General features: G+C 46.8%; 2 protein-coding genes and 1 pseudogene across 6 annotated transcripts; all 3 read left to right on the top strand.

Annotated features, from left to right (window-relative positions):
• Positions 1-1556: 1556 nt before the first annotated feature.
• On the top strand, positions 1557-41814 carry GALNT6 (polypeptide N-acetylgalactosaminyltransferase 6). 4 transcript variants are annotated; one of them, XR_014794463.1, is made up of 12 exons: positions 1646-1931; positions 13442-14031; positions 15944-16116; positions 22772-22921; positions 24015-24249; positions 27844-27961; positions 29487-29687; positions 30205-30336; positions 30922-31023; positions 32397-32549; positions 33419-33954; positions 41761-41814. XR_014794463.1 is itself a non-coding variant. In XM_084877407.1 (12 exons), the coding sequence occupies exons 3-12, from the start codon at positions 13541-13543 to the stop codon at positions 33530-33532; spliced, it is 1869 nt and encodes a 622-aa protein (XP_084733533.1). In that variant the 5' UTR covers positions 2809-2865; positions 3622-3650; positions 13442-13540; the 3' UTR covers positions 33533-35963. The 4 variants fall into 4 exon arrangements, 3 of the variants coding, with proteins under 3 accessions (XP_084733534.1, XP_084733532.1, XP_084733533.1); XM_084877407.1 differs by lacking the exons at positions 1646-1931; positions 41761-41814 and adding exons at positions 2809-2865; positions 3622-3650 and having other exon boundaries at positions 33419-35963; XM_084877408.1 differs by lacking the exons at positions 1646-1931; positions 41761-41814 and adding an exon at positions 1557-1636 and having other exon boundaries at positions 33419-35963.
• Positions 38641-39861, top strand: LOC311618797 (small ribosomal subunit protein eS24-like; annotated as a pseudogene). Its single transcript has one exon. The product of its transcript is annotated as a small ribosomal subunit protein eS24-like (transcript).
• On the top strand, positions 41769-58406 carry CELA1 (chymotrypsin like elastase 1). Its single transcript, XM_084877520.1, has 8 exons — positions 41769-41902; positions 42578-42660; positions 43801-43901; positions 45164-45289; positions 46475-46611; positions 48135-48280; positions 56332-56481; positions 58249-58406. Exons 1-8 carry the CDS (start codon positions 41863-41865, stop codon positions 58264-58266), a joined length of 801 nt encoding a protein of 266 aa, XP_084733646.1. The 5' UTR covers positions 41769-41862; the 3' UTR covers positions 58267-58406.
• The last annotated feature ends 5029 nt before the right edge of the window (positions 58407-63435 follow it).

The following is a 63435-nucleotide window of genomic DNA, read 5'->3' on the forward strand; positions in this document are numbered from 1 at the left end:
TGTTTGTTTAAGAGAGAGAGCAATGTGGGGCAGCATTTCACAATCTCTGACCGAGAATGTCCTTCTTCTGAGAAAGTCAGGTGTCACATAAGGCCAATGACGAGAATGGTGGCAACTGGAGCAATGGCAGTGAAAATGAGCCCTGAGTGTCTGTAAATGCTATAGAAAGTCTTTATTTAGAAATTTAAACCCCAGAAAGCCTCTAGTGTGAAAGAAAGGGAGTCAGGGGTTAGAGGATTGGTCAACTACTTGGAGTAAGGGGAGACAGGTGACCATGCCCAGGGGACATCTCCTTTTCTACTCCTTGGGAACGTCCCTCTCACCACTCCCCTGATGGAGTGTAGCTGGGCAAGATCTGCATGCTGCGCTGACCTTGTCTCTCCGGACTCCATCCCTGGAAAACCTCTGGCCCCCGACCATGGGGTCCCAGATCAGAAAACAAGATTATTTTTTCATCCGACTGTTAATCCCTAAGTGGCTTCCCTGCCTGTCCCAGATCACGCCAGAACTGTCTTCTTGCTCAGATCTTCTCATCCAGACGCCTGCTCACAGGTCTTTTGGACTGAGAAATACAAATCACTTAGCCCAGCTGGTGTGGCTCAGTGGTTGCGCATTGACCAGTTACAGGTCAGGGCACATGCCTGGGTTGCGGGCTCAGTTCCTAGTGGTGGGGCATGTGGGTAGCAGCCCATCGATGATTCTCTCTCATCATTGATGTTTCTGTCTCTCTCTCCCTCTCCCTTCTCTAAAATCAATAAAAATATATTTTTAAAAAGAAATACAAATCATTTAAATGTCAAAACAAAAGAAAGACAATGTTGGTAGTCTAAGATTCTGCCATAGAAAACGTCCACATTGTTGGCTATGTGGAGTCAACTATGCTACTTCTCTGTTACTGAGATAAGGACCCAAAGATACCATCACAGAGCCTTAGCGCGGGGCCGGACCAGGGAGCAGTGCTGGAGGGATGGATGATTCAGAGCTTGGGCTTAGGAATTGAATTGACCTGGATTCTAGAACCAGCCCTGCCAGTATAATATGCTCAGTGGTTCTCAGAACTGAGTGTGTACACCAGAATCACGTGGGGGACTTTCAAAAACACAAATCTCCGGGCCCCATCCCCAGAGATCCGGATTACTTAGGTCTGGGGTGGGACCTAAGAATCGACGTGTCTAACAAACTCTCTGGTGCTGCTGATGCTGCTGGTCCAGGAACCACGCCTGGAGCATCGCTGTGCCTGAGTGATCAGCCACCTACCGAGTGTATTCTGGACCATAACTGCAGGTATTTGTGGTTTACCTAATCCTGGCATAGGGAGCCCTCTGCATGGCTCCAGGCACACGTTCATAACTGCTCTGGCTGTCGGATGGAAGAGGGGAGTCCTTTGCCCCAGACACCCGGACCAGCAGATGCAAACCTGGGACAGAGCCCCCGGCTCCTCGCTGCCGGCGGCGTTTGAACCCTGCAGCGCCATCTCTCTCGCCGCCTCGGGCTCCGGACGCTCCGCCGCCGCCACCAGGAGGCGGTCCCCGCCCCCGCCGCCCGCGCCCCGCCGGCTGCACCGCCGCGGCCGGGCGTCTCCGGCCGGGACCTCGGATCCGGCGGCGCGGGGAGCCGGGGCTGTCAGACGGAAGAGGTAATTTGCAGACTGCACCCGGGGTGGGCTGAGCTCCGGAGACCCCGGGCTCCCGGCAGCGGCCGGCAGGCGGAGGGGAGGATGCGAGGGCCGGGGCCCCGGGAGCCGCGCCGGGAGCGGAGCGGCCGCAGCGGCGATCGGGGCCGCGGGGGCCGCCGGCACCTGGCCTGGAGGGGGCGGGCAGAACGCGCCCCGGAGTTCGCAGGCCCGGCCCCGGCCCCGCCCTCCAGGACGTCCCGTCGGAAAAGCCTGAGCTGCTCGGCGGCGCGGCTGCGGCTCTGCCTGGGCGCCACAGGTAAGCGGCAGGGGCGGCCCACGACCCTCACCAGCCCCCCCATCCCACCCCCGGGGTTCTCCCCCACCCCTGCGACCCTCCCCCTGACTGGGGGCCTAGAGCTGTCCCCCTTCTGGGAACTTCCCTCCAGTCCCTGCCGAGCCTCTTCTCCTCCTCTTCCTCCCCACCATGCCCCACAGTGAAAGGAAGAGGGTGGGCCAGACTGGCCCCAAGCTGTCCTAGTGGCCTCTAGCTTCCCCCTCGGCAGGATCCCCCTCCACCTGTGTGCCTTCCTTCGAGGATGGATGGGAGGGAAGCTCAGACCTCTGTGGCTGGTGAGGGTGGGCGGGGTGGGGGAGGGACAAGCCATAGCACCCCCTCCGGGGCTCTGCACCTCTTCCCTGCACCCCTCCATGCTGCCGCCCACGCCAGGGTGCCCGGTCTCTCAGGCTGGGCTACCCCGTGTGCCCCCCACCGGAGGTCTTCCAGAGAGGCCCCTTCCCTCCCCCCAGGGCCCTGTTGCCCTGAGCAGAAGAGGGGAGCCGAGAGAAGCCTCCTGGCGGGGCCATCTGGGATGCCCTCCCTCTGGAGGCTCCGGCCGGTGCAGATGGAGCTGTGTGGTGTTGTGGGAGGGAGTCTCATGTGCGTTCATGACTGTGACTGTCACCCACTTCCCGATTTCCCCGTCATTTGTTCCGAGCCCAGACTGGCCAAAAGGAGAAACTGCTCCTTACGCCCTGAGTCTAGACCCTGACTTCAGCAGAGGGTAGGACCGAGCTCTCCTGGGGGGGTTGAGGGGGTCGGGGAGAGCCTGGGTCCGTGTTCATTTAACCAGAGATGAGTGTACACGACCCAGGCCCTGTTCTCACAGGGAGACCGGCCGTATCCCTGCCCGTCACGGGAAGGGTAGAAAGGACGAGATGGCAAATGGATGTGATGAATAACACGCTCTAAGGTGAGGGGTTTAAAAGATACTTGGCTTCACGTTATCCAGCAGAAGTCAGTGTCATTGCCGGCACTTCCCTAGCTGCTGTTCCTCAGGAAAGCCGTTCGCTTCGGGTGCCCAGAGGTCACGCTTTAAGGGGCACAGGGCAGGGCTGTCCAGTGGAAGAGGTGGTCTGGAGCTGGTGGGAGGAACCAGGAAGGATCCAGGGCTGCCCAAGATGGCCTCGTCCTGGGAAATCATTGCCCACAGTTGGCGGGACAGCTGGCTCCCACCCGAGGCAGCAAAGAAGAGCTCGGGCAAGCAAGGGGAGGTCCTGACCCATGTCAGACGCCCTGTGAGATCAGAAGCATCTTAGCCGGAGTGCAGGCGGGAGAAACCTGGGCAGGAAATGTGACCTTGGGCTTAGTCCGGTAGCCATGGCCTAGACCAGAAGCCAAGAGGGGCAGCTAACCTAGCTCCCAAGGCCTCCCAGGGGGAGAAGGCAGTGGGGTAAGGAGCTGGCTCAGGCCTGTCGCTGATTTCGCTGTCTAACCTTGGCCAACGCACATAAACACTCCCCGGGTGGGGAGCGAATGGGAAGGTGTAGGGAAAGCTCCAAGCACCAGCCAAATGCAAGGCATTGTGGGGTCATGGTTACGGCAGTGAGTGGGCTTCCAGGAGACGTGGGCCTGAGTGCAAATCCTGCCTCTGCTACTTCCTGGTTGTGTGACTTCAGTCAAGTTGCTTTATCTCCCTGTGCTTCCGTTTCCTTCTGTGTAAAAACAGAGAAGATAACTGTTGCCTGACTTGATGTGGTAAGTAGTAATTTAAAAAAGTGGTGGTGCTGTCCTGAACTCTGGCTCCCAGACATAGTCCGACATCTGTCTAGAAGTGGAGCTGAGGACCAGGGTAGGTGTCTGCACACCGGCGGGCCCGGCGAATGGCTGTGCCGAAGACGTGGGTGAACTTAGCTCTTCATGCCACCCTCTGCTCCTCTCCGGGAAAGCCCAAAGTGTCCGTTCTCGTTCGATGGGAACGAGAGTGAGGGCTTGAATAAAGGAGAGGTCAAGTACAGGGCAGTGCCTGTCTCTGTGGAGCTCAATGCCGTCATTGTGCCATGTAAGAGGCTTGCGCAGTGAACAAGGACGGGTTCAGTCTGGGGAGGAAAAGCACTGTTAGAAGACTCTTTTGTGGCACCTAAGAGCCCTGCGGGGTCAGGCTATTCTCCTGTGCTGTGTGCAACCTGGTCCCGAGCCCTGCATAGAGGACTGAAGAAGGAAGAAACCCAAACCTCACCCTCAGCTCCACACCTGACATGTAACAGAGAACAAAAGACAGGCCGATGAGAAGACCTCGGGGCAGAGGGATGCTACAGGGCCTGGAAGGCTAAGTGGATTGCACTCCAGAGGCAGAAGATTGGGACCAGGATGTAAGGACTGGGAAGGAGAACAAAAATAGCATCTAAGAGGCCTAGTGTCTAGGCCTGTTGGTTCTTCCCCATAAGATCTAGTGGGGAAGTCCCACATGGAGAAACATGGGTAGTGAAACTTGGAAACAAATACACCTGGATCCCAGGGGCAGTAAGATGCACCTGAGCCTAAGAAGCCCTCTTGGAGGAGGGCAGTTTCCAGTGAGAATTTGGAAAAGAAAAGCGGTTTGCTTAGCAAAAACATGAGGGGGAATCTCTGAGGAGGAAAAGATAACCAGTGAGGGTGCTAGCAAACAGGAAGTAGATTGCCCAGGCCGTGTAGAAACACGCAGTCAGATGGTGCTAAAGAAATGTATAAGCATGGCTGTTCCGATTGCGTAAGGGAGAGAGGCCTGAGGCGAAGGCGGAGGGCAGGCAGCTTCTGCTTATCCTACAGATGTTGGGTGATAAGGGCCGTTCTCAGGGGAGTTTTGAGTGAAGAGGAAGAGGAGGATCCAGGAGGCAGGGAATGAATCAGCATAATTTGGCAGTGGGCGGGGTCAACCTGAAATTGAGGAGGGATTCGAACTACACACCTGGCAGTGGGGCCCGGGCAGAGGCTGTTCCTAGGATGTTGATGCTACTGGCTGCCGTGGGGGGAGTGGGAAGGCTGGCTAGGTTAAGGGGTAGGACACAGACCCTGAGTTCTGGGGGTGGCGTGGTGAGTATCTGGTGGACCTGCGTAGAAGGCCTACAGCCAGGAGCAGACTGTGGGGTGAGGAGAGAAGGAAAAACATCAGTTCTCTCCTCTCCTATCACCCCCAGCCCAATCTGAAGACCAGTCTAAGTCTTCAGAAATGCCTCTCTTAAATTCCCTCTCTCCACTGCCCCAACTGACAGATGTTAAAACTCAATTTAAGCGTGCTCTCTCCCTCTCTCTCTCTCTCTCTCTCTCTCTCTCTTTCTCTTCCCTTCTCCCAAGCCCGGCCTGTCACCAGGGTTTAGAAAATCCCACCTCACGCCCACCTGAAGGCTCTCTTTCATCCCTGGATTCCCAGGAGACCACAGTCTCCACGCTCCGTTTGCGCACAGCTGCCCCACCTGGCAGGGCCTGGAAGTAATGCCAGTGAAAGGTTGTGAGCTCGCTCTTGAACTTCCTCTTTGATTACACATTCTTATCTTCAAGGGCTTTTACAAATTTGTCGTAAAATCAGCAAATATTTATTGAGTGTCAGGCACTGTTCTAGGTATGTAGGGTGAGCAAAGTTGGGCGGGTCATTTCAATTGAAAAATCCGTGTTTGGATAGCAAGCTGAAAATGCCATGCAAACATCAAACGAACCTCGATACGGTGGGGGAAGAACTTAATAGACACAACTTCCAGTGTGTCTTTCTGGGAAAATAAGCCACCGCAGCTGAAGTGTCTTCAAGGTGTAATTACGGAGAAAAGTGAAAACCTCCCAGCATTCTGTAATCAGAAGGGTCAGAGGTGGGGGGAGGGGCTTGAAGGGGATCGTTTGCTACTTGGTGCGCAGCCTGAGAACAGAGGAAGTGAGATGAGTGCTGTGTGTGATTGCAAGGAAGAGAGGGATGACAACGTAACCAAAGCAGCTTCTCGGCCCCCTCCCCTGACCAGGAGCTTGAAATGGTCCCGTCCCCTCTCCTAGCAGGATGCCCAGCTCCACACACCTGGGCCCTGGGTGAGAGTGGCGACAGAAGCCTGTAATCGGGCCTTAGTCTGACTAACTTGTACAAACATCCCGGTGTGGTGGCTCTTACTTCCTGGCTGCCACGTCTCCCGGAGGTGAGCAGCTCAGCTGATAAACAGAAAGAAACTTTGTTACAAAGAGGCCACCTGGCCAGCAAGGGCGTGTTCTGGATGTTTACCCTGGCTTTCATAAAAGCTGAACGTTTGCTTGGGACTTCAGTTTTGGCATCCTTAAAGCCTCTGTAGCCTCGGGTGGGAGGTGGGGGTGGGTGGAGGTGGTGGCGCTGACAGTGACGTTGGGATGCTCCTGAAAACAGCCCTGCCCCAGGCTCAGAGGAGCCACACCCAGTCCCCAAACTTCACAGCAGACCTCCAAGGGCAGGTGAGATGTGGGAACAGAGCCGGCCCGGGAGTCAGGAGATGGCCATCTGCTTCTGGGAGCCACATGCTGTGTGACAATAGAGAAGTCCTGTGAAATGAGGGTGCTAGACTCACAGTCAGTCAATGCTTGTTGGAGTAAATGCATTCAAAGCATCACTTGGCAAAGCCAGCGCTTACCCTTGTGGCTTTAACCTATCTGTCCTTTAACAAGAAGTTATTTCCTACTATTTCCTACATACTAAACTTGTGTGGGATTTTTGCAAGTGATAAAGAGGTGAAAACAACCCGGAAGCTCTGGTCCAGGGGAGAGAGCTGAAAAGACCTCTTGGGGGAGCCTAGGATGTAACTGGATGGTGTCAGTGGCTTCCAGATTTCTGTGACTGGACCAAAGTAAGAAAATCATTTTACAACAAAACATCACACCCACTTAACATGTGACAGGGTATCTCAAAAGTCTTAGGGCAATTTTCCACTGCAATCACATCAGAGGTACAAACTCTACCAACTAACCAAAACAAAAAACAAAAAACACGACTTGAAAATGTAATTGTTTCCATTTTTTTTACCTTTATGAAGTTTTAATAACAAATTTTCAATTCAAGTTTGTATCAGAAAGTGTCTAGCAACAATGGATTGAGACAAACATTAAAATAAAAACTTATTCAAAATTCATAATACTCAAAAAGATAAAGTAAAATAAAAACTTTCAAATGATGTTCTTTGAAAGTCTGTTTCTGAAGTTATTAACGCTTAAAACTGCACTAAGACCTTTGAGACACTCTATACATATCTATATACTAGAGGCCCAGTGCACAAATTCATGCACCAGTGGGGGGTCCCTCAGCCTGGGCTGTGGGGATTGGGCCAAAACTGGCTCTGTTGCATGTTTCCATGCCTGTGGTTTCCACCCTTGCATTGAGGGTCTGCCCCCACAATGGTCCATTGCATGTCATACCTACTGGTCAGATTCTCAAATTGTCTGCCAGTTGCTTAGGCTTAGATAGGTAGGTAGATAGATAGATAGATAGATAGATAGATAGATAGATATAAAAGCCTAAGCAAACATTTGACCTTTCAACTGGTAGCTGTGAGGCACAATGACCACCAGGGGGCAGATGCTCAATGCACAGGCATGAAACATGGAACAGACTGATGAATCTCAGAGGGAAGAGGGAGGGAAAGGGCATGCTAGAGACCATCGGCCTGGCCTGCGGGATCGGGCCAGAACTGGCAGTCTGACATACCCTGAGGGGTCCCAAATTTCGAGGGGGCACAGGCCAGGCTGAGGGACCCCACTGGTGCATGAATCCATGCACCAGGCCTCTAGTGCATAACTGCAATGAAATTTTAATAAAACAATGCCTATATTACATGAGACATACTTGGGCACTTTTTTGTTCTATTCTATTCTGACCTTTTTAAAAGATTTTTTTCATGTTGATTTCCAAGTTTATTTCACAATCCTATAGTGGGTTGTAGTCAGCAATGTGATAGACACTGAGCTGGGTGAAGGCTCAGTTCCCTTAGACCAGTGAGAGAAGATGAATTTGTGTTCTGCCATCATCTCAGTACTAAAACCAAGATGGTCCCACGTGTTGAGATCCCAAGAGCGGCTGGAGGAAAAGGGGTTGGGAATGAAGGCCCAGCAGCAGCAGAAGAGGAATGAGTGGATGGGGCTGTAGGCACACTTGCCAGGGCACCTGGTCTGGTGGCCATACTGTGGGAACCCAAAGGCGAGGGAGCTGCACAGACACTGGGGGAGGACCCTGTGAAGCTCGGCACTTGACAAAGTACAGTACTGCATGCAGGAGGGAGCTATTCCTTTCCAAAGCTGGCAAAACGGTGACCTCCTGCCAAAGCCGGTTTGGCTCAGTGGTAGAGCGTCGGTCTTCGGACTGAGAGGTCCCAGGTTCGATTCTGGTCAAAGGCATGTACCTTGGTTGCGGGCACATCCCCGGTAGGAGGTGTGCAAGAGACAGCTGGTCGATGTTTCTCCCTCATCCATGTTTCTAGCTCTCTATTTCTCTCCCTTTCTCTCTGTTAAAAATCAATAAAATATATTTAAAAATAAAACAAAACAAAAACAACAACAACAACAAAAACGGTGACCTCCTGACCTTGCTAACCACACTCCGGGACCCATCTACTCGGTGAGCAGGAACCCATAATCCCAATGTTCTGCCTTCCATCAGATTATGTGTCTCTACTGCCTGCATGCTGAGCAAACAAACTAGAGGTCGAGTCCCTTACGGCTAGGGCTAATCACAGGTGTCTCCTTTCACTTCAGGATGTGGTTAGTACCGTACCTTGAGGAATTGCAGGCTCCAGAGAGAAAGCCGTAAACTGCCAGGTTGGATTGAGAGAACAGATGCCTGGGAAGGACTCAATTTAACCCTAGGTCTCTTTCTTCAGGGGGAATCCTACCTAATAAAGAGGGAATATGCTAACTGACCATCACTCTGTCACAAAGATGGCTACACCCACAGCTGGGGCCAAGTTCCCTTAAGGAGCCTTGACAAGCATTCAGCAGGGACCTGAGGTCATGCCCCCCACCCACCAGGGCTTGACAGGGGACCTCAGGCTGCTCCCCCTGCCCCTGCCCCAGCACCAGGCCGGGGACCTCAGGCCACATCCCTCACCTGGCTGGGATTGACGGGGGACCTTATCAAGTGCTGGGTGGGGGGAACAGAGCTTGACAGGGAGCCTGAGGCTGTGCCCCTCTCCTGGTGCCAGGCCGGGGGACCTCAGGCCACGCCCCTCACCTGGCTGGGATTGACGGGGACCTTATCAAGTGCTGGGTGGGGGGAGCAGAGCTTGACGGGGAGCCTGAGGCTGCGCCCCCCTGCCTGGCGGGGCTTGACAGGGGATCTCAGACTGTCAAGCAGGGCCTGATGGGGTGGGACCTCAAGATGCACCCCCAGTGCTGGGTTGGGGGAACTCATGCTGCACTGCCTGCCCAGAGGGGCTTGACAGAGGACCTGAGGCTGCGGGCTCCCCCCACCCTCACCTGGCAGGGTGTGATGGGAGACCTCAGGCCATGCCTCCCACCCAGTGGAGCTTGACAGGGGATCTCAGGCTGTGTCCCCCACCGGGTGAGGTTTGATGGGGACTTCAAGGCACGTCTCCTGCCCCATCTGGGAGACCTCAGGCAACACCCTCCATCCTGGTGCGGGGCCAGGGGATCTGAGGCCATGCCCCCTGCCCAGCACGGCTTGACAAGGGTGGGACTGGCCGGGTCTGGATCTAGCCCAATGGGGGGAGGGGTCTGGATCTCATGCAATTTTGAGGCGCATGTGGGTGAGTGGGGACTTGACTCTGGGCCCCCTTTTTTATTGATTTTTTACAGAGAGGAAGGGAGAGGGATAGAGAGTTAGAAACATTGATGGGAGAGAAACATTGATCAGCTATCTCCTGCACACCCGCTACTGAGGATGTGCCTGCAATCAAGGTACATGCCCTTGACCGGAATCGAACCTGGGACCCTTTAGTCCGCAGGCCAACGCTCTACCCGCTGAGCCAAACCAGTTTTGGCATGGGTCCCCCTTTTAATGTGCATGAATTTCTTGCTCCGGGCCACTAGTAAAAGTAATAAAAGCCAACCCCACTTCAAGGGACCACAACACAATGCCAGGAAGAGGGAGCTGAGTGACCTGGGTGATTCTGAGTCAGTCAGGGAGGTCTTCCTGGAGGAGGGGAGTCTTAAGCACTGGGCAACAGCTGTTAACTAACCTATTACCACACCTTTGTTTCTAACTGTGCCCCCTCTTTTCTTGCAACTGTGGGTAGGTAGACAGAAAATATCAGGGAAGTGCGACCTATAGTCCAACACTGTCATGGCAAACACTTCTGCGTTCTGTGGGACTCTGTCTGTGCTTAGCAGGGGCAGCTCCGTGATTTATGAGGTGTCTAGCTCAAGCAGAACTCCTTGTGCTGGCCCAGCATGCATAGCTCAGCCCCCGCTGAGAGCAGGAAGCTGCCTGTAAACCGAAGCCTCGTTTCCTCCTTGAAGCCTTCTTCACGCCCTTTTCAACTTGGCACTTACTGCCTGTGCTACTGTTTTCATTTTATTAGTTTTTTAATAGGCAATATAGTCAGGTTCAGAGTACAAACAGGTATTCAGTGAAAAATCTTCTCTTTGCTCCTAGCCCCTCCCTAGACAGGTGTTACCTGGACCCAATGGTACCAGTTTTTAGTCTCCAACCAGATTCTAAATCTCGTGGGGAGAGCACTTGTCTTATACCTCTGTCCCCAGATGGAGTGAACTGGCCCATTGGTCACTCGGGAGTTTTCTAGCACCACATTCTTCCCCCTCCACCAGCACCCATACTATCTTGGATCAGATCCCCAAACCCTTTTAATTGGCCATCCAGCTGCCAATCAGATCCGTCTCCTAGATACCCTCCACCAGCTGTCATATTGTTCTTCCTATAGTACTGGGCTTCCCACTACCTCTGTATTGCTCCTCAGGTCTCAGGTCAACAGCAAACTCCTTGGCATGATGACTTGGTGGCCTCTGCCTCTCCAGGCCCATCCTCTACTACTTGGACCAGACTACATACTCCCACTATCCCAATTTATTTGCTGGTCTCTGGTTGGCTATGCTGTCTCCTGCCTCTAGGCCTCTGTGTGCTCACCTTACCTGGCCAACTCCTAGTGGTGGGTTAGTGCTCCACCCAGGCTCCTCCTGCTCAGAACCGCTTCAGAAATGTCACTTCTCCCACCACTTGCTCAGTTTCCTGTATCCTCTCTTCCTCAGCACCCAAGGGTTCTCTCTGTGCCAAGCCAGCTCAGCCAGGTTTGGTGAGCCTGAGATGGGGCAGTGAAGGATTGAGAAAAGACAGACAAGAGAAAAGAGTTGGGTCTGGGTGGGACGCTGTCCTTTCTGATGGAGAGCTAGCTACAGCGCACACAGCCTGAAAGCTATGTCTTTATTTTATAGACAGATTCCAGGAGGCAAAGTAAGGGTGTGGTTACAGCGCTCTCATGAGTTTCGAATCTGCTCAATTACATGCACCTGATCAAGCTTTATTTACTTGCTGCACCTCCTGCAGCCTATATCACTTAGCCACGTGGGGCTACAGGTTCGGACCATACGGTCAAGCTTACAACTATAGCCTTTGGCTGTAATTGTGCTGGGAGGGCTTTGCCCTTCAAGCTGGGACTTGCACGTGGCTTTGCCAGGAGAGGACTGTGCCCTCTCATTAGTCAGAGGCTTGAACCTGTCCAAACACGGTGGCCGCTCGCCACACATCTCTATGCCATCTTCTCACTGGGTGATCTCTATTTAAAATCTGACTCCCCCAGTTCACTGTACGCTCCTTGAAGGATGCTCATCTCTGTGTCTCCCACATATAGCAGATACTCCATCAATACTGGCAGAATGAATCAAGCTCATCTCACATTTCGTAGGCATCTAACACAAAAGAGACAAAGAGACTTCATTTTATTTTATTTTTGCTGCTGCTGCTGCTGCTGAGTCTGATGTTATAAAAGAAAACCACCTGTCTCCCCCAGCTCAGAGGGATCCATGCTCCCCCTGAGATCACATTCCCCGGGTCCAAGTGACTCCAGGTGCCAGGCTTCTCCACAGGCAGGAACTTGCGTGTTTAAGTAACAGTATTAAATAGCATGACATGCCGTGGGGTAATGAGTGTGGCATTGACCAAGGACCAGGTGCTTGAGGAAAATTGCTGGAAAGCTGAGCAGGGATTTATTCATTATAACAGTGGAAATAACCGATAACCATTTATCGATTATTTGTCTGTACTCTGCCAAGGATTTTACATACATTATCTCTGACTTAATCCTCACAGCCCAGTGAGTTGGTTATTAGTTATTCCCCTTTATAGATGAGATTGAGGCATAGAGAGATTAAGTAATTTGTCCAAGCGTCACACAGCCACTAACGATAAAAACGAACACTTTTTCAGAATTTACTGTGTGCAGGGACTACTAAGTGTTTTCCATGATTGTTTATTGAACTTATTAATCCTTCTAACAACTCTAGGAGGTAGGTGCTATTATTACTAGAAGGGGCAGAACTGGGCTTTGCGCACAGGTCTGAGCCATGAACATCTGGTGCTTAACAAGAGACCCTGGTGTTTTCAGAGCTTTCCACAGAAGGCGTTTCAAGCATTCATCCTCTGAGCTGTGGGATCATGTATGTGCCTGGGGGTGCAAGCTGATGAACACCAAAGCTCAGTCCTGCCTGGAATCTTAGATATTTTTTATTAAGCATGAGTAGATAAAGATGAATATTTATAAAATATGTTTAGGGTATAAGGAATAACAGTACCAGTAGTGGCCACCATCCACTTTAAGAAAAAGTAATTTACTTTGAAGTCCCCATGTGCCTCTATTCTTAAATCTTTCCTCCTTCAGAAACTTTTGTTTCATCGTTCCTTTGGCTTTCTATAGCACATATTCATATTGTATTCATGAACAATATTGTGTACTCATTTTTGTTTTCATAAACAATGCATTGTTTAGTTTTACATGCTTTACAATTTCCTACAAATGGAATCATATCGTACTTACTCTTCTGCAACTTCTTTTTCAATCAATATTACATCTGCAATGTTGCATGTAGAAATAGTTCATTCTTTGTTACTGCTGTAGAGTACTCTGTAATATGGATATATTTCATACTCTACTCATTCTACTGCTGATGGAAATTTGGGTGGTTGCTATTTTTGCCATTTTTTTTAGTGCTACTAGAAACATTCTGTTACATGCCTCCTGGTTCATGTGCGCTGGAGTTTGAATGGAATATAAAACTAGGAGTGGAACTGCAGCATCATAGGGTGTGTACGTTTTAAAGTTTACTTTATAATGCCAAATCGTCTCCCAAAGTGGTTATTTCTGTGAAATCTCTGCATTTAGAATTTTAGTGTTCTGATTATTCTAGATCCACTAATGTCAGAATCTTAGGGCAAGAAAGAAACACTGATTCTGGTTCTCCTCACTTTATGGGTGGAGGAACTTTAGAAGCAAGAAAGCTAAGTGATTGGATAAGGTGGTGTCACTGTTCAGCAACAGAGCCTGCTCTGGAGCCCCAACCCCCTGACTCCCTCTCCACCCCTGCCCTGTCTTATTTCTTTCCCTTCTCAGGCTGAGGCCCCAACGTGAGGCCACCAGGACATATCAAGCTATTTTCAGGATCGGCCCGGCACTGGAGCCGGCTCAGCCGGGGTCCCCTGTGGTTCCAGAATGAGGCTCCTCCGCAGACGTCACATGCCCTTGCGCCTGGCCATAGTGGGCAGCGCCTTTGTGTTCTTCCTCTTCATCCTGCAGAGGGATGTCAGCAGCAGGGAACATGCCACGGAGAAACCGTGGCTGAAGTCCTTGGTGAGCCAGAAGGATCATGTCCTGGACCTCATGATGGGGGCCATGAACAACCTTAAGGATTCGATGCCCAAGTTCCAGATCAGGGCTCCAGAGCCCCAGGAGACACTGCTCTCCACAAACAAGTTCTGCCTCCCTGGGTTCTACACGCCAGCTGAACTGAAGCCCTTCTGGGAACGGCCGCCACAGGACCCCAACGGCCCTGGGGCAGATGGGAAGGCTTTTCAGAAGGACGAGTGGACGCCCCTGGAGACCCAGGAAAAGGACAAGGGCTATAAGAAGCACTGCTTCAATGCCTTTGCCAGTGACCGGATCTCCCTGCAGAGGGCCCTGGGGCCAGACACTCGACCCCCTGAGTAAGTAGCCCAGAGTCATCGGGTGAGGCCAGATGGGTGGCTGGTATGGCCATGGCCTTGAGCCAAGTGCCAGGTAAAGAGCTGATGGGGATTTTAGAATATGGACAGGAATTTCCTCTACACCCTCACCCCTTTTCCTGACCAGTTGCCCTTATCCCAGGGGTTGAGGTTCAAGAGTATTCTGGTCAGGCCAGAGGCCTAGGAGTCCTATGAGAGCAGAACACAATTATGAAGGTGACAGTGTACAGACAAAAGAACTCAAGGTCAGGGACCAGGACCTGGCTTAGGGGTGACTGAGAGGGACTGATTCCAGGCCACTGATATGGTGGCCCTGCCCTCTGCCCCCCTGGGTTTTGCACCCGAGCTGAGCTGAAGCCCTCTGGGACCGGCCTGCCCCGGAAACTATGGGACGCTGCTGCTGAGCTGCTGGGAGAGGGACATTTCCCGCCAGCGGCTCCAGTGGTCAGGACGATCCCCGCACCTCCTGATTCCTTCTTCCAGTCAAGGCGCTCGGGACCATGAATTCATTCCAACCTGTATGTGAAGCTGTTTATAATTTTAACTCTGGGCAGTGAACCAGCACTTAGATCTTTGAGCCATAAGCCACCTCACTCTTATGTGATTGAGGCTGTGTTCACGCTGTCCTCAAGTCAAAGATTGTGTGTCTTTCTCATTTAGATTTGTCTTTCCTGACTCAAGAGTTATATCCTTTTTGGCCTTTTGTCCCGTGGCAGCCCCCATCCCCACATTCATGATTCTCTAGGGCTATGAACCAGGGTTCCTCAGAATTGAGCAAGCATTATAGTCCTAGAGGTTGGAGCCACTTGGAATTGTCATGAGCTTCTCAGCAGGGAAGGAAGGGTGTTGGGCCATAAGGGAAGCCAGAAGGGAAAGTTTGGGAAGCCCCCTCAGGAGACTCCATAAGAAATCTTTCTGACCAGCAGAGGGGATAAGAAAGGGTGTGAGCCTGCAGGTGTCTCTCAGTGCTTAGATTGTTGGCCCATGGGCTGAAGGGTTGAGTGTGCAATTCCTGGTCAAGGGCATATACCTAGGTTGGGGGTTCTATCCCCATCCCTGGTTGGGGTAGGAGCAGGAGGCAATCAATTGATTTGTCTCTCTCACCATGGATGTCTCTCTCCCTCCTCACACCCCCTCCCGCCACCCCCTCCACTCTCTCAAAAATAATCTACGGAAAAAATATCCTCAGGTGAGGATTAACAACACCAAAAAGGAAAAAAATAAAAAAGGATGCTGAGCCACATGATTCTTGAGATGCAGGGTTCACACATCCCCACTCCCCACCTGAGATGCAATGTCAAGAGGGCAGCAGCATGAGCAAGAGCCACCGAGTGGTTGGAGTGGATGAGGATAGAGGAAAGGTCACAGGAAATTGATTGTGATAGTGGTGTCAGATGAGAGGGAATTAATGAGGAAATGGATTAGAGAAGAACTGTGAAGTGTAACAAGAAGAGTATGAAAACTGTAGTCGCTTTTCTCAGATGTCAGGTTTGCCCTTTACTCCTTCCCCTCTGGGACCTCTGGGTTGGATTACACTTCATGCAGCACACATGTTACTGCGGGAGAGAGTCAGCCCCGGGAACTCCTAGAGCAGATGAGAGAAGTGAGAAGGGGAGCAGGAGGAGCCCTCAGCATCACAGCTGTGGCACTGAGCCAGCTCTGGGGAAAACGGGTGTTGGAGAAAGTTGGCTAGGACCTGTGCAGAGGCTCAGAGTAGGAGGCAAACACCGCATAAGCTGGGAACAGGGAGCAGCTATTCCCAGCTGTGACAGAGAATGTAGACTGGTGGTTCCCAAGAGCAGTGAGCGGTTATGGTAATCTGTGCACAGAGCCCCCCTTACCCCCCGAACTCTGAGGGACCTGGAGAGCTATATGTACACTTTCATCCTTCCAGATGTGTCGACCAGAAGTTCCGGCGCTGCCCACCACTGCCCACTACCAGCGTCATCATTGTGTTTCACAACGAGGCCTGGTCCACGCTGCTGCGAACAGTGTACAGTGTCCTCCACACCAGCCCTGCCATCCTGCTGAAGGAGATCATACTGGTGGATGATGCCAGCACTGAGGGTGAGGCGAGAGGTGGCCCAGGATTTTGCTTTTCAGACTCCCTTAGAGTTGCCAAGTCCAACCCAAGTCAGAAATGCTGGGAGCGGGCAGGCCAGAGGGTGGGGATGGGCCTTCCCTCTGTTTCCTACCTCAAAGATTCCACCTCAGAAGCCCTCTGCCGTGGTTGGTGCTCGCCAAACTTCCACCCATACCTTTTGAAGTAACTCCACAAAAATAGGCAGAGTATTCTGTGTCTGACACTAAACTAGACAACGGGGAAACCATGACCAATAACAAGTGAGATGGATCTTGCCCTGAAAAGCTAACAAACTTTATGGGTCAGATGGCTCCTTGCATCGCTAACCATAGCAGTGTGGCCTGTAACATACCTCTGATAGATGTAAAAGGATGTGGACTTTATTTTATTTATTTATTTATTTTAATGTATTTTATTGATTTTGTACAGAGAGGAAGGGAGAGAGATAGAGTTAGAAACATCGATGAGAGAGAGTCATCGATCAGCTGCCTCTTGCACACCCCCTACTGGGGATATGCCCGCAACCAAGGTACATGCCCTTGACCGGAATCGAACCCGGGACTCTTCAGTCCTCAAGCCCGACGCTCTATCCATTGAGCCAAACTGGTTTCGGCAAGGATGTGGACTTTAAAGGCCAGCATCCAGAAATTCAAACCCCACTTGTGCCTCTTCCTAACTGTGTGACCTTAGGCAAGACACTTAACCTCTCTGAACCTCAGTTTTCTCTGCTGAAAATGAAGACATGGCTCCCTCACAGGGTGGGTGAGGGATCAGAGATCGGTGATAAATGAGATTATTCAGATGACAGAGTAAGGCGCTCCATTGATTTCAATGTAGTCTTTGTATGGGAACAGTGCACTCTGGGAGTATGTAGTCAGGAGACGTTGTTTCTGCGTGGCAATGGCGGGGGCAGTCCACAGTGGAGGCCAGATTGGAGCCTAAAGCATGAGTGTCTAGGGAAAGAAGAGGCACTGAAGGGCATTCCCAGAAGAGAAAATGGCATACACACAGTCCTAGAGGCATAGGTGTATTTGTGAGAAACTGAGAGGTTTGATGTGGCTGAAACTTAGGTTTGTTTTAGGAAATGACACTAAAACGATGTTGAATTGAAATTTGTGCCATGATACAAGTATTTAGAGAGAAAAAAATTTGGAGTCATTGAAGGTGTTTAAGGTAGACAGTGATCTTGTCTCAGAAGGATGGCAGTTTAGGGAAGGGTAATTGTCAGAAAGAGAAACAGAGGACCCCAAGTCAGGAGAGGAAATTCTTATAACCACCTGAGAGTTGATGATAGGGCCAGACCTAGGAAAGGGGCTGAGGAACTGATACAGCATTAGGTTGGGAGTCTCCCGGAGCTAAGCCCTCCTCTGGATGGCACATGGAGTCTAAGGCTCTCAGATTGGCCTCCTGTGCCCATGCTTCTAAATCGAGTGCAGAAACAGACACCACACTTCCCAGAATACCCTGGGGCCACTCCGTAGAGCTGTGGCTCCACCTGACCTCCCCAGCCTCCTGCCTGCCTTCTGGATGAGAGGTGATACCAAAACGTGGAATAAGGCTGGGAAGGCAGAGGGAGGAGAAGCTGAAGTGAGTGCTGGTAAGTCCATTTCTTTGGAGAGCTCACATTTCCCTGGGGAGGACAGACACCTAGCAGCATTTACAAAGCAAAGGCAGCCCTAGCCAATTTGGCTCAGTGGATAGAGTATTGGCCTGTGGACTGAAGGGTCCCAGGTTTGATTCCAGTCAAGGGCTCATGCCTGAGTAGCAGGCTTGATCACCAGTAAGGGATGTGCACCAGGCAGCCAATCAGTGATTTTCTCTCATCACTGATGTTTCTCTCTCTCTCTTTCCCTTCCTCTCTGAAATCAATATATATGCAAAGAAATAAGTATCAGGGATGCAGTGAGAGAGTCCGGTGGGCAAGAAGCATCAGATTAGGCTTCTGGAAAGGGAGGGGCAAAGAGTTTGGCAGAGATGGGAGTGGCCCCTTAGTAGCCATGGAATGGCTGGATGGAATGGGGAGCAAGTGTGTCAATCCAGCTGCCCTTCCTCTTAAACTGGGCTCTCTGGTAACTCTTCTCCCCCAGACCTATGCTAGCCAGGCCTCAGATGCTTCTTCCCTTGGATCACAGAGGGTGGAAGCTCTAAACTGGAATTGTCACCCAGACTTTTTTTTAGTTCATAAGGTACAAGTGCCCAGTTGGGCAACCATTCTGACCACATTAGAAAAGTGACAATGCCAGGCTGGCACAGGCAGCATCTAAAGGGCACAGCAGCCTGTGCCTAGTAGGTGGACTTTACAATGGCCACGATAGCCCCTCCAAAGTGCCTGCCCCTAGCGGGCCTTCTCTCTGGCTGTCTCCTGGACTCTTTCTTAGGGCCAATGCCAGCACCTCAGAATCATCTGCCTGAAAATCCTAAACCCGTCATTCTTAGCTTTCTGGGTCCTGGCTCCTTTGAGCGTTTGTAAAAAGCTTTACCCACGCCCTAGAATTGTGCAGAATTGCTACAACACTGTGCACACAACCACAGTTCTGCATGGAATTCCAGGAAGTTTGTGGACCCTAGGAAAATAACCCCACCGGGAGGGCTTTCGGACTCTTGAGATGCTCTCAGAAATGTTCAGCTGAGTCGAGAAAGGACAAAACTCGGATCCATGGTCAGAAGTCTCTGCTGCCCACAGCAGGATAAAATTTTCCACACGTTTGATCATTTAATCAGATTAACTGGCTCTCATTACACACACACAGAGAAGAGCTGTGTCTCTGCTGAAATACAATGTCCATGCTCTCTTGTCCTCCTATCCAGGTACTTGGCAGTGCTCTGCGACCACAAGTACACAAGATGTTTGATGCTGGGGTGGGGGAAGGGGCCCAGTGGCAGGCTGAGGAACTTCTTACCTACCTCAGAGTCTGAACTCTGGGCACAGATTTCACTCTTGTGTGGCCAGGTCAGATGCCAGATGTACTCCTGGTCTGGCACACTCTACAGGCTTATGAAAACTGGCCCCTCAGGCTCATCAGTCTCCTGTGCCCCACACAAGTCATTCCCATGTCCAAGCCCTGCCTTGTCCTGGGAAAGACTGAGCCTCAGCCCCTTCTGTGGGAATTTGCTAGATGGATGGGAGGAAATGAGACACATAGCCAGGATCTGGAGAGTTGGGAAATGAACTGGCCCTCATTGAGTAAGTTCCTTGTGGAGAGGGGAGGGCCACCGAGGTTAGGTTGGCCAAAAGGGGGCGCTGTAGGAAGGGAAGGCAGAGGGAACAGCAGGTGGAGGAAAGGAAAGAAGGGGCAGCCTTGAAGTCTGGAAATGCACTGAGTGAAACTCAGGGGAGGAGACACTTGGGGAGCACTTTGGGTTAGCTGAGTATTTTATTGTTTGTATAAACTGGATTTGTTTATTAATCCATTCCTCTATCCATGGACATTGGGGTTATTCATTCATTCATCTATCCATGGACAATGGTTATTTCACAATAACCATTTGGCTATTGTGAATAATGCTGCCATCAACATCAGCATACAAATATTTGTTTGAATCCCTGCTTTCACTTCTTTTGGATATATATTCAGAAGTGGAATTGCTGGACCATGTGGTAATTCTATTATTTAATTTTTTGAGGAGCCACTATACTGTTTGGATTTGGATTTTTTCATGTTGTTTTTTAAAGTCCTCACCTGAGGATATGTTTTTCTTTATCTTAAAGAGAGAGAAATACAGATTGGTTGCCTCCTATATGTACACCCCTTGGGGATCAACCCTGCAACCTTTTGGTGTACAAAGGACATTCCAAGCAACTGATCCACCCAGCCAGGACTGGATTTTGTTTTTAAGTGCAATTTTAAACCACTGTGCTGACATAATCTGATTTAGTTTTGTAAGATAACTGATGTCCCCTGTGGTTGCTATGTCAAGAATAGATTGTAAAGAATGGTGTAGAACTGAGGCCAGGAAACCAGTTAAGATATTATTGCTGTTGCTTGTGGTTCAGTGGTTGAGCATCGACCTATGAACCAAGGGGTCACGGTTCAATTCCCAGTCAGGGCACATGCCCAGGTTGTGGGCTCCATTCCCCAGTGGGGGGCATGCAAAAGGCAGCCAATCAATGATTATCCCTCATTATTGATGTTTCTATCTCTCTCCTTTCTCCTTCCCTCTTTGAAATCAATAAAAACATATATATATTTTAAAACGACATTGTTCCTGAGGTGACAGTGAGGACCAAGAGAGAGAACTGGCTGTACTTGCTGATGGAGTCACTGTCAAGGATGAGGAAAGGGTAGAATCCAGCACGACTCCTAGGTTAGAGCAGCTGGAGGGATGCAGGTACTCTATACTGACTTGAGGGAGCCTGGGGTGCAGCTTGGGAGGAAATCTGGAGTTCCATTTTGGGCGTGTTTGGTTTGTGGTTCTGTTATACATCCATGTGAAGGTGGCAAGGCCAGGAAAGAAGACTTAGGAGCCATCTTCATGTTGATGAGATTGAATAAGGCATGTGTGCTGGAGGTCACAGGAGTCTTACAGACTCTGTCATGAGGCATGAAGCTGGGTTGGGTGGTGGGGTATTAAACTTACATTAGGAGGCTATTGTCTAGAGGACATAAGAAAGTATGGATAGGCTTGTGTGTGTCTCCACGCTCTGGAGCATATGTCCAGTGGGTCCAGGGGTGTGACCGAAAGACTGTCAGGGGCTGTCTCGCTCCCCTAGAAGGGCCTGCACTCATGCCCAGAATCCGCAGGTCCAGGCCAGCCACCTGAGCCGGGAGGAAGGTGTGGCAGAAAGGCCCTGTGGAGCTCAGGTCTCCGGAGGTTCACAGCTCAGTGCTCTGCAGTTTCTGACCACAAAACCCACTTCCTATGATGTTCTGTCCCCGAGTTATCTCCATCACCATGAATTTCCTGTGAGAAGGCGAGGCTCTTGGTTGGGGTTCCTCCCTCCTTTCTGTTAGAACCAGCACTTGGGGCTGTAGTTGGATTATGAGTCTGGGAGATCCTTGAAGGCAGGACCCAGAGCAGGCCCCTCCTGACCAGGGTAGTGTCTGGCACCTAGGAAGTGAGCTAGCAGATGTTTACTGAGTGAATGCTGGGCCAAAGCTGCCAAATGAGGCTAATTTTGACTCATAAACATTGGGGACATTAGTCCCTATTTCATAGTGTTTTAATCTTCATAGAGAATACCAAATAAGAAATTCAACATAAAAGTACCTAGGTCAGCCCGGCTGGTGTTGCTCAGTGGTTGTAACAGGAGGTCAGGGTTTGATTCCCAGTCAGGAAACAGGCTGGGTTGCAGGCTCAATCCCCAGTGTAGGGTGTGCACGGGTCAGTGATTCTCTCTCATTATTGATGTTTCTATCTCTGCCTTCCTCTCTGAAATCAATTTTTTTAAAAAGTATATTGTAGGTGCAAGTATTTGGACTGTGTGTGTGTGTGTGTGTGTGTGTAAGAGAGACAGACAGACAGGGGGAACACCCCACCCCAAATTGATCTCAGGCGCCACAGTTTGTATAGAACTGTGTTAGAGCAAGGTCTGAGCACTGGGCTGATCCCACAGCTTGAAAGAGAAAGAACACAATTATCGCTTACACCTTCCCCTCTACTTCCACTTCTGAAACTCCATTGCACAGTCAGGAACAGAACAAGAGCATGGGAAACCAAAATCACAGTTAATAAAACATAAGTAAGATTTGGAATATGTTTCAAGATGGCTTGCTTCGGAATAGACCTATTTTGAATGCTTTGAGGATTCCAGACTGAATAACAGGATTATGAAGTAAGCCTCTGCTCAGAAAAAAACACACCAAAAAAACCCACGAAAGATCTGAGCAGAGATACCCCTCCCTTCAAATAGCTTTCCTCATCCTCAAATTGAGGATGGTTGCCCCCGCCCCCCTTCCCACCTCAGGCTCTCAGCCCTGAACTTCCTCTGACAGGTTACTGATCGTCCTAGGCGGCTGGGCTCACCACTGTGCCTGACCAATGGCAGGCACTTGATGCATGTGTTTAATTTAATTAAAAAGAGGCTCTTCACCTTTTCCTTTCTTAGGAAATTCCACATGCAGAGCAGGTAAAAAAAAAGGAGATTAGAGTAAGACTTCTTGCTGCTGGTCCAGCAAGTAAGAAATCAACATTCGTATGTTCTACCTGGCACACTTATTCTGAGGAGCCTGGAAGACAGGGAAGCAGACACTGAAAACTCACAATCACTAGGGGTAGAAAGAAGAGGAGGATGGAATTACGGCTCTGAAAGATGGAAGCTGAAAGGCTGCAGAGACCGATGGGGCGCCTGAAGCCTTTGTCGGAAGTTTAAACTTGATTTAGGCCAAAGAAACAGCCCTGAGATCCTGACTCCGACGTCAGAGAAGGTGCCTAGGTAAACAGGCACAGGATCGACACGGCAGAGCCAGTGCCCTGGCAAGGTGGGCTTGGGTGGCCGGGGGTGCTGGGCCACACACAGGACTTCCTCCTTCCACCCCCTCCCCCACCATCTGCTCCCACGGAATCGCTTAGTGCAGTAGGTGTGGGAGGATTAAAAACTCAGGCCTGCTGGAGAGCCAAGAGCGCCAGGGCTGGGTGCCCACAGGGGATTAGGTTTTCAACAAAGCGGGGAGCTGACTTCAATGACACTGTCCCTTCCAGACTATTTAAAGGAGGAACTGGAACAGTACGTGAAGCAGCTGCAGATCGTGAGGGTGGTGCGGCAGGAGGAGCGGAAGGGGTTGATCACGGCCCGGCTGCTGGGAGCCAGCGTGGCACAGGCAGAGGTGCTCACCTTCCTGGATTCCCACTGTGAGTAAGAGTGCTGGCCTGGCACCCAGGAGGCCTGGGTATAGTCCGGTCCATCCCCCACCCCTCCCTGGTAGATTGAGGAGCTGTGACCACAGCATCAACAGGCCCCTTTCTGCTCTGTTCTAGGAGTGAAGGGGGCTTAGGACTCTCTCCAGCTTCTTCTAGCCATTTCTCACCCCAATCCTAAGGGTGTTTTGTCAAGAGACACACACAACCCTAAAACAATTGGTCACCGCACAATTGTTGGGCATATACTCTGGAGCCCCAGGCATTCCTCTCTCCCAGGATCTGTACCTTGTTCTGAACTCAACCCCTCAGAGAGGCCTCCTGTTAGCACTGGGAGCTGATTTGTGTGGAGCTTTACTGTAAGAGCAACCTGGAGCCAGGAAAGCCTCCCTCTCACCCCAAACCGAAACACCTCCCACCATTCTCCGGAAAAAATAACTTCCCTAAAAGCAGTGATGTATATTGGGGAAGGCCTAGAAAGCCAGAAGACCCAGGTTTGCATTCTAGCAAAGCCTCAAGTTTCTCATTTGAAAGATGGAAAGGGAATACCGGCCTTACTCACCAACAGAATTATTATTCTGAGGGCCAAATAAAGTAATATATATATATATATATATATATATATATATATAGTTCACTGAAAATCTCAAAGGGCTAGACAAATGAAAGAGATGGTTATTCACAACTGGAGATGAAGCTTGATATGCAGATATTCCCAGGAGAGGGGACACCTGCTTCTGAAACCCACACTGGGGAGGGAGGGCTGATTCAGTGGGGAAGCTGGGAATCTGAAAATACCCATCCCCGGCCTTTCCTGTGCTTTTGGATCAGTTGAGTCCACGTTAGTCCCCTGAGACCTCCAATCTCCCCTCCAGCTGCCTGCATCTTTAGGTTGGGAGGAGAGAGGAGGGAGTTCTCAGATCTCTCTATGCCGAACAGCTGTGAGCCAGCTTGCCTGCGTTTCTCAGCTTATAGCTAGAAAGTGGGTGGAGAATTCTCTTGTCCTCCTGGGTCTCCCCGCTGGCCTGGGGCATAGGCTCAGCTGTGATCAGGACCCTGACAGCTGTCTCCTGGTCTGGGCTTGCAGGCGAGTGCTTCCATGGCTGGCTGGAGCCCCTCCTGGCTCGCATCACCGAGGATGAGACAGCGGTGGTGAGCCCGGACATCGTCACTATTGACCTTAACACTTTTGAGTTCTCCAAGCCCGTTCGGAAGGGCAGAGTCCATAGCCGGGGCAACTTTGACTGGAGCCTGACCTTCGGCTGGGAGACTCTCCCTCCACATGAAAAGCAGAGGCGCAAGGATGAGACTTACCCAATCAAGTAAGGACCACAGCCTGGTGAGCCCCCAACCTGGCCTACAAGATACCAGACTCACCCAGTCCTAGGGACCTGGGCCATCTCAGGTCAACATGTATTAGTGCTCTATCAGACACCTGACATATTTTATTTCATTCTCATCCCCTAGGATTAGCCCGTCTAATAGGTGAGAACATTGAGGTTCCTAGGGATAAACAATTGGCCTCAGATTACACAGCTAACAAAAGGCGGAACAGGAATACCCATCCTGGCCTGTCTGATCCAGGCCTATGCTCCTAGCTATGGCACTAGACTGTCATTATCTGCCACTTACTGTGTGCCTGGCCCTGGACTAAGGGCTCTGCACACTTTGTGTCATCTATTCCTCCCTATTGTAGAAGACCATGACTGGTGTTTGCAGACGTGCTGAGAGATAGTGGGTAGTGGCCATTGTTGAATAGCCATTGCAATAAGAGTGAATGGCATGTGCTCCCAGGTCATTCTCTTTGAAAAGACTGAAAACATAGTAAAAGAATAATGCAAGTGTCCTGCAGTTTGCAGTTTGTTGCAGTTGCCCTGAACTTTTTTGGTAAAGAGCCAAATAGTAAATATTTCAGGTTTGTCAGCCTCATATAGTCTGTTGCATAATATTCCTTGTTTGTGTTTCTTTTAAACAATCCTCTAAAAATGTAAAATCCATTCTTATATAAACCCATAGTCTTATATAAAGCCAGGCTAGATTTGGCCCCCAGACCATAATTTGCCAACCCCTGAGCTATAGGATGGATGCATGAAAGTTTACCCATTACCTCCCCCTCATACATCTGCCCTGTCCTTCCCTCTCCAATTGCCTTTTGGTGTTAGAGACCACAGCTTATTTTAACACTCACCCAAGAATATATTTTTATTGACTTTTAGAGAGGCAGGGAGAGAGAGAAAGAGAAACATCGATTAGTTGCCTCCTGTGCATGCCCTGACCAAGGATCAAACGTACAGCCTAGGTATGTGCCCTGACCGGGAATCGAACCCGAAACCTTTTGGAGTAGGGTCGATGCTCCAACTGACTGAGCCACCCAACCAGGGCAACCACAAGTTTATTTTATCAGATGTTTCAGCCAAACTGAGTTGGGGGGTGACTTTTGGAGTATCCTGTGATTATCTGCCATTGTTTTTCCATACTGGCCAGGAAATTCCAGGGTCATCTGAGTATATATCTGGGATGGAGAGAGAGAAGCAGGGGTAGGAGATACAATGAGCAGAGATAAGAGGGAAGGCTTGAAAGGAAGAGTGTGTTGGAGTTCCTCCCCCTTCACATGCCCAAATCCTAAGAAATGCTGCCCAGAATCTCAGTGGAGAGGGCTCAGGTGGGGGCCACAAGCAGTAATCCCATGGAACCTGAACAGCCAGCTTCTCTGTCTCCGTTAGAAGGAGAAGCAGCAACAGAAAGAAGAGAGGGGCAAAGAGAAGGCAAGAGGGAGAAAAGAAATGAGAACTCCCTATTGACTGTCTGTCTGCTTCATAGATGCCTTTTGTTTACTGTGTACAGCTACAACAAGCTGGGGCCAGGCACACAGTGACACGATCAGGGACAAAGGCACCTGGCCACCACCCATCACTGATGGCTCTGGCTCCAATAGCCAAGGACCATACAGCTGGAAGATAAAGCTCCAGTGTCTGAGGAATGAAATTGCTGCCTGGTGGCATGCATGGCTTGCCCTCAGCACTATGCATACTTCCCACCAGGAGGCCTGCAGGCAGAATCTTTTACTCTGAACGCTAACAGGAGGCTGAAAGGAGAGTCAGAGGATCCTAAGAAATGGGCCACGAAACCCAGGCAGTTGCCTGTAGGTTGTGGGTCTGCAGTGAGTTTCCCTGTGTAAGGTTTATCCTCAGAGACCTCTCAAAGCAAAGGGACAGGCCCAAGGCAGGAAGACCCTCAAGAAGAAATAGGTTAAGCCCTGGTCAGGTAGCTCAGTTGGTTAGAGGAGTGGTCGGCAAACCGAGGCTCTCGAGCCACATGCGGCTCTTTGGCCCTTTTGAGTGTGGTTCTTCCACACAATACCACTTGTGGGTGCCACGTACAGTGTGATTGAAACTTCCTGGCCCATGTGCAGAAGTCAGTTTTCTGCCTGGGCGAGTTTATTTTGAAGTGGCGTTAGAACACCCAAGGGGCCAAAGAGCCATGGTTTGCCGACCACTGGGTTAGACCTTTGTCCCGATTCAGATTCACCAAGATTGTGGGTTTGATCCCCAGTGAGCGAGAAGGAAAGAAAGGGAAAGGGAAAGGGAAAGGGAAACGGAAAGGAAAAGGGAAAGGGAAAGGGAAAGAGGGAGTGAGGGAGGAGTAGAAGAAGTAGGTTAGGTCCAAAGTGCTAATCTGGAGTCCCAGACTCTCTGAACCTTTCTGGGCCTTACTTGGGCTGGCTTAGAACTCCTAGGTCAGAACCAGTGACAAAAAGCCTGCATGAGCATGAGGGTTTCCCAATTAAAATTTCTTCCAGAAAGCAGCTGCAGGAGCCAACTTCAGGGCAACAAGAGCAGCCACAAGGTTAACTCCAAGGTCAGGCTCATGTGCAGTCACCTTAATAGATCAGTCCAATCAACACTGATTGAGCCCCTGCTGTGTGTGAAGCACCTTGATTGGCTCTGGGCTACGTGAAGAAGCAACAGAAGGGGGCAGCAAAGCCACGTCCAAGAGAGCCTGGCCAGGCACAGCTACCAGCACCTACTGATTAAGTATCTGATAGTCAATCCTAGTCTCCCCTAGGCCCTACCCCCACCTTCAATCCTTAGCCCAGCTCCCCTTCTGAGCCACTGGGTATCTATATTCTAGGGATGAGAAGTTTTTTGTTAATTTGTCTTCATGTGGGTCTTTGCCTCCCTGCTTTTGTCTGAAAGCCAGAATGTTTTTGTAACCTCCAAATGCTCCCTTCAATGTAAGTTGAGCTTGATGTCATCTCATTTCCTATTCTGTTTCCAGGAGTTTCCTCTGTCCAGAGCAGCTGGCAGATTTTCCCCAAAGCTAGCTGCTCATGCAGTGAAGTACCAGGGCTGGGCTCCTACTAACACTGTGGCTTTCTAGTCCCTCAAGGGCCAGGGACTCTGAAAGACAATGGGGTCAGTTCAACTCATAATATTCATTCATTCATGGTTTGAATCCTATTTCCAAAAAAACAATTTCACATTGCTTCTAATAGCCAAGTATCTACCATCTCCAGGGATTTAGCTGCCAAAAAGTAAACAAACAATGGTAGCTTTACCCTCCGCAACTAGACTGAGCCTCTGAGACTAAAATCTATCTTTCTTAACTAACGTAGCACAGGTCCTGGTGGCTGGTATTTAATACATCCTTGGTTGAATAAATGAATGGGTGCCTTTTAGAAGAGAGTAATGATCATTACATCTCTCCTTGACCTAATTCCTAGGAGGTAAAGAGACATAATAAAAGCTCAATAAACATTTGCTAAATGAACTATTGAATACTTAGTGGAAGAAGGGCTGTATGTGCCAGGAAAGGGGGTGGGAATAGGGTAGGAAGCATTAGCGGTGAGTCCCATCTTTCCACTCCTCACACTTCCTCCCCGGAAGATGCACATGCTTCTCCCTCTGTCTCTCCAGATCCCCGACGTTTGCTGGTGGCCTGTTCTCCATCTCCAAGTCCTACTTCGAGCACATCGGTACCTATGATAATCAGATGGAGATCTGGGGAGGGGAGAACGTGGAAATGTCCTTCCGGGTGAGAGTGAAGAGGGCTTCGAGGGGGGAACCACAACATCCCAGGGGACAGACAGCCTGAGAACCTGTCTCTTAGACAGCAGAAATATAACATCTGGAACTGAACTTAAAAGGTGGCTGTTTCCTGGCATGACTCTGCTTTCCTCCGCTCCCCTCCCTGCCTCTGGCAATAGGGCTTTGGGAATCAGATTAGACAACTTGAAACAAATTACTGAGGAGAACTCCTCAGGAAGAAGGGAGAACAGTGGTAATAGGAATTGGACATCTACAGATTCTTTCATGGTGTCTGTAGAAAAGGATTAGATCCTGGTTATGGTAGAGGACCCTGGAACAGGTTAGTAAGCAGTCACTATCTTTTTTTAGAAAAATCAGGTTCCCCTTTCCAGGTCAGAGAACATGTGCCCTGGTGGTCTTGGAGTTTTGCTACCATATGTTCAGAAAGCTCTTCATACTGTAGGAGAAGATGGTGCCCAAATTTTGGTGGACCCCAAAACTCTGAGGGTTCCAGGAATAAGGCAAGTCAGGATTAGGTTAGGAACAAAGGATTGCCTCTTCCTGAAATCTACATAAATCCCCATGCCAGTGGATAGGTAATTAGTAATGAGCTCATTTGTGAAGTCACCTCTCACAGTGCCTGGCACATATTAAGCACATCTTTTTTTAAAAATATATATTTTATTGATTTTTTACAGAGAGGAAGGGAGAGGGATAGAGAGTTAGAAACATCGACGAGAGAGAAACAACAATCAGCTGCCTCCTGCACAGCCCCTACTGGGGATGTGCCAGCAATCAAGGTACGTGCCCTTGACCGGAATCAAACCTGGGACCCTTGAGTCTGCAGGCCAACGCTCTATCCAAACCAGTTTCTGCTAAGCACATCTTTAATACCTGCTGTTATTATGTATTTGTTTCTGCTATACCAAAATGAAGAACCTAACTTAAAACCTAAAAAGAGAAGATACATGTGGGAAGGCTTAAGCAGAAGGGTCACCAGCTTATTCCCCATAACTCCCAGAGTCCTGATTCTAGGTTCATCCATGAGCCTCTGTCCTGTCTTCAGTCTCTCTCCTAGGGAACTAGTGTGCTACAGGTCCGGGTGACTACCACAGGCCACCTGGCAGTTGACTATCCTTGCACTGATGCTCTGATTGGGTCACAAGTCTATCTTGATATGAGGAAGTTTGAGTATCCACTAATACATGTGTGAGCTGATAAAATCACATTTTCAACTCAAAAAGCCAAAGTTAGCCAAACTGTCTTTTCTCTAAAATGGGCCCTGAGGGCCATTCAGACGTGCAAATGTGGTTAAGTCAGAGTGAACCAATATCAGAGAGCTAGGGGTTGTGTGTGTGTACTCATGGCCTAAGAAGAAGCCTGGCCATTATCCTTGTTTCCAGGAGAGAGAGTGGCATTGCCTTGAGTTCTGGGACCTGGGTTCTGGTGCTCTGGGAATGAAACAGAGCTGCTTGGGAGGAGACTGTCCCACCCAGCTCCTAAAGGCCCCATTTTGTGTCCCCTTACGGCAGGTGTGGCAGTGTGGGGGCCAGCTGGAGATCATCCCCTGCTCTGTGGTAGGCCACGTGTTCCGTACCAAAAGCCCCCACACCTTTCCCAAGGGCACCAATGTCATTACTCGCAACCAAGTGCGCCTGGCTGAAGTCTGGATGGATAGCTACAAGGAGATTTTCTACCGGAGAAGTATGGAGGCAGCAAAGATGGCCCGAGAGGTGAGATGAAATGGTCCTTAGGGGGTGTCTAGATAAAGAAAAGTACAGAATCCCAGACCCTGACAAAAGCTTAATGGTAGAGGCCCATCCATTTCTACCACCTTAGACCCTGTGAGCTTACCCAGGCAAGCTAGAGAATGAGGAGAGGAGTCTTTGTTATCCCTGCCTAGAGAGCCCCAGTATCTTTTAGGAGGGCGGAGCAAGGAGATTTGGAGAAAGAACCTCTTCCAGGAGGACTGGCTTTGCTCTGAGAGGCTCAGAATGGGGCTGGGAGGAAACTAACTGGGGAGTGACAGGAGATGAGGGAGTGAGGGGGATATGAGTGGAGTTCCCAAAGCCAATATGGGGTTTGGGATTGGATGTGAGGCTGGGGCAGTAGCTCCAACAGGTCCTGAGCAAGAGTGAGCCTGAGACCCATTCTGGGAAAAAGGGACCCCAAGAACTCTGGACTACTTCAAGCCAGGCAAGAAGGCCAAGGCTGGTCGTACTGACCCTTAGGGGGTTGTCTTTTTGACAGAAATCCTTCGGTGACATTTCCGAACGACTGCAGCTGAGGGAACAACTACACTGTCGTAACTTCTCCTGGTACCTGCACAACATCTACCCAGAGCTGTTCATTCCTGACCTGAAGCCCACCTTCTATGGAGCTGTGAGTCCTCAAAACCAACTTGCCTGCCCATCACCACAGAACCCCCTAGAGAGGTTCAAGACCACTTTCCCCACAGACAGATGACAAACGAGTGCTTAATTTTATTCTCCACACTTCTTTATCCAGAAGGAGAACTTTGGAGCTTCTAGAGAGAGCTAAAATCCTTATGAGGAAAACGGCCTATACGCAGGGGCTCGCTCTCAAATGCTCACCTGCATCAGAATCACCAGGAAGGAGTGTTAATACACAGACTGCTGATTCAGTAGAACTGGGGTGGAGCCTGAAAATATGCATTTCTAACAAGTCCGTGGGTGATGCTGCTGATCCGGGGAATCACACTGAGAGCCGTTGCTCGTGAGAAAATGCCCATGTGCTGAGGGCTTCTCCCACAGACCTAGCAGCCCAGGAGGAGGCCAGCCTGCTCTGGCCCAGCCTCTGCACCTGCCTTATCTATTAACTTCAGGCATCTGGGTTAATGAGCAGAGGAGAAATCCAGTCATGCAAACTTATTCCAATTGGGCCTGACACCACAAACTAAAAATCTCCTGACTATGCTGGTTTCCCTCTCTGCTCCCCATTCTGCAGATAAAGAACCTCGGTATCAACCAATGCCTGGATGTGGGTGAGAAGAACCATGGAGAGAAGCCTCTCATCATGTATGCCTGCCACGGTCTTGGTGGCAACCAGGTATATAGCCCAACCCTGCTGGGAAAGCCCCAGGAGAAGCCTGGGTCTGAGCATCTCCTCTCGGAAGGGGTCCCCTTCCTCCACTCAAAATAGTCCTTTCTTTTTAAATATATTTTATTGATTTTGTACAGAGAGGAAGGGAGAGAGATAGAGAGCTAGAAACATCGATGAGAGAGAGTCATCGATCAGCTGCCTCTTGCACACCCCCTACTGGGGATATGCCCGCAACCAAGGTACATGCCCTTGACCGGAATCGAACCCGGGTCCCTTCAGTCCCCAAGCCGACGCTCTATCCATTGAGCCAAACCGGTCTCGGCAAAATAGTTTCCCTGCCCTCAGAAAACTCCCAGTCTGAGGAAGAAAGCGTGACAGAGACAGACAGGGTCTGAAGTCTGAACTGGGGACATACAGAGAGCACTGGGCATCAGAGCTGGGTGCTAGAAAGGGATGGGGGAGGGGAGGATTGCTCATCAGAGAAGGCTTGCTGGAGGATGCCAGCTGCTAAGGGATGTTTTAGGGTAAGTGTGGGAAATCTTTTAGCACTTTCCCTCATCTACATACAACTTCTATCTTCAGTGCCTCTTCTGCTCAGAAAATAACACTGTGATCCTACCACCCAAAAATGACCCCAAAACAACCACCTCCTGCCATCTTAGTCACCTAAGCATCCTGAAAATTTACTCCATGCCTTACAATGGCCCACCTCTTTCCTGGCCCAAGTTCTTCAATCTACCCTGAATGCCTAGCATTTGGTAAGAAAGAAGTACTTGAACCATAATTGAAGCAAGGGAAGGAGTGGCTTGGGACACTAAACAGACTGCCTATACGAAGATAGTCTTTCTAAAACAATTCCCTGTACCACTGGCCTGCATGATGATTGTAGGTGGTACATTGGTGAACCTTTTTATTGTACTAGTAATCTATTAACAAAAGAAGAACTAGAGTATCAGACACAAATGACTTCACAGATAATGCTTAAAATGAATGAGATTAATATTTTAATTAAATAAAAAATATTAATTAACTATTATTCCAGTATAACACAGATATGGTTAAAAATTCCTGAAGGTGACACTTGAATTACTAAAGTCTTTTTTTTAAAAAAAATATATTTTATTGATTTTTTTACAGAGAGGAAGGGAGAGAGAGAGAGCTAGAAACATCGATCAGCTGCCTCCTGCACATCCCCCACCAGGGACTTGCCCGCAACCAAGGCACAAACCTGGGACCTTTCAGTTGGCTTCGGCGAATTACTAAAGTCTTGTTGCTCACTCACTTGCCTCCTCAGGAGGCCATCTGTGGCTGGCATCTTAGGGAGGTGGTGGGTAAACTCTCCGCCTGTCTCTCAGACCTCCTCTTGTCTTGACTTATAGTACTTTGAGTACACAACCCAGAGGGACCTTCGCCACAACATCGCAAAGCAGCTGTGTCTACACGCCAGTGCTGGCACTTTGGGCCTTAGGAGTTGTCACTTTATTGGCAAAAACAGCCAAGTCCCCAAGGACGAAGAATGGGAATTGACCCAGGTAAGTCGGCCCAGAAAGCTCAGTATGCAAGAACCTGAGGCTGCCCCCACCACCACCACCACCACTCCTTATTTTCTGCATCTACTCCTGAGACACCATGGAGTAGATCAGGACTATGTAGAAAGTGTGGAGGATGAGGGGTTGCCAGGACTTAATGTTTGGTGATGGCTGGTTCTGGTGATGGCTGATAGATAGGGTCAGGTGTGTCAATGGCTCAAGTATTTTTTTACTGAACCTAAGTAGATGAAAGTGAAGAGTCTCTCATGGTTCCTGCCTGCCCTCCATGTGTCAAAACTATGCACTCACATACATTGATTTAATATTTCAGAGGTTCTTCCCAAGAAGCTCAGCAATTTTGTGGCTGGCCCAAGATTCACTGCTAGTAAATAGCAGACCTGAGATTCACACCCAAATAAGTCTGACTTAAAAGCACAGGCTCTTTCCATTATACCACACTGCCTCAGGGTTTTTAATGTAACTTCTATAGTACTGAGCACAAACTAGCTCACTCTGTTCCACCCAATCCTCAGTCCCTGGCTTAGGGAAAGAGGAGGCTAACCTTGGGGCTACAGGGAAGGGAGGAGTCTAAATATGATCCAAGGCAGAAAGTGGAGGTAGGCAGCAGCGGCCCAGGCCATCTGGAGGAGGCAGGCCCTAAAGACTTTTTCAGTTAGCCCATGGTCTTTCCTCTCTTCCAGCCATTCAGGCTAAAGCTTGAGGTGGGTAATTGACACAAGTGGAAACTCAGGAATGCTTGTCATAGAGTGTCTGGCACATTGCCAGGCCTGTAACAGTGCTATTTATTGCCCCCTAGTAGCACTGTTACAGGAATGAGGCCCAGGTTGACCCTTTGCAATGTCGTCTTTTAGGATCAACTCATCAGGAACTCGGGATCTGGTACCTGCCTGACGTCCAAGGACAAAAAGCCAGCCATGGACTCCTGCAATCCCAGTGACCCCCACCAGCACTGGCTCTTCGTCTAGACCCCACATCATCCCCTGTGGGAGTTCCCACAAGTCTCTCAGGAAACATTATTTTGGGGAACCTGATGTTTGGGAACCTGATCATCAGCTTCTCTATCAGCCTTAAAGATGGAGTTTAAACCTAATGTTGGATGTCAAGGCAGGACCTTTCTACTCCTTGCAACAACATTGGGCCCATTTTCTTTTCTCCAGATCGACGGAAGAGACTGTAAGAACACATGGTACTTGACCCAGAGCTTTCCTTCTGTCTGAGAAACAGAGGCTTCCAAAGCAGAGAAAGCTCCTGGGATGGGGCCCAAGGCAGCAATGCCGAATTCAAGAAAAGTACCTCTGCAACCATGTCGTGACTGCCTGATCATCTAGAGCTGGGCATACAGAATCTAGTGACATAACATATTCTAGCAGAGATCCGTCTGTTAGAGGTCTAAGAGCAACTCCCTTGCTAATAGTACGCCAAGTTTATAGAGCCATTTACGGTTTACAGAAAACACCCTGATAGGAATCCTTTATTTTACTTCATCTGCACAATGACTCTGTAAGAAAGACAGGACAGGGACTGGCATACCCATTTTACTGATAAGAAAGCTGAGTCAGGGAAGGGTAAAGGAGGTTGTCTGTAGTCCCACAGCTGGTGGATGGTGGGAGCCAAAACTGAGGCTTGAACTTGGACACTGAACAAGGGCGCCTTCCATTACACCACAAAAACACTAAACTAGCCACTGCCATTCCCATCCTCTCTTCTCTGCAGTCTAATAACTTCTGGCTGATTATAAAGCTAGGTAGAATGGAGCTAGGTAGCCATGAGGAAAACCATACAGTTCATGGAGCCAGCGACTCTTAGGTTTAAGTCCCAGAACTCTTTTTTTTTTTTTTTTTTAGTGCCCTATATGTAATCTAACAGAAGGCAAAGTAGCCATGGATGAAATTGAGGATAGACAGGGGCAATGTCCACTAGCCCCTGAACTTCTAAAATTCTGTAAGACATTTTGAAAACCATCATTTTAGTCCAACCCTATCATTTTCCTATTATGAAACCGAGGGCAAATAAGTGAGGCAATTTGCCCAAGGCCACACAGCAAGGCACTGGCAACCCTGAAGCGAGGACCCAGATAAGGCTAACAAGCGGGGTAGGAAGGCTGAGGAATTAAGGACAGTGTATACTCAAAACACGACTGCATGACTGCCCTGGCCTGCTGTACTCACATGAAGCCCTCACGTGGAGCAGACCTGACGTGCATCATCAGCTCTTTTCTAAGAAGTCGGACCCTACACACTTGGACTCATAAGAATTCCTTATGGCTTTCACTGGCAGGCTGTCATCTTGGGCATCACCATGTGAGGGTGCCAAGGGACCACAGCTGCCTCTGCTTCCCTGAAACTCAGTGTTGCAGGTCTCCTAGGTCCCTGAAGAGCCTTCAGGATGCTGTAGAGGAAACATTCTGGGATAGCCCAGCCAAAGGGAGGAGGCAGAGCATAGCCTCTTTCACGGTGTAGCCTGGAGTGGGAAAGGACTTTTCTAGAAAGAGAAGAGAGTTGGACATGAGATCCCTGTAGAAATAAAGGTTTTATGGCTTTGGTAAAGGAAGTTTGCATTAGATTCCTCCCCTGCATGGTTCCTTAGCTGATCCCTTTGAAGAATCTATTGATTCAGGCTGTGAAGAACTACACACATCTGAAATGTCCATTTCAGCAACTTGCTCTTATTCCCACACATCCTCTGGCCTACATATTGTGTGTCAAGCATGAGTAGACATGAGGAGTTATAAGATGAGGAACTCACACTCTAGCTGGAGAAACAGATGCAAGCAAGTCATGGAGTGTTCAGAGATGTGCTAGGTGAGTTAGAACAACTTCCATTTAGGCCCTGGACTTCAGGGGGGTCGGGAAGGCCTCACAGAGACAGTGACCTTTGACTTTAGACCTCAAAGGATGAGTCCTCAGGTGGGAAGGACTTAATAAACAAAGACCTCATACAAGACATGATCTAGCATGAGAAGAGATACAGAGGGTCAAAGGTACAAGTGGATCTGGGAAACCAAGAGGACATCAGGGTGAAGGAGCAGTAGATGTAGAAGCTAGAAGATCAGGGCCACATTACAACTTTCATGGGCACTTTTGCCTTCATAAAAAAAGTATTTAAAATTATGTTTTATAACTGCTTTGATATAAAAATGAATATAACCCAGGCTGATGGTATTCATTTTATTATGATTTTAAAAGAAAAAGGCCCAGCCAGCCTGGCTCAGTGGTTGAGCATTGACTTAAGAAGCAGGAGGTCATGGTTTGATTTCCAGTCAGGGCGCATGCCCAGGTTGTGGGCTTGATCCCCATTATGGGGTGTGCAGGAGGCAGCCAATGAGTGACTCTCATCATTGATGTGTCTCTCTCCCTCTCCCTTCTCTCTGAAATCAATAAAAATATATTTTTTAAATTAAATAAAATAAAACATTTTTTGAGCCCCTAAAAAAAGTATTGTGGGCTTTAGGCACTGTGCCTGCTATGCCTACTGGGTAGGTTAGCCCTGTAGAACAGGGGGTTGGGGCCCATTTGAGAAGGCTTTGAATGTCATGCTATTCAATAATAAGTCAGGTGAGCCATAGGGAGCCATGATCCCTAACTCTAAGCCTAGCCCTACTCTGGTTGTATTAAACATCTAATCATTTATCAGGACTTATTTGCCACTTATCCCAAAATCCCTCATACATCCCTATAACATCATCCAACAGCTCTCCAGCCCAATCTTATGATATATGCTCAACCAACGTGCCCTAAGGTGATTCCTTGTCCCTACCAAAAACAGCATAGCCTCCCCAGGGGCAATCATAAGAGTAACAGGAAGTGAGAGGTGCAGCATGAGAAAGAAAAAACCACATGACATATCTATAGAGGAAGCCCAGGTTTGGGGGTGAGTAGAGGACTAGTGAAGGGCAATAGTCAAGAAGAGGGAGAGAGCACTGGCACTGGTGGTAGAAAGCCTCTAGGAACCAGCATAATTGCCTCTTTTTAGCCAAGGTGGGTCTTGCCCTAACCTGACATCTGCCCTCACCTGACATCTGCCCTCTTCCTTAAAGTCCACCCCTTTAACCACTCTCAGAGCTCACTTAAAACCTTGTTGCTAGCCCTGTGATACTATCTGCCTCTTACCTTAGCATTGAATGTCTGATCCTCTTTGGGGATTCATTTCCCACTTGAAAAGGAATGGTGCCATTGCCAAGGAGAGCTAAGTGTCCCAGAATTTATTATCTACTTATATTTTAATTACAAAGTAATTCTATACAAAAGTCAAATAATACAGAAAATGTGAGTTTAAAAAGTGAAATTTATCCTCACAATGGTCCTATAACTAGTAATTCATTCTCTAGATATAACTTTGTTGCTTGGTAAAAGCCCTTTGAAACTGCTTTTCTGTAAATCTCCAAATGCACATGTACACTTGATTTCTTTACTATATCAACGACATTTTTCATGTCATTTTATTTAAGTCTAATTCATTCTTTTTCTTTTTACTTATTTTTCCAAATTATAAGAGAAAGTTTATTAAGATTCCTTATGAAAATTCCATCAAAGCAGATTTGAAAGAGCCTTGTGATCAATTTGATCAATTACTATTCTTGTGTTCATGCAAATACTCAGGCCAAACTAAAACTGGACTTAATGCAGTCCCTTTGAAAATGAGGGTAATCCTAGAAAAATTGTGTCTCAATGGAAACCACCATGTCCAGTTGTGAATATTGAACTCCAGTGTAGTTAACTGTCTTCAAAGTTTTGCCTTTAAGATTGTGTCTGTGTATGCCATACACTGTTTCTGGAAACTTTGGAGGTGGTTGTGGAGGTAGTTTTAGTAGGAGTGACAATGCTGGTTGTGGAGAAAACTTCAGTGATCGAAGTGGTTTTGGTGGCAGCTGTAGTGTGGTGTGGTGTGGTGTGGTGTGTGGAGTGGTGTGGAGTGTGGAGTGGTGTGGTGTGGTGTGGTGTGGTGTGGTGTGGAGTGGTGTGGTGTGGAGTGGTGTGGTGTGGTGTGGTGTGGTGTGGTGTGGTGTGGAGTGGTGTGGTGTGGAGTGGTGTGGTGTGGTGTGGTGTGGTGTGGTGTGGTGTGGTGTGGTGGATATGGTGGCAGTGGAGATGGCTCTAATAGATTTGGTAATGATGGAAGCAATTTTGGAGGTGGTGAAACTACAATGATTTTGGCAATTTCAACAATCAACCTAGAAATTTTGAACTTATGAAAGGAAGAACCTTTGGAGGTAGAAGGCCCCTATGATGGTGGAAGCCAATGCTTTGCCAAACCACGAAACCAAGATGGCTATGCTGGTTCTAGCAGCAGCATTAGTTATGGCAGTGACAGAAGGTTTTAATTATTGCCAGGAAACAAAGCTTAGCAGAAGAGGAGAGCCTAAAAAGCTACAGGTTACAACAGATTTGTGAACTCAGCCAAGCACAGTAATGACAGGACCTAACTGCTACAATGAAGATATGCTTTAAACTAGGGGTGTCGAACTCAATCAGAGAAGGGGCCAAAATCTAAAATCCAGCCTAAATCGCGGGCCGAATGGTTTACTGAACAGTCATAAACTGACAATGTCATAAACTGACAGCGGAGTGCAGTGATGACAGCGCGGTGCGGGCCACATTGCAAGGCCTGGCGGGATGGATTTGGCCGGCGGGCCTTGTGTTTGACACATGTGCTTTAAACAATACTCATGTGAATGAGCAAAAATATTGAGGATTCCCTAGACAGTTTGGCCCAGTGCATGGAGCCTTGGCCTGAGAACTGAAGGGTCCTGGGTTCGATTCAAGTCAAGGACACATACCTCGGTTTCAGGCTTGATCCCAAGGCATTGAGGCAACCAGTTGATGTGTGTGTCTCTCTCATATCAATGTTTCTCTCTCTGTCTCTCCCCCTCCCTTCCACTTTCTCTGAAAATCTATAGAAAAATATCCCCATGTGAGGATTAATATATAAACAAAATATAACATTAAACATCTAATCATTTATCAGGTCTTATTTGCCACTTATCCCAAAAATTCTAAAAAATAAACAAAAACTCAAAGACTGTATTTGTGACTTATGGTATAATAGGTTATTTTAGTTTATGTTCTGTGGAAAGTGTAAAGCATTCTAACAAAGGATTTTAATATAGGGGGTTTTTTTGCACCCATGCTGTTGATTGCTAAATGTAGTAGTTAGATAATGATGCTGAATAAATATCTTTTTATTGATTTCAGAGAGGAAGGGAGAGGGAAAGATAGCGAAATATGATGAGAGAGAATCATTGGTCAGCTGCCTCCTGGGTATCAAACCTGCAACCCAGGCATGCACCCTGAGCAGGAATCAAACTGAGATCTCCTGGTTTATAGGTTGGCCCTCAACCACTGAGCCATGCTGGCCAGGCAAATGTGCCTTTTAAAAATAATAATAATAAAATGTCAAAGATTAAAGACAAAGAGAGAATCTTGAAAGCAGCAAGAGGAAACCAGTTAGTTACCAACAAGGGAACTCCCATAAGATTGGCAGCTGATTTCTCAATAGAAACTTTGTAGGCCAGAAGGGATTGGCACAAAATATTGACACAAAAAGTGATGAAAAGCAACCAAGATTACTCTATCTAACAAAGCTATCATTCAGAATCAAATGATAGATAAAAATCTTGCCATAAAAGAAAACACTGAAGGAGTATTACAAGAAATGTTAAAAGGCCTTCTTTAAAAAGTAGAAGAGATTGGTGTGGTAGGCCTCCTCTGGCCACACCCACTCAGCTGTGCTATCCAGGTTCCTTCTGATGATATAATTAGCCAGGGGAGAGTGGTTCTCCTTTCCTCCCTCGTTGCTTGAAGATCAACTTCTATCATAAATGACACAGTAACTATTGAACCAGGAAGTTCATGACCAACAGACTACTTCAGCAGAAACAAATGGGCACTGACGTCCTTTTCCCAGGGAAGGCAACAGTACCCAAGACACAAATTTGGGAAAAACTAGCCACACTGAGTAACACCACACCAGATGTCACCTTTGTGTTTGGATTCAGAACCCATTTTGGTGATGACAAGACAACTGACTTTGGCATGATTTATGACCATATGCAAAGAAAAATGAATCCAAACATGGACTTGCAAGACATGGCCTATATGAAAAGAAGTTGACCTCAAGAAAACAAATGAACACAAGAATAGAATAAAGAAAATCAGGGAGACTATGAAGGCCAATGTTGGTGCATAAGATTTGTCAACAATGTGTCACTTCCTCTGGACATTTCCAGTGTCATCTTCTCAGAAGAACATACATTGAGAATTTAGACTCAGCATTTATGATGCCTCTGCTCTTTCTCTCTACCCTCAAGCAATCAGCATTATTAAAAAGAAGAGAGCCCGGCTGGTATTGCTCAGTGGTTGAGCATCCACCTATGATCCAGGAGGTCACAGTTCGATTCCCAGTCAGGGCACATACCTGGGTTGCGGGCTCGATCCCCAGTGTGGGACGTGCAGGAGACAGCTGATGAATGGTTCTTTCTCATCATTGATGTTTCTATCTCTCTCTCCCTCTCCCTTCCATTCTGAAATCAATAATAAAAATATATTTAAAAATAAAATATATTTTTAAAAAGGAAGAGAAATCCCCCCAAAATTTTTTAAATAAATAAAATAAAAAGTGCAACCAAAGCCACCATCTATGCCTACCACTAAGAGATGATGCGGGGCATGTAGATTTGACACTGGTTGTGAAAGTCTTAAATGTAGTCCTAAAGAATTTAGTTTTTCTTTTCTTTTTTTTTTTATAATCCTCACCTGAGGATATGTTTTTATTGATGTGAGAGAGAAAGAGAGAAACATCTATCCAGTTGCCTCCTCTATGCACCCCAACCTGCAACTCAGTATGTGCCCTGACCGGGAATTGAACCCACAATCTTTTTGGTGTAAGGAACAACACTCCAGCCAACTGAGCCATCTGGTTAGGACCCAAAGATTTTGGTTTTCAAGCAAATACAGATTGAGCTTCTCTGGGCCAGGCCACGAATACAGAGATGGATGTGATATTGGCCCTGCCCTTAAAGGTACACTTTAGAGTATGTGACGTTGAGGGGTAACTTTTAGGAGGCCCTAAACCCTCCTCTTAAACCCCTCATCCTAAGGCTAGAGCTGTCTCCTCACTCTCCAAAGAAGGGAGGAGGTGGGAGGAGAATGACAAAAGAGACCCTGGTCCCCAGTCCAGCTCAGCCCTCCTCCCCAAGCTCTCCTTTGTGTTAGAAAGTTGGGAATTAGACTAGAGAGGGAGCCCTCCAAGTTACCAGAGCATCATGGTTCACATTCCCCTGACTAGGTCAAGGACCTAAAAAGGTGACTGTTTGTTCAGAGCTCCTTCTAACAGCTTTTTCCCAGCCTCTCCTGTATCTGCAGACATGAAAAGTTGAATTCTGCAGTTCTAAAGACCTGGTGACTTCGCTGCTTCCCTCTAGCCTTCCAAGCTTCCCGGCTTTCCTCTGCCTAAAAAAAACCACTACACCCATAGTCCTCTGCTCTAGGGCCTCCCAACCCAAAGTCCTCTGCCTACCTCAAGGCATACTGCATCTCCCTCTTTCCTCTTCTACTGACTTTGATGGGCAGAGCCTTTCACCTCCTGCAGAACATGCTCACTCCTCCACTCTGCTCCTCCTGGCCTCTACCCTTATACCCCTCAAGTTATCTCACTATCCTAAGGGTTCCCTCTTCTAACTCTCCCACATGGTCCTCTGGGCGCTCTCCTTTCAGCTCTTTGAGTCTCCCCAAACCTGTTTCCTAGTAGCCCCTTCCACAGAGTTCTCTCTAATGCACCTGCTTTGCTTTTGCCTCCCCGAAAGACGTGTACAGACATATGTATGCGTCCCATCTCCCTCTCTGCACTGGGAGATGTTGCTGACTTTTCTTTCCTCTTGCTAGTCACTCTTTCCTTCCTCCAATCCTCTTTTACCCCCACCTCCTAGTGCATGGGATAGGTCTCTCTGTTTGTAGTGCCACTGAGGACAGTGAGGCAATGACATGCTACTAGGGGATCACCCTGAAGGAAAAACCAGTCCTGACTCTTCATCTTCTGAAAAAAATTTTGTTGGATGCTTTTCAACTAAAAGTAGATAATTAATTTAGCCCTGACCTTGTTCTGTCTTTGAATTACAGATAAATTAGTTTACTTGAAAAGAAATATTTTCATTTGTATTTCCATGTCACCTGTCATTTTCCCTGCCTTCCACCCACAGCCCCGCCAACTGGCAGGAAGGTTAGCAAAGCTGCTGATAAGAGGAGTATAATAGGGCTTGGGTCATGGTGAGGGGCCACTTGTGGTCTACTCCACTGGCAACATGCTGAGCTTCCTCGTCTTTGCCACCCTGGTCCTTTATGGTGAGTGGGTCATGTGGCCCGAGTTCTAGCAGGAGGGTCAGAAAGCTATCCCTAAGCCCAGACTTGCTCTCTACTCCAGAGCGGGTAGGACACTCTGCCTGTAAGTGTAGCAAAAATTTTACTCTCCTGGAGCCCATGACAGAAAAGTTTGGGGCCACTCTTGTGCAGGCCCCTCATGAAGCAGAGAGGCCTCTCCCAGGGGCCCGGGCTTCCCTACCTCCCCCACTGACAAGAAGACATCCTCAGCACTGCTGTCCATGCCCCCTGAGGAATCCTGCCCAAGCACCGTGTGCGCATGCGTGTGTGTGTGTGTGTGTGTGTGTGTGTGTGTGTGTGTGTGTGTTGTTGTTGTTGTTTTTGGGGGTAGGGTGGTAGTCAAGAAGGAGGGGGTTCCCGGCAGGCCTGAGGAAGGTTGAGACAAGGTGTCTCTGAGGCCCCAGCCTGGTGATTTGAGGTGGGTCCTTCACAGCATGCCAGAGTTCTGAGGACACGAGGGAAAGCAGAAGGCACTCAGACTTCCCTGCTTTCAAAAGAGGCTCAGCGAACTCACAGCGGGGGGCGGGGGCTCATTTGCTAGAGAGGAGCTGTGAATTTGCAGACAAAGCACAACTGCTATTCCCCATCCCCCTCCTCCCCCAACTTAGTCATCACTCACTTTTCTTCTGCCCCACAAAGGACACAGCACCCAGGACTTTCCGGAAACCAACGCCCGGGTAGTTGGAGGGGTTGAGGCCCGGAGGAATTCCTGGCCCTCTCAGGTGGGTGTTTCTTCACAGCGCCAGACTTCCAATAAAATGAGAGTCTCCTGGGCACTGATACACAGTATTACAGGTGTTTGTGTATGTCCTTATCAACAGGAAGCTCTCCAACTGCCTGAATTTTAGATTTTAAAGATGAAAGGGACCAGGCTTAGGTGGTTTTACTAAGAGCAAAAGGCTTGAAGGAGGGAATTTAAACACTAACCACACTCACTCTCCCAGACACACACCTAAACACAAATCACATTTACACTCCCAGCAACACCATCTGTGCCACATTAACAAGACTGTGTGCCAGACCCTCACTTCAAACTCCATATACCTTGACACTGTTACACACACACACACACAAACACACACACACACCTTCACACAGTATGTGTCACGCTTTCAAGTGCCTCCCTGCCCCCAAGCAGAGTGTGTTGTTTATTTGGCTAAAGAGTTTCCACTTTCACAACAGGACAGCGAGGCTCTGATTTAAGCAATTCTAAATGTATAAAATTGGCAAGTTGAGAGGAATCATTAAAATTAGAATTAAATCAATTTACAAAAGTTTGAGACCCAATTTTCAGAAGTTATTGTGTAATATGAGGTGATGAAGAAGACATGAATTGATAAAAATGAACATTTGAATGGTATTTCTAAATATTCCCTGAAGTAGGAAGACAGGGTCTATCTTGAAAACATTGGAGGGGAGGCTCTGAGACCTAAGCTTATGAGTCGTAGGTGATGGAGCAAATCCATAACTATATGTCCTTCCCAATAGAAAATGGGAATAGAAGGAAATGACTTCTTGGCTCTTTGCAACAACCTAGAGTTGGGGTGGGGGGACAGATACACTCCGTGTGTATGCTTTTACCTCCTCACACCCATCCATGTGTAAACAATAAACATCGCCCAACAATGGCGCACTCTTTCCTGCTGATCCCAGATCATCTACACAGCCTTTCTCATTACCACACCAGGTAGATACTATCAATCAATAGCAATTGACAAATCAAGTGAAATCTACTTGCCATCTCTAGCCCAGAAAGTTGGAGAATGTTTTGAGGGATGTCAGAAACTTAAGGGGTAACATAATTTGGGGCAAATGCTTTTAAGAAATACCACTTATTCTTCCTTTCTTCCCTCTCTGTCTAGATTTCCCTCCAGTACAGGTCCGGAGGTAACTGGTATCACACCTGTGGAGGGACCCTCATCAGACGGAACTGGGTGATGACAGCTGCTCACTGTGTGGACAAGTGAGAAAAACAAAGACCAGCTTTACTGAGCCCCTGAGGGGAAGAGTCTGGCCCTTCTGGAGAAATATATATCTCTGACCATCAGGGCAAGACTTTAAAAGTCTGGTTGGAGGCCTGTGGGAAGGCAGTACAATATAATGAAAAGTATAAATTTTGGCATTAGGCAAGCTCAGGTTCAAATCTCATTCCACCTTCTTCCAGCTATATGACCTTAGATAATTTACTTCTCTAAGTCCTCTTTCTCTCTAAAGTGAGGTAATAGCCGAAACCGGTTTGGCTCAGTGGTAGAGCGTCAGTCTGCAGACTGAAAGGTCCCAGGTTCGATTCCGGTCAAGGGCATGTACATTGGTTGCAGGCACATCCCTGGTAGGGGGTGTGCAAGAGGCAGCTGGTTGATGTTTCTCTCTCATTGACGTTTCTAGCTCTCTATCCCTCTCTTCTCCTCTCTGTAAAAAAATCAATAAAATATATATTAAAAAAATAAATAATAAAAATAAAGTGAGGTAATAAAACGTACTTTGTAGAGTTATTGTGAGGCTTAAGGAGGTAAATATTTGAGTGCCTAGTCAATGCCTGGCTGGTAACAATATTTTTAAATTGATCTTTATTGTTGAGAAAAAAAAGATGTCCTTTTTTTTATTGATTAAGGTATTACATATGTGTCCTTACCCCACCCTCCCATTGCCACCCCCCAGATGTCCCTTTTTTTAAAAATGTATCTTTATTGCTGGCTGGTAACAATTTTTCATATGGCACAATTGTCGGTTCTCAGTTGAGCATGTATCAGAATCTCCTGGCAGGCACAGATTGCCGGACTCCATCTAGCATTTTCTGATTTGGTAGGTACAGGGTGAGGCCTGATAGTCTGCATTTGTAGCAAGTTTCCAGGTCAAGCAGATGCTGCTGTTCCAGGGACCATGGTTTAAGAATTATTAGTCTAGAAATTTATACTTTCCTCAAAATTCCTCTGTGAGCTAAAAAGCCATTCTTTCATTTATATTCACCATATGATGTTTAGTTTAATGAACCGGGAAAATGTAGTTGATGGAATTTTTTTGTCCTCCCATGTTAATTAATTAGGAAATGAGAGAGCTTGTTATTTCCTCAATGTCCAGGACTTTTCATCCTTCCTCTGCTGGACCAGATAAGATGAGTTCCTGTCCTAGAGATAAGATATAAGCTGGTTTCCCAACTTTTCCCTAAGGGGGAAAGAGAAGGCTTGGGCATCCTGGATTAATCATGGCTTCCTTCTGTCACTCCAGCGGAATGACATTCCGTGTGGTGGTTGGAGACCACAACCTGAGCCAGAATGATGGCACTGAGCAGTACGTGAATGTGCAGAGGATCGTGGTGCATCCATACTGGAACAGCAATAACGTGGCTGCCGGGTAAGGACAAGACTGGGCTAGCCTTGGGCTGGGAAGTGGAGGGCTGACTAACTAGCAACAGGTTTTGGCTTTCTTCACATTCGTCCATGAGGACTTTGAGAATTCATATTTTGGAGAATTTGAGAATTTTTTTAACTTTCTGATATTTATTTGATCTAAGCTGGTTTGCATGATTGCATCACCTGAAGCTCTTTCTTCTACAGAGTTTAATGTTTCTATTTTTATTGTAATTTATTATTTACTAAAGGCCTGGTGCACAAAATTTGAGCACTTGGTGGGGGGAGGAGGTCCCTCAGCCTGGCCTGCGCCCTCTTGCAGTCTGGGAGCCATTGGGGGATGTCCAACTGATGGCTTAGGCCCACTCCCCCTGGGAAGCGGCCTAAGCTGTCAATCGGACATCCTTAGCACTGCTGCAGAGGCAGGAGAGGCTCCCACCACCTCCACTGCACTCGCGAGCCGTGAGCCCAGTTTCTGGTCTTCGGGCTGAGCGGCACTCCCCCTGTGAGAGCACACTGATCACTGGGGGGCAGCTCCAGCATTAAGCATCTTCCCCTTGGTGGTCAGTAAGCATCATAGTGACCAGTTGCTCTGCTGTTCAGTCAATTTGCATATTAGTCTTTTATTATATAGGATTTTATGAGATAGACTTCATCAACAAAAGTAAATTTCTTAAAATGAATCTTTGTCCTAGCCGGTTTGGCTCAGTAGATAGAGCATTGGCCTGCAGATTGAAATGTCCTAGGTTCGATTTCGGTCAAGGGCATGTACCTTGGTTGCGGGCACACCCCCAGTAGGGGGTGTTGCAGGAGGCAGCTGATCGATGTTTCTCTCTCATCAATATTTCTAATTCTCTATCCCTCTCCCTTCCTCTCTGTAAAAAAAATCAATAAAATATATGTTTTTTAAAAATTAATCTTAAATGTGAAAACTTCACCAGCAAGTGCTGTTATTTAAATTATAATGTCCTAAACAATCCAATGTATAATGACTCAAGTTTGAGATTTAGCAAGTCATCTCCCTTCTTCTTCAAAATCATTGATTTCCAATTCTATGGGGTCACAAGGCTAGGGGAGGGTCTGCCCATATGCCCACCTGAGGCCTGAGGCCTGAGGCCTGAGACTTGAGACCTGTTCAGCCATGGGCAGCTGGCCCACGAATGAGCAGCTCTTTTCTTCCCTCCTGTAGTTATGACATCGCCCTGCTGCGCCTGGCCCAGAGTGTTACCCTCAACAACTACGTCCAGCTGGGTGTTCTGCCACGGGAGGGAACCATCCTGGCTAACAACAGTCCCTGCTACATCACAGGCTGGGGCAGGACCAGAAGTAAGTCACCTACATGAGTACCGTCTACCACATGAATCTTGATTAGCTGAGCTTCTAGGGTACAATTTTCTGTAATACTAGGTATTCATAGCCAGAAGCCAAGAAACCACAAAGGAACCAGAGATAAAATAACTGAGACATGAAATCAAGCTAAGAACAGGCAATGGAATCAAGGTAGAGAGTCATAGACTCTTATAACTCAAAAAGCAAACCAACAGCAAAAACAAACCACATTACTTAGCTCAGCATTATATACAAGTCTCTTAACATGAGGAAACTGAGGCCAAAGGAAATTAAACACTCTGTACAAGATCACATTACTAGTTAGTAACTACTGATCTGGGGCTGGAACCCAGGTATCCTGGCTCCCACTCCTGGAGGTAGTCATTACACCATTGTTCTACCTCCATAGATAGTCACTGGGTTTTGGGTTGGAGTGAGTGAACTAATGTAGCTGTAGGTCCAGAAAAGTCAAAGCAGATGAGGCCTCCACCTCCTTCCGGTCATCATGGGAAATTTTCTGGTAAGGAATGTTATTCAGATAAAATAGAAAGGTGGGAGAGGCTATGAGCAGAGATAGTTAAGAAGGGCAGAGATATTAGGCCTGACATGGAAGTCTATCAGCCACCAGGCAGTAGCTGAGCTCTGAAAGAGAGGCAAGGCCTTGCTATGAGCAGCCAGTCTCCGGGGAAAACCTGGAGCTGAGAGACATACTTCTAATCCAGCTCTGCTCTCAGTTCACTTAATGTCATTGCGGTTCAATTTCATGATCTTTAACATGAAAGGGTTGTAAAGATCCAAAGAAATAATTCATGTGCAAAGGCTTTGAAAAATCAAAGAGCCAGATAAAGAAAAGGTGCACCAAGCTCTTAAGAAATGCAAACAAGGGTACACAATCCCATTTCTGCTTCATGTATACAGTGTAAGGAAAAAAACAGGACAGGCAGATAAGTTATCAAAAAATGATTCTAGTTACTTCGCTGGGTATCCATGAGAAAAAAAAGAAAAAGAAAAAGAAAAAGAAAAAAGGCAGGAGTAGGATTGGTCGTGGTTGTTTTTTAATCTGTATTATTTGTGTGTTTTTAAATATATTTTTTATTGATTTCAGAGAGGAAGGGAGAGGGAGAAATAAACAGAAACATCAACGATGAGAGAGAATCGTTGATTGGCTGCCTCCCGTACGCCTCCCACCAGGGATCGAGCCTTCAGCCCTGGGAATGCACCCTTAACTGGAACCCCTGGACCCTTCAGTCTGCAGGCCAACGTGCTATCCACTGAGCCAAACTAACTAGGACTAGGATTGGTTTTTTAGAAGTGGGGAACAGTAATCAAGGATGACACCCTAAACTAAGGAAAGAGCCTATTGATTTCATATAAAGAGAGGGGAAGGAGGATCTATGACATGCAGTGGGCAGAAAGGAGCTTGCCCAGAGTTCAGCTTTCATCAGAGCTTGGGAAGGTTTGGGAGAATGTGGAAGGTTTTTCCCTTGGGGCTGATCTCCAATGCTGTGTGTCCTGTTTAGCCAATGGACAGCTGGCCCAGACCTTGCAGCAGGCTTACCTGCCCACTGTGGACTACGCCACCTGCTCCAGCCCCTCCTACTGGGGCTCCACTGTGAGGAACACCATGGTGTGCGCTGGAGGAGATGGCGCTCGCTCTGGATGCCAGGTGAGCACATGTAGAAAGTCTCTAAAGTCCCACCCCAGAGCCCTCCCCTCTCTGCCTACCACTTCCCACCTTTTCCTTACCCACTGTTCCACACTTACACCCCCTGTACAGATTCAACTTTCTACTCTCATTTCTGAATGAGAATGATTCTTGGCTAGTAACTCTATGCTCACAAGATCTCAAAGTTGAAAAAAAAAATCTTAAAAATGCATCTTGCCTAGAGGCCCCACCTCAAAAGCTTGTATGTGGTCTAGTATTTGTGTTGGTATATGTTCTTTAGAATTTGTTCATGACCTAGACTCTTTATGGATGCAGTGGGGCTAAGCCTGGAGTGATGGTTGTAATTTTGTATAAGGTAGCTCCCCTTAGAGGAGCTACAAGAATGATCAATCTATTGATAAATGATCAATAGCTCCTCTATTTCCACTCTTTCACTTCACTAGTATTTACAGCCATGCATATGGGTGAATAGAGTAGGGAAAAGTGCCCAAATGGTTTTATAATAGTATAAACATAATTTTCTCTTTAAACAAGATCAATCAGCAATATACCATCTTACAGATTTTTTAAAAATATATTTTATTGGTTTTTTACAGAGAGAAAGAGAGAGGGATAGAGAATTAGAAACATTGATGAGAGAGAAACATCGATCAGCTGCCTCCTGCACACACCCCCACTGGGGATGTGCCCGCAACCAAGGTACATGCCCTTGACCGGAATCCAACCTGGGACCTTTTAGTCTGCAGGCCGACGCTCTATCCACCGAGCCAAACTGGTTAGGGCTACAGATTTCTTAATGCAATTCAACAAATGGTCTTTATTAGCTACTAAATAAAATACCAGATACTGTGCTAAATGCTAGGGATACAAAGATAAATCAAACACAGTGGAGAAATGAGAGAACATTATAATATATAATATGATTAATGAAGATATGCACCCGGTGATAGGGAAGTCCAAAAAATAGGTACTTACCTCTAACTGTTGGGATCTGAAAAGACTTGCCTTCCCTGAGAAAGTGGAATCTGCAGTGAGTCCTGAGAGTTAAACAGGAGAAGGAGGGAAAGATATTCAGAAAGAGATACCGCATGAAGAAAGCCATGCACCAAGAATCTAGGTAGGACACACACAGAATTATAGGGTGTTCCCTACAGCTAGCTGGAGCAGAGGTCGAAGCCCACAAGCGTCCAAATCCAGCCTGTTGCCTGTTTTTGTTTGGCCCTTGAGCTAAAAATGATTTTTACATTTTTAAATGGTTGTGGGGGTGGGAATAACAGAATAATATGTCATAACACGTGAAAAATATAAAAATTCAATGTTCATAAAAATATTTTAGTGGAAAACAGTATAGTTGTTTCTTGTGTATTGTTTATGGCAGCTTTTACAGAATTGAGTAGTTGTAGCAGAGCCTGCAAAGCCTAAGATATTTACTATTGGCCGTTAACAGAAAAAGTTTGCTGACTCCTTGAGCTAGAACATAAACTATTACCATACTAGGGAATGTCAGGAGATGACACTCGGGTCAAGTAGGAGCCACATGACATAGGGCTTTAAATGTCATGCTTGGGGAACATGAACTTTATCACTTAGGTACTGGGAAATTATTGAAGAGTTTCAAACAGAATAGCATGATCAGATTTGCCTTTTAGAAACACTCTCTGATGGCAAGATAATCATGTTTTTTTAAGAGGACAAGATTGGCAGGGAGATTGGTTAGGAGACTGTTGTAATTATCCAGGCCAAAAAAAAAAAAAAAAAAAAAAATGGGGGTCTGAATTAGGGCCGTGGAGAAGAGGGAAGAAGGAGGACAGGGGATGACCTACAGGCATTTGGTTTAAGTTATTTGGGAGAGAGGTTTGCTCCCTCAAATGAGACAAGATTTATAGGGTTTGAGAGGAAAGGTGAAGAGTTTAGTTCTGGATAAGTTGATTCTGAGATCCCTGTGAGATTCAGATATAGTTAACTGGTAAGAAATGAGATATAAAGAAAGCGGAACCTGAGTAAGAGAACTGGGCTAGAGATACCCTTAACAACAACTGAGACACTCCCTCCCCACCCCTCACCTCCAAGGAAACCACTAGAAAAAGAGCAGTGACTTAGCAGAACTGCAATAACATAAATACGAGAGTGCTTCAGGGAGATATGTGGAAGACAAAGAACCCATAAAGATCTAAGAGGGACTAGTGGCAAGAGAAAAATAAGAGTTTTATTAAAGCTCAAAAAATATGGATAGGTCATCACAAATAAACAGTTCAGCCAGATTCACAGTAGATAATTGAAAGTGACTATTTGGCAGTGGGTGAGTCACTGGCAACTATGGCAAGAACAGTTCCAGTGGAGTGGTGATGGCAGAGACTCAAGGGTAAGGAAGAAGAGGCAATAAAAACATAGCAAGGGACCAGCTGGTATGGCTCCATGGTTGAGCATCAATCCATGAACCAGGAGATCATGGTTCAATACCCAGTCAGGGCACATGCCAGGGTTGTGGACCTGATCCCCAGGAGAAGGACAAGCAAGAGGCAGCCAATTGATGATTCTCTCTCATCATGATGTTTCTCTCTCTCTCTCTCTCTCTCTCTGAAATCAATAAAAACATATAAAATATTTTTTTAAAACATAGCAAAGAAATGTAGACACTCTTTCAAGAATCTTGGGTGAAAGAGAGGAACAAAAAAAGTCTGGTAGCTTTAAGAGGAATGAGAAGTCAAAAAAGAGATGGACCTTTTAAGAGGGAAGAAAAGTAAGTGTGTTGAAAAGGCAGAAAGAGAAGGATCCTTTACAGTAGGGGTGTCGAACTCAATCAGAGAAGGGGCCAAAATCTAAAATCCAGCCTAAATCGCGGGCCGAATGGTTTACTGAACAGTCATAAACTGACAATGTCATAAACTGACAGTGGAGTGCAGTGATGACAGCGCGGTGCGGGCCACATTGCAAGGCCTGGCGGGCTGGATTTGGCCCGCGGGCCTTGTGTTTGACACATGTGCTTTACAGTCAAAGAGAGGGAATGAATGGATAGCATAAGTTCCCAATGGAAACAAAAAATATGGAACCAAGAGCACAGGTGGAGCTGGCTTTGGGCAGGGAGAGGGATGCCAAAATGTGCATAAACATGATTGTGTATGCTGGGTACATGGAAGTTGACAAGTGTTCTGCATTACTGCTTTTATCTACTCATGAAGTAGGAGTCAAACTGGATATTGAAACTGAAGAGGAAATCACTGTATGGGTCTGGATTAGTTAAAGTGAATGGGAGAGCCGGGACCGGTTTGGCTCAATGGATAGAGCGTCGGCTTGGGGACTGAAGGGCCCCGGGTTCGATTCCAGTCAAGAACATGTACCTTGGTTGCGGGCATATCCCCAGTAGGGAATGTGCAAGAGGCAGCTGATCGATGACTCTCTCTCATTGATGTTTCTAACTCTCTATCTCTCTCCCTTCCTCTCTGTACAAAAATCAATAAAATATATATTTTTTAAAAAAATAAAAAATAAAATAAAGTGAATGGGAGAAGGATAGGCCTCCAAAATATTACTGATAGGCTGAGATTAGACATTACACAATAATCATTCAAAGATCCAGTTATAGAGAATGGATTAATCCAGGACTAGATTTTCTTGCATTACCAGGGCAAAAGACAAGAATGCAAATCAAATGCAAGGTCCAAGCAAGGGGAAGGAGGAAGAGAAGCCAGCAGGAGACTGGTAGGCTGGCTGAAATAACAGAAGCAAAAGACTGTGTTTTTTTTGTGAGCATTTAGTACTATGGAAGGTGACCAAATCTTCCTAGTTTTCCCAGGACTTCTCCAGTGTTAAAACTTAAGAGTCCTGTATCCTAGGAACTTTAAATGCAAGGAGGGACAAAAAAGAAACTAAGACAACCTCTCAGGTCCTTCACGGCCAGCTTAACCTATAACCTCTTAGGTTTAACCTTCTTGAGTTAATTCACTTCCCAGGGTCTTTTTTAAATTTTATCTATATATATATAAAAGCCCAGCGACCATTAAGTCCAAACGACCAGAACGACTGGTCGCTATGACACGAACTGACCACCAGTGGGCAGACACTCAACACAGGAACCGCCCTCTGGTGGTCAGTGCGCTCCCACAGCAGGAGCGCCACTCAGCCAGAAGCTGGGCTCATGGCTGGTGAGCACAACGGCGGTGGCTGGAGCCTCCCCTGCTTCCATGGCAGCACTAAGGAGATGCAAGACAAGCGGTAAGGAGCGAGCTGGTGGGCAGTTAGGAGCAAGGGGTCCCGGATTGCAAGAGGGATGTCCAACTGCTCGTTTAGGCCCAATTGGTTTAGGCTGTCAGTCATCCCCCAAGCGGTCCCAGATTTGGGCAGGGAGAGGGATGCCAAAATGTGCATAAACATGATTGTGTATGCTGGGTACATGGAAGTTGACAAGTGTTCTGCATTACTGCTTTTGTCTACTCATGAAGTAGGAGTCAAACTGGATATTGAAACTGAAGAGGAAATCACTGTATGGGTCTGGATTAGTTAAAGTGAATGGGAGAGCCGGGACCGGTTTGGCTCAATGGATAGAGCGTCGGCTTGAAAGGTGGAAGGCCGGGCCTGAGGGACACCCCACCACCACCCCCGCCCCAATGAATTTCATGCATCAGGCCTCTAGTTTTTTAAATCATAGAAATATCGTTTAAGTAATAGAAATATCTCTTTAGTCTCTTTTATTGTCCTTATTTTTATTTTACTGTATTTTTTGTCTTTCATGCCATTGATATTTTTGAAGAGTCCAATTGTTCATAATCAGTTTCAAAGAGAGGTAGCCAAGGGGGTCATCCAGCTTTAGAGCTCAGGAACTGACACATAACTTAAGATGTTATCCAGGGGGGTTAGCCAGGGGCTTAATCTTGTGACTTTTTTTTTTTTTTTAAGATATATGTTATTGATTTTTTACAGAGAGGAAGGAAGAGGGACAGAGAGCTAGAAATATTGATGAGAGAGAAACATTGATCAGCTGCCTCCCGCACATCTCCCACTGGGGATGCACCCGCAACCAAGGCACATGCCCTTGACTGGAATAGAACTTGGGACCTTTCAGTTTGCAGGCCTGAGCCAAACCAGTCAGGGCTAATCTTGTGACTTTTAGTCAAAACTGGGTTATTGTCTTCTGCTGCTTGGAGGTCAACAATCACCCACGGTGAGAAACTAAGGTCAGGTCAGTGAAATGTTAAGTTCTAGAGGCTGGGAGTCCAGTCAAGGTGTCAGCAGGTTTGGTTCTTGTTGGGCCTTTCTCCTTAGCTATCAGATGGTCACCTTGCTGAGTCCTCATTTGGTCTTTTCTCATCCGTGGTGTTCTCTGTGTCCAAATTTCTTCTCTCCCAGGGTCTTGAATTCTGAAAAAACTAGAGTACTTCTCTTCTGGTTGCCATTCCAAATCGACAATTCTCGAAGATAATTATGTCTCTGGGTCCCTTCCCACCGGAGTTTTCCAAATGGTGTACTTTCTAGGTTTTCAGACTTCTGTGTCCCCAACCCCTTTCCTGAGAGTGAATTCATTGAGCTTCTCTGACCTCAATCCACGTACTACCACTGAGTTCTTGTCTGTCTCTTCCTTCTGTCCTGAAATCCTCAGCCATGCCCTCCATCTCTCCAGAGCCTTTGTTTCTTTTCAGATCCATTAGCTTAAGACACTGTATTACATATCATTCAATTACTTTCCTATAGTCCAGAAGTATTCTCAAATCCCTATTAGAATTTGGGTAGAAGAGGTTTAGATTGTTTTTTTTGTTTGTTTGTTTTAAGTACAATAATATAAACAAAACATCTACTTTGCCTAAACATTAGTTCAGGTGGGGTACAGCTAGTTCCTTTTTAAAACAAATCACCGATTTGAACTTTTGGTCTCTTTCCCTAGTTCTTTTCTTTTCTTCTTCTTCTTTTTTTTTTAGCTTTAATTTTATTTATTTATTTTTTTATAGAAGTTTCAGGTTTTTTATTTTTTTATTTTTTTATTTTTTTAAATATATTTTATTGATTTTTTTTTACAGAGAGGAAGGGAGAGAGATAGAGAGATAGAAACATTGATGAGAGAGAAACATCGACCAGCTGCCTCTTGCACATCCCCTACCGGGGATGTGCCCGCAACCAATGTACATGCCCTGGACCGGAATCGAACCTGGGACCTTTCAGTCCGCAGACCGACGCTCTACCACTGAGCCAAACCGGCCTTGGCTTTTAGCTTTAATTTTATATTGAAACTATACATATTAAATTGCTTAAGGTGGCAAATAAAATTATGAGGCTTAATAATGGAAAAGAATAGTCATTGTGTTCCTTCCACCACTTGAGCTCCTGCTCCTTAAAAGGAACTATTTTCAACTCTTTTCAGCTGACTTTTGGTTTCCACTTCCACACCTCTCTAAAAATATATATAGTTATATTGCTACTTAATTTTTCAGTTCAGGCATTATGAGAGATGTGGATATCTCTTTCTTTTACACATTTTTACTTGCCCCCAAGCATGAACTTTTTCCATCACCACCTCAAACTCCAAAAAATAATTTTTATTAGATTAACATTTAATGTTTGTTATAATTATATAAAATGCGATTCACAACCAAACCAGGTATTCTAGGATTAATTTTCATTTCCTGCATAACTTTGTATTCCTTGGAATACATTTATTTGCATAATATGTACTCAACTTATTGCTAATTCAACCCCATACTCTCAATTAATTTGTAAGTGACCTATTTTATCTTCTCTTGTCCCTAGTGTTCTGTGTCTTGATATGGATCTGTTTGCATTCATCATGAGGGACACTTACTAGCTTTTTTTTTTTTTTTTTGGAAACTCCAGAGCTTTGTTTCTGAAAATATATATTATTGGTATTTCCTCCTCTCCATTTTTATTTTTTCTTTCTTTCTAGAATTTGTTATTCATAAGTTTACCTCCTAAACTGGTCCTCTTATTTTCTCTATATTTTGTTTGTTTGTTCTACCTTTCTTCCAATACTTCCAATATTTCATTTCTACTATCACATTCATAATTTCCAAAGGCTTTTTATTTTCAAATGTTCTATTAATAGCATACTGTTCTTGTATCATGGATGAAATATTAATCATATTTTTATTGTTTGTTTTCTTCTCTCTGCATAATCTTGGTTGCCTTTGTTTATTTCTTTGTCTCTTCCTTTGATCTTCATTTTTATATTAGAGGCTTTCTTCAAATGTTTGGTAATCCTTGACCGTCTGCTCTTACTTTAGAGTGGGGTGATTAAGAAGTGGATAGGTAGCTCTGAATTTAGGTGGCATTTATCTATAGTGAACTACTTTGTCAGGTGATCTGGCTAAGCTATTTCATTTGGGGGACTTTCAATGTCAGTATCTTTAGGTTTGTTCTCTTGTGCTGTCAGATTCTCCTGAGAAATACCTTCCAATTTTATGCCTATTATTATAGAACTGGCATTCTTGAAACTGAGTAAGAAGCATCTCAAGGTCATATTCTATAAACCCAGGTTCTTGATTCTAAGTCTGAGCATGTAACCATTACCCAATACATTACTTTCTCTTCTCTCTATCCCAGTTTAGTTTAACATGTATTGACTACATATCCTGTGTTTAAATGTTTAGTCTAATTAGACCCATTGGTCTAAACGCTGGGGATAAAGAAATCATTAGAACACCCTACGTCTCCCATCCCAGGTTCAATTTAGGCCAATAAAAACCATTAAACTTGTAGCTGTTCAAAGTTCTGTGTTAGCATTGTAGAAAGGAAATTGTCATCAAAACATAGCTCCTGTCTCAAGCTCTTAGCTATGCGTGGGAGGTAGAAACAAATTATGAAACCAAAATGCAAGGCAGAACATGACATAAATAATGCAAAAGAAAGGAAGAAGTACTGTGGTTGTTTAGAAAGGAAGATGAGATTCATCTTGATTGTGGGATTATGAAGCAAGTGGTGATGTGAATTGGAGTTTTAAAACTGTACAGAATTTTACAGAGATGGGGGGTGGGCAGGATGTAAGCAAGAGCAAAGGCCCAAAGATCAAAATATCTGTTTTTTCAGGACTCTGCTTTTATTTCCTGCAGGGTGATTCTGGAGGCCCCCTCCACTGCTTGGTGAATGGTCAGTACGCTGTCCATGGAGTGACCAGCTTTGTGTCCAGCCAGGGCTGTAATGTCTCCAGAAAGCCCACAGTCTTCACCCGGGTCTCTGCTTACATCTCTTGGATGAATAATGTGAGTCTTCTCAAATAATGGGTTGAAATAGGGTCACCTGGAGACCTGTGCACTGGCTGGGTTGAAGAGTAAAAGTTGGGAAGGGGAAACCATCATTTTCTTCATCACATTCATATGTTTACTCCTTTCCAGCTCCCCCCTGCGCTCTCCCCTTACCCCCCCCACCCCCGCCAGTGCACTTTCCCTCAATAATTATACCACCCTGAGTTTCCCTTCACATACCCACTAAGTAGGCTACACCATATTGTTTACTGCTTAGGGTAAGATGGTGATGGTGATGACAACAAATCTGGCATTTATCACAGCTGTCCTAAGTTAAAGTCAAGAAAAGACAGCTTCAGAAGGCCTGCATGCTCCTGGGCAAGGGAAGAGGCACTAGCAATCTCTCATATTACGAGAATTTGCTCTACTCTTTGAGGTTTTACCACTTTAAACAATGTTTGAGGGTTAGATGAAACTCTACTGATACTGATTTAGTGGGAAGAGACTCAAAGTCATCTCACCTGTGCCTTGCAGCCTTCTAACTCATTCTGGAGTCTTGTGGTATGAACATTAACTCACAACCATTGCGAAGTCTGTCCTTGCCACTAAATCCTGGGTATCTATATATATATAAAAGGCTAAGTGTCCATCAGACTGGTAGCTATGATGCACACTACCACCAGAGGACAGACACTCAACGCAGGAGCTGCCGTGATGCACACTGGTCATTTAAAAATAAATGGCACCTCAGACCTGGTGCCAACAAACCAACATTCGACTTCCCCCAAGTGGGACACAGGCCCTACCACCACCCTGGAGCAATATCTCACCAAATCGCAGCCAAGACCTCATGGTACAAAATGAGGCCCATAGCCCAGCCAGTCGCTTTGGGCACCGGGTAATGACATCACATAGCAATGCCCAGCCTCCTCTCCCTAACGTCTAACCTTCTTGGAGTTTCTTCAGCCAGGAACATGACTTGCTTTATAGCCAGGTGCAAACATTTTACACTTTAACCAAATTTTTGTGAATCATTTTCACATGTCTCGTCACATTTGATCCTCACAGAAGTCCTGGAGTAGGTAGATAGGAGACTCAGTAGAATCCTATTTTCTTTTCATTAGCAGGAAAATGGAAATTTAGAAAGTTTAGAAACTTGACCCGATTGAAAAGAAAAAAGAAATGGTGGACCTTGAAAATGTCTTCAGGTTTTCTCACTGCGCAGAATATAGTCAAACACTGCTGCAATATTTTATCCTTTGTTCTCCCTGCATGATCTACAATAATAATGTCCTTCATGTTGCTATTTACTGCTGTGTTGTTCACAATTACCTGAAAGAGGAGTCTAGGTGCTTCACTGGGCTGGAAAAAGATTAGCTAAATCAGAAAGCAGGTCTAATTAAGCAAGTTTAATATATATATATAGAGAAGGTTGACTTGCACATGTGCAATACATATAAAGCACTCACTGGTGCCAATCACATGAGTGTGTTTTGATCTGTCATTTGTCGATCATGAATTTGGTTGACACTTCTATTATAAAGAAAGGGCGAATAACAATATTAAAATATTTCTTCTAATTAATTTCCTTTCAATGTGCATGAATCCGTGCACCGAGACACTAGTGTGTCCATAACATTGAACTGTCTTGACACAGCTGCCCTACAACCTCTTAACTCCCTATAAACCCAGTATAGGGCCATGCGCAACTAGGAACCCTGAAGGAAAAAAGAAAGGATGTAGGCAGAAATAACTGACTGTGGATATAACTTGCTTTTCCTTCAGGTCATTGCCAACAACTGAACATCTTCCTGAGTAAAACAGCCATGCCAAGATAATCCTTTAATTCGCAGCAGCACTTGAGGCCATCAAGAAAAAAACATTCTAGGAGATTACTGAACCAGATACAGAAATGCAAATAAAACTGCATACACATTACCAAACTGTGTCTTCTTATTTGTAATTAAGCTCTCTAGAAAAATGCAGTTATAGGTCTCAAGTTGGATTTCACCACATTTCTGGGCTGGTTCTTCCATTTTCTGCCACAAAATATCAGTTCACAAACTAAGCCAAGTGGGAGTGGTTTTATATTATCCTTTTTAAATTATCTTATGTTCTACTGATTGATTAATCTACCCATCTGCCCTCCTCCAATGCATATTTTCTATATACAAAGGCACAGAGTATTTTTAAATGTTCCTGAGTGACAAAATGTGTTCTGATCTTCCAGGTACACTGTAGGCTCCTTCTTCTTTTGTTTCCCCTTCAGTGCCTAGACCAAGTGCTCACCCCAAGGTTCTGGATGGTGGCAACTTCTTATAAGGATACACTACAGACAGGAGTACAGGATTCGATGATAGGTCAGGTGCTAGCAAAGAAAGTGGCAAATTAGAAAGACTTGGAAGTAAAAAAATAGAAAAAAGGAAAAAATAAAATGCCGAACAAAGAAAATAAAGATTTAAGGGGAAGAGGCAGAACAAAAAGGGAGAGGAGACAATTATATGGGGCCTCATGTGAGCCATGGCCACAGCCACAGCCACGTCCGCAAGTACCAGAAGCACTTGGGAGGCCGAGGTAATTCTGGTGGCTTATATCATCTCAGGATCAACTTGGACAACTACCCTGTTTCCCCAAAAATAAGACAGTGTCTTATATTAATTTTTGCTCCCAACGATGCGCTAGGTCTTATTTTCAGGGGATGTCTTATTTTTCCATGAAGAAGAATACGGTACACATTATTGTTAAATGAAAATAAAGGAAATTTATTACCTGTATATGGTATGGTAGAACGGTAGTTGTCAAGACAGACCAGACAAACTGTGAATCCTACAGTATCAAGAATTTACTCATTTATTCAATGACAATCATGTCACCATCTTCTGGAACATCATCATAACAATCCAATTCCTGAATTTCCTGGTGAATTTCTTGTGACTCCATTTCTTTCAGAATCCGTGGACCAAATCTCTCATATTTAGCCTGGGGGGGGGGGGCTTATTTTCGGGGGGATGCCTTATATTTCACTCAGAAGGAAACCTGTAAGTAGGTCTTATTTTCGGCGGATGTCTTATTTTCAAGGAAACACGGTATCACCCAGGTTACTAGGTGAAAACTGATATGACGAATTACCACTTAAAGAGGAGCCGAAGCTTTTTCCCAACAGTCAACCTTGATAAACTATGGACCCTGGTTAGTGAGCAGACACAGGTAAAAGCTGCCAAAAACAAGACTGGAGCTGCTCCTATCACTGAGGTGGTGTGATCCGGCTGCTACACAGTTCTGGGGAAGGGAAAGCTCCCAAAGCTGCTGTCATCATGAAGGCCATGTATTTCAGCAGAAGAGGTGAGGAGATTAGGGGTGTCGGGGGTCCTGTGTCCTGGTAGCTTTAATCCACATACGAGTAGAGAGAAGTTCATTAAATGCTCACAAGCGCTTAAAAAAAAATTATATATATATATATATATATATATATATATATATATATATATATATCCTCAAACTAAGTATGAGTTAGCACTTCAAGGCTAAGACTAAAATAGGCAACCTGACCCAGGGTTCCATAAACCACAGAGAACTAGGAAGCTGATAATTTGCCTCATCCTGGCCAGGGCTCAGCTGTTAGAGTGGTCTACTGTAGATTGAAGAGTAAACTGAGAGGAGAAGGCTAAGAGGATGAGAAGCAGCAATCTTTTATTTTTTTAAGTCATTTTAAATTTTTATTGGCTGATAAAAAGCTGCCACACTTCCTTCCCACCTCATGCTGCTATTCCTGAATTTAATTTGCAAAGGGAAGCAGAGACTAACAATTTTATTTAACAAAATTTAAACAAGTGGGGGGGAAATGCTTATGGTTATCTCTCACAGAAAATGTTTCTTCCTACATCATATTTTAAAATACAGTTTTGTTTTCCATTTAGGAACTGTGAAAAACACATATTTAAAATGTTGTTGGCCCTGGCCTGTGTGGCTCAGTTGGTTGGAGCATTGTTTTGTACACCAAAAGGTGGCAAGGGCCCATACCTAGGTTGCAGGATCGATTCCAGGTCGTGGCACATGTAAGAGGTAACAGATCATTGTTTCTCTCTCTAAAACAAATAGAAAGCATGTCCTTGGGTGAAGATTAAAATGTCTTTGGAAGGATGTCCCATTTTGCAATGTATGCTATTCCAGATTCTTTTGGGCTTCAGCTGTTGAGAGGTATTCCATGTTCTCATTTCCTATGCTGATGATGCCTGGCAGAGCCTTCCATTATTCAGCTTTCTGACATCTTATCAATCATTAATAGAGGAGCCAAGCATTCTTGCCTGATTTGTTTCTACAATGCAGCCTTTAATAGCTTCTCATCCAAAAAAAAAAGGTGTATTTTATCCAAATTAAACATTATATCTAGCCGAAACCTGTTTGGCTCAGTGGATAGAGCATCGGCCTGTGGACTGAAAGGTCCCAGGTTCGATTCTGGTCTAGTGCATGTACACTGGTTGCAGGCACATCCCCGGTAGGGGGTGTGCAGGAGGCAGCTGGTCGATGTCTCTCTCATCCACGTTTCTAGCTCTCTATCCCTCTGTCCTTCCTCTCTGTGGAAAATCAATAAAATATAAAGAAATAAAAAACCATTCTATCTAATTCACTCACTTGGCTGAAGTACTCATCTAAAATTTCCACATAGTTATAGATGAATTCATAAATCGCCATCTCATTCTTGGTGTCATTAATTCCAACCACAGTGAAGAGAGCTGCATACTGCTGATACACCAGCTTAAAACCCTTAGGTTCAGTGACAGAGCACTGTGGGGCTCAGGGTGGGGTTAGTCCTTCCATGGTTTTTCCTAGAATCCTCCTTCCCTTTTCCCACAGAAGCTGGTTCCTCAAACCTCATTAGCTTCGGGGCCTCCTTGGGGTGCCCATTTTGAGAAGCCGCTTTCTATCGCAGTTACTGAGGACCAGACAAGAGGGACTAGGGTAGGTAACATTGTAGCAGGAGACACGGCTAAGATAGGTCATGAAATGTGTGAGCTACTATGTCAGCAGAAGCCTCCGGAACAGTGAAAACACTGTAAGAAGCTGGGCTGGGGTCAGGATGTCTATATTCCCAATCTCAGTTCCATCCTGAGGGATGGGTAACCTTGGGCAAGCCACCAGCCCTTTCTGTGACTCAATGTCCCTATCTAGTTAATGTCTAAAGATTGTCTGTGCTCTAATATTACATGACATGGTGACCACCAATTAGCACCGAAGAGAGTTTCTGGGAGGCAGTGGCCGGGCTGCACTGCTGAGGATGCTGCAGATTCTGGAAAGTGACACAGGTATTGGCCTGCTTCTGCCAGTGACACAACTGCTATCATCACCATCTTCTCTCAGGTGTCCATCCCCACAACGCCACCATTCTCTGGGCTTCTCCCCCACGCCTCCCCACCCAGCATCAAGCCCTTCCATTTTCTTCATTCTAGACCATCCTCACAACTAGCACCCAGAATAAATTCTATTGCTCTATTACCTGAAAATATTGGCTCTAGCTCTATAAATGAAGAATATATAATACATAACATTATGGTCATCTGATGACCAACCTTTTTCCATTTGTCGACATTAAGCATCTGAGGTTAAAGATCAAATGTTTTTCATTCATCTTCGGCTTTCCAACACTCACCAATGCCAGTCACACGGTTGATCCTCAGTGTAGCACGTCCACTTCGGGGAATGGCTTGGAAAACAATAGACAAGGGCCTCTCATTTTGTCCCGGGCCTCCAGTTTCCCTCTCCATTCCTTAGGAAGTGGTATTTTGACCCTCTCTCCTTCCGAAAGGGAATTTTACCTGCACTGAAAAAATCCTTGAGCAAATGGTTCCTCCAAATCTAGTGTCCTAATTGCCAGCTATCCCCTCAAACAGGTCAGAGAGTAACTTCCTGTTGGACCTACATAGAGAAGCAACCGTTGTAAAGCAGCAGTCCCACCCCAACTTTCACAATCTGTGTCTGTCTTCACATCTGCTTCCTTCTAGTACATTGCTCTAGTTTACACCAAGCTAGGAAGATTTGCTCTCACAGTCTTCCATAGTCTCCTCCTCATTCTTTTTTCAATACGAACCTCTCCTTTCCTCAGGACCTCCATTTCTGTCTCTACCTCAGTTGCTCCTCCCTTTCAAATTCAGATGTGGGCTCTGTCCCAACCAGTCCTAGGCTTAGAGCCAACCTCTCTGATAGAGGCTTCCATCTTTAAAATAGGTAACCTGATGTAAGAAAGCACATTTTACTTGGCCACCCAGTATACATACCCATATAAGTGAGAGGCGCTTTCCCAAACAATAAATGCTCTTGCTGAGTGAAAATCACAGTATTTCCTACCCCATTGTCTCCTCCTTATTTTCCAGGCCAATAGTTGTGGCTAATTGGCCCCATTTGAAAACTGTTCCTGGGGCTGGTGCTCCCTGCCTTAGGAATTATTTGGAGATCTTTGAAGGCGGTCTTCAGTGAGCACTGCCTGAGGGCGGGCCGGGTTTCTGGCCTCTTCCGAACAGGCCCGGCCTCCATCCCGAGCTGCTCTGGGCGGAGGGGAGGGCTTCAGGGTCAGTGTGGGCTGGGCTGGAGTGGGCCTCCACGTGACCTCACGGTGGGTCTCAGGTGGCCACTGTATGGGCCCAGGCTCGCTGCACTGGGGTTTGGGTGGCCTCCAGTGGTCTTTGCGCGTTCTCAGGGTGGTCTTGGGGCGACCTCAGGGTGGTCTTGGGGCGGCCTCAGGGTGGCCTTGAGGGGCCCAGGGTGGACCTGAGGGGCGTCAGGGTGGTCTTGGCGGGATCTCAGGGTGGTCTTGGCGGGATCTCAGGGTGGTCTTGGGGCGGCCTCGGAGTGGTCTTGGCGGGATCTCAGGGTGGTCTTGACGGATCTTAGGGTGGTCTTGGGGCGGCCTCAGGGTGGTCTTGGCGGGATCTCAGGGTGGTCTTGGGGCGGCCTCAGGGTGGTCTTGGCGGGATCTCA

The sequence above is a fragment of the Pipistrellus hanaki genome (genome assembly GCF_964339955.1).
Source record: "Pipistrellus hanaki genome assembly, chromosome: 3".
In the NCBI taxonomy this organism is placed as follows: Eukaryota; Metazoa; Chordata; class Mammalia; order Chiroptera; family Vespertilionidae; genus Pipistrellus; species Pipistrellus hanaki.

Bases quoted from the DNA above. Each gene is read 5' to 3' on its own strand.
- CELA1 (XM_084877520.1), top strand. From the start codon at position 41,863: ATGCTGAGCTTCCTCGTCTTTGCCACCCTGGTCCTTTATG. The intron at 46,612-48,134 runs GTAAGTCACCTA...TGTCCTGTTTAG, and splicing joins AGGCTGGGGCAGGACCAGAA to CCAATGGACAGCTGGCCCAG. The intron at 48,281-56,331 runs GTGAGCACATGT...TATTTCCTGCAG, and splicing joins GCGCTCGCTCTGGATGCCAG to GGTGATTCTGGAGGCCCCCT.
- GALNT6 (XM_084877408.1), top strand. From the start codon at position 13,541: ATGAGGCTCCTCCGCAGACGTCACATGCCCTTGCGCCTGGCCATAGTG. The intron at 29,688-30,204 runs GTGAGATGAAAT...TCTTTTTGACAG, and splicing joins CAGCAAAGATGGCCCGAGAG to AAATCCTTCGGTGACATTTC. The intron at 31,024-32,396 runs GTATATAGCCCA...CTTGACTTATAG, and splicing joins ACGGTCTTGGTGGCAACCAG to TACTTTGAGTACACAACCCA.